This window comes from Emys orbicularis, chromosome 16 (assembly GCF_028017835.1).
Source record: "Emys orbicularis isolate rEmyOrb1 chromosome 16, rEmyOrb1.hap1, whole genome shotgun sequence".
NCBI classification, from domain to species: domain Eukaryota; kingdom Metazoa; phylum Chordata; order Testudines; family Emydidae; genus Emys; species Emys orbicularis.
Genome location: NC_088698.1, coordinates 32,626,034 through 32,698,122, shown reverse-complemented (window position 1 = coordinate 32,698,122; position 72,089 = coordinate 32,626,034). Strand labels below are relative to the sequence as shown.

Sequence of the window (72,089 nt, the reverse complement as noted above, 5' to 3'; positions counted from 1 at the left end):
TTCCTTAGCACTTTTTGTGTTTTCTTGTTAGCAAATATTGTTTCCCTGTCCTCTTACTTGAGAAGCAAAAGCTCTATGGCTCAGCTTTGTTTGCTTCCTGGTTATACACCCACATCATCAATGATATTATGACAGCCTTGGAAACATGTTGTTAGTTAATTTGCTGCTCCCCTTGCCAGCTGGCAAAATTTGCTATAGTCAAACAAAAGCACTGCAGGATTTGCACAACCCATGGTTATAGTGTGTGTGTGTGTGTGTGTGAGAGAGAGAGAGAGAGAGAGAGTTGTGTTGTACTCTGTCTTGCAAATATAAAAATTTAAGTACTATTTTAAATCAAGTATTGGTCCTGAACTATAGCAGTCCCTTGAGGAGGATAAGAAAATGATTCCTTGCACCAAATATCTATAGGATGCAATTTATCTATATTTTCATCTGAGCCTATGGCACATGTAAAATACACAAATCAATGTGTTCTAAAATAATAGAAGATTAACACTAGACTAGTGCACTGAACAGGAAAAGCTAAATATATGGTTCTCATCACCATAATTACGTCTTCATAACTTTTCTCATTAGATCATTGGTAAATTGCCAGCTTCTTGAATAGATGTAACCTACTCTAATTGGAATGAAATGTCTCCTAACTCACTTCTTGTGTTTAAAATAAATAGAAATAAAGGATATAAAAGAAAACCTGCCTGGTTGATTTGTATTAGATGCATTTTGTTGGTTAACCCAAGAGTTAGATACTTGTAACTGACAGTTCATGTCATCCACTTCTTGTTGGTCATTCACTAAACAGATTTACATAAATGCACATACTGTTCACTTTCATTTTTCTCAGCCCTCAAATATCAGTGTTCCTGAACTAGTTCACAGACCATCTGTCTAGGGGAACTAAACTGATGTGTTAGTACCTGAGACGTTGATATGAGAGAGAGATGTGCAGACAGGGGTGGGGTCTACAGCTAATGTGAAAAACTTCAGCTGTGCAAGAACGCTGAGGCTGGAGAACGTGTTTGAAACTCTGTATCTCAGGGTGAGAGTCCAGATCTCCCTGAATTCTAGGATTAGACCAGACCTGACTTAATATGAACTTTTTATTTAACGTGTTTGCGCCAGTGGTTTTGCTGCTGCTGTTTGTTATTATTTGCATCACTGCAGCACCTTTAGGCTACAACCAAGCCACGGCCCTGTTGTGCTGGAACTGTATGTGCACGTAGTCAGAGATAGTCCCTGTTCCAAAGAGTTGACAATCTAGCTAGACAAGGCAAGGAGGGGAGTATTAGCCCCATTCTACACATGGGGGACTGGAGCTCAGGGATTAAGGCCCAGATTTTCACATTGAAATCAATGGATGTTAGGTACCCAAATACCTTTGAGGATCTGGGCTTTGGTGACTTGTCTCAGGTCACCTGGGAGTCTGTGGCAGTCAGGGCTTGAACCCAGACATCTCGAGTCCCACAAGACTAGGGTGACCAGATGAGGAAAGAAAAAATCGGGACACATGGGGGGGGGGGGGGGGGGGAGCAAAAAGAAGCCGAGTCAGTCCCTGCCAGCGGAGCAAAAGAAAAGAAAAAAGGCGCTGCCGGCAGATATCGGGACACACCCTACACAAGACCATCCTTGCTTTGGATGAACATTCATGTTCACTATGGAAATGTGAGTCATGAAAATACAAAATCAGAGACATTGAAAGATTTACTACAAGGGTTGGTACCTCGAAACCTCACTGGCAGGTGCAATTGAACTGCCGTAAGAATGATCTAATCGTACGTTTTTATACAATGCCCATTACCAAAACACGCTGGGCCAGACCGACTGTGAGCAGAAACACGCTGGTGAAACCCAGGCCTGCTGGGTGTGGTGCTCTCCCCCTCTCTACTGCCACCTAGCCCAGCTAGAGATTGATGAGTCTGCTACAGCCTCAGCTAAGAGCCCCGGGGCTTTTAGCTCATGCAGTAGAGGCTCATGCACTAACCTTCAGAGGTCCCAGGTTTGATTCCACCTGCCGACAACTGGGGTCTGTCAGCGTCACACAGGCACACTAGAACATGAAGACAGAATGAGCCTCAGAGCGCCTGGGCCATTCAGGTGCAATATGGGGCCCATGCACCTTTGAACCTGCACATATAAACATGCTACAAAATCATTAACAAAGCTGTGGTGCATAGAGACAAAGCGGAAGCCGTCCACATGTACCTGAGAAACAAGACTTGCCTATTAAGTGTTCCATACTAGTAGGTCTCACTTAATCTTCAAGAAATATCATGATTAAAAGTGACATGGGGTGGGGAGCAGGAAACCTGTGAGTTCCCACCACTGACTGTTCTGATGTCTAATATATTTTGGGGAGGTGGGGGACAAGGGGAATATTTTTGTTGCTCCTGCTGTCAAAGTAACACAAGTTACAGAAAGATAATTGCTTTTGGGGATGCTAAAAATGTAGGTGAGAAAAAAAACTTGTCATGGTTATCTTTAATGTTTCTGATTGTGAGTAAGATAAAACAAGAGCTGAGACTGGAATTCAGAGTGCATTCCAGTTGAAAATGCTCTGACTTGTTCTTAAAATCAACTACAGTGTTCTTCGCAAACCTCTTACCAAGCCACCACGCAAAGTAGGGGATGTGAATGTCCCAATGGTGCCAAGACAAGTTCATCCGCGTTGGAGCAAAGTCTCTGGTTCCAACACACCAAGGGAATAAGCTGCAATTACCATGTTTCCTGGCTAGTACTTGCTTGTATTTTAGTTAGTGAAAGTGGCTCCTCTACCTTAGGTATTTCTTTTAAATTAATTATTTTTTTTCACTGCTACTTTTATATTCTCTCTGCAGAGATGTACTTGGGCTGCTACTACTCTGGTGGCCAGCAGGGGTCACTGAATACTGAACATTTGTAGAAAATCTGAGTTTCTCTCTAGGAATGAAGGTATAATACTTACTAAACAGGATGGTGGGATTTGTTTAGTTAAGCACAGAAAGGAAAACCCATCTTTTCCCTTGCTTAAGTAACCGTGGCTTATGTGGGCTCCAAACATTTAATAAAAGGATTTGTGAATGGGAGGAGAAAAGATTTGAATGCATTAACTATATCTTAAATAGTATATACCAGTTTACTAGAAAGATTATTTGGTGGAGAAACACAGTACTGTTAGAATGTTCTGTTCCTATTAATACAAAGCTGAATTATGTTGAATGTGAAAATAAAAAATGCTGTAGATTCACTGACGCTTTGCTCCGTGACTTTACTCCCACAGCTCTGATTTTGGGTGTTTTTTTAATTCTGGCTGTTTTAAAATCTGTGCTGGTTGTTTTGAGCCTTTGGCCTACTGACACTGTGTAATATTTTTATAAATCCCCAAACACAGGAATGTAAAAAGTCTGTACCGGCATTCAGGATTTGAACCTGAATGTTTCCGAGTTAGGCATACCTTCCCCCTAGCTAAGTGATTTAACATCTTTTCTGAAATATAAACATACTGTCTAACTGCAAAGCAAATATCCCATTGGGACTTTATTCCACTATGCATCGACTCATAGCAGGGCTTAGAAACACACTCTGGGTTCATCCCATCTCACCCCAGCATCACACACCGCTCCTACTCCCATTAGTATGAGTTCTGTATTTAAATTGATGCTTTAAAAAGTTTTTAAAAGGACTTCCATCTCAAGCCTTGGGCACCCATGGCAATCTCTTTAAAATTATACAGAGAATAAAAGTTCTGTATAATGCCCATAACCCTGGTATCTGAGGGCTGGATTCTCAAACCTGTTCTGGCATCTCTGCAATGGCAGTGCTTATTTGACCTAAACCATTGTATCTTTAGGCCTCAACCATTTTATAGACTCCTAGAAGATTAGAATTGGAAGAGACCTCAGGAGGTCATCTAGTCCAACTCCCTGCTCAAAGCAGGACCAATTCCCAACTAAATCATCCCAGCCAAGGCTTTGTCAAGCCGGGCCTTAAAAATCTGTAAGGGTGGAGATTCCACTACCTCTCTAGGTAATCCATTCCAGTGCTTCACCACCCTCCTAGTGAAATAGTTTTTCCTAATATCCAGCCTAGACCTCCCCCACTGCAACTTGAGACCATTGCTCCTTGTTCTGTCATCTGCCACCACTGAGAACAGCCGAGCTCCATCCTCTTTGGAACCCCCCTTCAGGTAGTTGAAGGCTGCTATCAAATTCCCCCTCTCTTCTTTTCTGCAGACTAAATAAGCCCAGTTCCCTCAGCCTCTCCTCATAAGTCATGTGCCCCAGCCCCCTAATCATTTTTGTTGCCCTCCGCTGGACTGTCTCCAATTTGTTCACATCCTTTCTGTAGCGGGAGGCCCAAAACTCGATGCAGTATGCTAGATGTGGCCTCACCAGTGCCGAACAGAGGGGAATAATCACTTCCCTCGATCTGCTGGCAATGTTCCTACTAATGCAGCCCAACACATTGCTGACTCGTATCCAGCTTCTCGTCCACTGTAATCCCCAGGTCCTTTTCTGCAGAACTGCTGCCTAGCCAGTCGGTCCCCAGCCTGTAGCGGTACATGGGATTCTTCCTTCCTAAGTGCATGACTCTGTGCTTGTCCTTGTTGAACCTCATCAGATTTCTTTTGGCCCAATCCTCCATTTGTCTAGGTCACTCTGGACCCTATCCCTGCCCTCCAGCATATCTACCTCTCCCCCCAGCTTAGTGTCATCCACAAACTTGCTGAGGGTGCAATCCATCCCATCATCCAGATCATTAATGAAGATATTGAACAAAACCGGCCCCAGGACCGACCCTTGGGGCACTCTGCTTGATACCGGCTGCCAACTAGACATCGAGCCATTGATCACTACCCGTTGAGCCCAACGATCTAGCCAGTTTTCTATCCATCTTATAGTCCATTCATCCAATCCATACTACTTTAACTTGTTGGCAAGAATACCGTGGGAGACAGTATCAAAAGCTTTGCTAAAGTCAAGGTATATCACATCCACCACTTTCCCCATATCCACAGAGCCAGTTATCTCATCATAGAAGGCACTCGGGTTGGTCAGGCATGACTTGCCCTTGGTGAATCCATGTTGACTGTTCCTGATCAGCTTCCTCTCCTCCAAGTGCTTCAAAATGGACTCACTGATTTTTCCAGGGACTGAAGTGAGGCTGACCGGTCTGTAGTTCCCCAGATTCTCCTTCTTCCCTTTTTAAAAGATGGGCACTACATTTGCCTTTTTCCAGTTGTCCGGGACTTCCCCCACTTGCCACAAGTTTTCAAAGATAATGGCCAATGGCTCTGCAATCACATCAGCCAACTCCCTCAGATGCATTAAATCCGGCCCCGTGGACTTGTGCATGTCCAGCTTTTCTAAATAGTCCTTAACCTGCTCTTTCACCATTGAGGGCTGCTCACCTCCCCATACGGTGTTGTCCAGTGCAGCAATCTGGGAGCTGACCTTGTCTGTGAAGACTTAGGCTTGGTCTACACTTACCCCCTAATTCGAACTAAGGTACGCAACTTCAGCTACGTGAATAACGTAGCTGAAGTTCGAAGTACCTTAGTTCGAACTTACCTCGGTCCACACGCGGCAGGCAGGCTCCCCCGTTGACGCCGCGGTACTCCTCTCGTCTAGCTGGAGTACCGCAGTCGACGGCGATCACTTCCTGGTTCGACTTATCGCGTCCAGACAAGACGCGATAAGTCGAACCCAGAACTTCGATTCCCAGCCGCCGAACTAGCGGCTGGGTGTAGACATACCCTAAGGCAAAAAAAGCATTGAGTACTTCAGCTTTTTCCACATCATCTCACTGTCCATCATCTGTCATCTGACACTTTGTCTGGTTTGAGCTTCCTCAGCACTCAAGGTAAGAGAGGGATGGGCAGGAATGTGTACGTTGGCTGTTCCACCACTGTACTGGAAATGTGTCCCCTCTGGAGTTGTGGCCCCAGCCCACTTGGGAGCAGGAGACTGGGCATTTCTTGTTTTCATGAAAGACAAAGAGATCCTACAGTAGGAATTGCCATTGTTGAAAGGTGCTGCATACCACTGAGTCATGCAGTTTCCACTTGGGGTGTCTGGAGAAATGTCGGCTGAAGTGTCTACCAGTGTTCTCCAGCCCGGGCAAGGGGCACTGCTGAGAGGGTGATCTGGCGGTGAATGCACCAATTCCAGAGATGGACAGTGTCTATGCAAAGAAGGGTGGGCCTTTGCCCTTCCCTGTTTGTGATGATAAACTGTTGTCATGTTGTCTACCATGACTTGAACATTCAGGGTCTGGATAAATAGTAGGAACTATTGGCGAGGTTTGTGCACGGCATGCAGTGCTAGAAGGTGTAGTTGTAACTTAGATTCCTAAGACATCCAAGTACCTGTGCTATTGGATTGTCCAGATGGGCTCCCCAGTCTAACAGGGAGGCATCTGTAATTAATCTTTTTGTGGGTGGGGAGGATGAGGGGAACCCCTATACACAGTCTTCCTGTTTTCCCATTAGGTGAGTGAAGCCAGAACTCTGTGGGGGAGTGAGACCAGCTTGTCCACACTGGATTTGCTTGGCACATGCCATCCACAATGATGCCTACAGATATCACAGACAAAGTTTAGTGATGGGCGTCCCATATGTTCTATGTAGCCATGTGGCCTACAAAGGATGAGATGTGATCGTATTATCATCTGAGGACTCCTTCATAGCTTGGAACTGGCTGTGAGGTTGGTTTGCTTGGGCCATAAGCAAGTCTGCTCCAGCAAAGTCTCTAGTCTGCATGGGCACTAAAAGGGACTTTTTTGCATTTACTTGGAGTCATGATGCTTGCAGGAGTCGGAGTAGGGACAGGGCTGCTAGCTGCACTTCTTGGTCTGACTTCCCCAGGAGCACTCATCACTACCCCAGTCACTGAGATAGGGGAACACGAATGTGCCCTGGTAAGGCTGGTGAGCTGCCACTACCAATGAAACCTGAATGCTCTCAGCGCTGTTGAGAGGCCAGAGGGGAGCACTGTGTATTGGTAGTGGTCTAGGCCTCTAGTAAACCCCAGGGACCTCCTATGTGCAGGACAGATATCTATGTGGAAATAAACATCCCTGAAACTGAGAGCTGCAAACCAGTCACCTTGGTTTTAACAAGGTGATTATAGAGGCCGGGTGATCATTCTGAAAGGCGGCGGATAAAGGCTTCCACCTGTCTGCAATCCAGTATGGATGTCCTAGATCTACTCCTAAAGCTACTCTAAAACTAACACTACCTAAGAGTAAACTTACCTAGGGACAGGTACAACTATGTACAACTGATTGTACTAAAGAAAACGCTAGCTGAAGCTGCGGAGAGGTCCATCTCAGACCACAGGCAGTAGAAAGGAACTGGAGAGGTCATCTGTCTGCACTGCCTTTTATAGCATTGATTTGAAGCACAAGGAGGAGAAGGGCACAGGCTTGGACCAATGGACACTGCTAGTGAAAAATCTTCCAGTTTCAGGCACATGGAGTACATGCACTCTCTTGAGTGGAATACACATAGGGGCCATCACTCAAAAAACTAACCCCTCTCTGGATGCCTGAGAGCAGGAGTGGCTTTTTTTCATCCCAGTAAGCACCACTAACTCATCTAAGGCCTGGTCTACACTAGTCTGTTATTTCGGAATTAGCCGAGTTAATTCGGAAAAAAAAAAAAATCATTCCATCCACACGACCAAACCGGTTTTTTTTATTTAAAGGGCTCTTTAATCCGATTTCTGTACTCCACCTCGTCTTAAATCAAGATCGCAATCCCGGGTTAAAGGTATTGTGGATGTAATTCGACGTTATTGGCCTCCAGGAGCTATCGCAGAATGCTCCCTTGTGACCGCTCTGTACAACACTCTCAACTCCAATGCACTGGCCAGGTGGGCAGGAAAATCCCTGGGAACTTTTAATTTAATTTCCTGTTTGGTCACCGTCAGCACAGGTGACCATCAGCACAGTCCACCATCCCAGGCGACCATGCAGAGTCCACCATCACAAGAGATCACGCAGTCCCGGAGTCGCAGACGAGCTCCAGCATGGTCCGAATGGGAGGTATTGGATCTCATTGCATGTTGGGGAGACGAGTCTGTTACAGTAGAACTACGATCCAAAAAAAGGAACGCAAATACGTTGTCTGTCTTCTTTCAGATTTCTTACATACAGATTTGCTGTCTTCTTTCAGATTTCTTACGTACAGCTGTCCTCTGTGTTTCTCTGATTTTCCTTACCAGAGGTGTAGAAGTTCTTTTTTCAGAACTGAATCTTTAAGTCTTACATGGTGAGTTCAGTATACACCACATAGCGCTTGTCTACACAGAGCAGCAATGCACACTAATGGGGTTGGATTTCTAAAGTGCACCAGTGTGTCTATCACTAACTGGCCTGTACAGACCCTGCTGGTGTGAACAGAAAGTTTCCTAGTTTGCATTAATGCAGTGCTGTTTCAAACAGTACTACGTTAATGTGCACTAGAGAACTTTTAGTTCATGCCAGCAGGGTCTGTACAGGCCAGTTAGTGGGTGACACATTGGTGCATTTTAGAAATCCAACCCAGTTAGTGTGCATTGCTGCTCCGTGTAGACAAGCCCTAAATCTGAACTCCACAATGGCCCAATTTGAATCTGGGCACATGAATTTGTTTTACTTTATTTTAAATAAATAAATAAAGCCCCAAACCAAAACCCCTAATTTTAAAAGCTCTGGTCTTTATACCATTAGAGAAAAGCAGCTTATGCTGCTACTTTTAGCAATGGGCTGTCAACCTCACATATTATATACAGTAGTCCAAGACAAGTGATGTGAATTTGATTAAAAGGTTTCTGGAAAACTCAATAGTCACAGACAAAAAAAAATGGTTTTTTTTCCTGAGCTGTACCAACCCGGGGAATCCCTACAAAAGCCTGGAAGGAAAATGGCTATAATTAAAACCTGAAAGCAACGACTTCATAAAGAAGTAAACGAAGAGGTGGATTCTCTGTAAATGATGATCTAGAAGTGTTCTGGGCTGTAAGACCTCATTTCAAATGAATTCATTAAATAATATTTGAATCATTTAACAGTTTGAACTTTACTGCACTGGTAATATCTTTAGGGATTTTTTTTTCTGTAACAAAGTAGTCTTTCTTCCTAGTCTCTGCTTGGGCTGTGCTTTGGATATTAGCTGGAAACCTGACAGCCTGACATTGCTAGAAGTCCGTGAGTCTCTGCAACCGGGATTAAAGCAGGCCTTTTGTACCAAGCTGGGCTAGGCTTGGAAAAGGAATGATTATGGCTGGTAAGGGATTTTTAACCCTTGGTGGTTATGGCAAGGAGCCACGCAAGTTTGCTTCTGGAAAGCAGGAACGTCAAGTGTCCTTGTCAGCGCGGGTGGTGAGTGTTGTAATCATTTCTCTAGTACGTGTAGCCTCCACAGCATCATTTATAAAATAGGAGCATGAATGGATAATTTAATTAAAATAAATAAATAGTGTCTGGCCCAGGGGTGTGGGAATAGGCTCGGAATGAAAGCAAGCACCTCGCGAAACGGCAGGCTACACTGGGGTTCTGTGAACACTGGGACAGGCCGATGTAGCTCTGCAGAGGTTTACACTAATGATGGAATTTGAATTTTCAAAAATGAAATCTGCAAAGACTAAGAGAACAGCGCCCCCCCCATGCCTCCTTCTGCCCCCTACAAGCTTAATAATGCATTAATCTGGTTAGTTCAATTTAATGTTCTTGTTTTTAGAATGGTCTGGATTAGGAAAAATGGTATGCATTCAATATTGTGACTACTCAAGAACCTCCTAATGCCCGCTGGGAAAGGGGTGCACAGGTGTTAATCTCCTGTGTTTGAGCTGTACATTCTAGTTCACTAAAGAATATCACGGGAGGTCTTAAATGAAAGCTGGTGTCACACCGGCCATCAATATCACTGAGAAATGCTCCTCTGGATGTTGTGAAAGGAGTTATGTATATACACTGAAAATATGTTCTTGGAGTCTGTATCAAGGCACTGGTCCACCAGCAAAGGTGAAAAACAAGTTTTCTGTCAGACAAGAATAGCTGTTTATCCAGCTGTTTACATGTAAATTGAGTAGTGGCTCACTAATCTGAACTGAATGCAAATGAAGGCAAGATCGTCCTAAAGAAACTAACAGGGAAGAAAAACAGCAGGAGAGGAGAAACTAATTTTGAGGTGCACTTCAAAGGTGTGCTTGAGAAGGAGATGCTTAGGGTTAGCATAGGAATTAAATGGACAGCGGGAGTGCTTAATGAAGGTGGGATCTCAACCAAGGTTCGTTAAAAACAAGGAGAAAACTCTAGGTGAGATAAGCTTCTTTAGACAGGAGGTTAACCTATTAGCTTAAGTTTAGTCTCTAGAAAGCTGATCATGATTTTTTTATATGCAACCATTTGTTTCCAGGGTTCTTACTATCACGCAGATATCTTTTCTTTGATTATAAACTTATTCTTGTTTCCACTATAACTATCTCTCAAGGCTGAGGTGTTAAGCAAAGTGCTGGTTCTGAGTTGACTCTTACAAGCTGGTGTGTCCTATTCCTTTGGGAACAGCAGGCCTGGTAATTCTGTGGCATTCAGTGGATAAGGGGCTGGACACTACAGGGAATGCTCGGGTGACTCAAGGGTTGTACATGTACATAAAATAACCCAATTCGGCTTTGAAGTCTACCTCTGGCTGAGGTGACTGGCACAGAACTCATACTTAACTGGGGCAAATCAGCCTTTTGCTCTGGAGATTTCCATGGGACACTTACAATCTTTCTTGTGAAAATTGTTCTAGTAGCAACTTCTTTTGTGCCGGTCAGGACCCTGGACAGACCAAATGTACATTGTGGTGTCACAAAAGGTGTAGACTTGTATTAGGGTTTGTCTAAAATCTTTGCAGGTCCCTACTAAGGGCTTGTCTACACTGGCAATTTACAGCGCTGCAACTTTCTCGCTCAGGGGTGTGAAAAAACACACCCCTGAGCGCAGCAGGTTTCAGCGCTGTAACGTGCTGGTGTAAACATTGCCCCAACGCTGGGAGCTGCGCCCCTCATGGAGGTGGTTTTTTAGAGCGCTGCGACCACACAGTGTAGACTAGCCCTAGGAATGGTCAGTACTTTTTCAGTCACATAACTTTATTGTCCAACCAGTTTTTTTCATGTGTGATGAGGAATATTTACAAGCCAAGTTTCAAAATTCAGCTGCTTCAACTAGCTGTGTGTGTGTGTGTGTGTGTGTGTGTGTGTGTGTGTAAATGTGGCAACTTATTTTGTTTAAATGAGAATTTTTTTTAACATTACAGAACTCAAATGACAAAGGATTTTGCACAAACTCTCAAAAAAATCATAACTGACTAAGACTAATCATGGAATAGTTCAGTCTCTAAGGTGAAATTTTCAGAAAATTAGTACAAAATAAGGGTTTAAAACAGTTTTAGTTTCAGTCTGAGCTATAAACAGTCCGCCCCACCCGCTAAAACACAGAGAGACAACAACTGAAAAGGGTTCTCGGGGTGGGAGCTGGGGTGGTTCAGTGAAACTTGAGGGGAAAGGAAGGAGTGCTGTATGTCGAGGGAGATCCAAAGCCAAGATCCTGAACACTTGTGCTGCTTCAGAAATCCCAGTGCACTTTTTGTAAGCGTCACGATTCAGGGTGTCCTTTCAATGTGCAAACAAAAACAAAACGAGGAGTCCTTGTGGCACCTTAGAGACTAACAAATTTATTTGGGCATAACTAGAGCCCACTTCATCAGATGTATGAAGTAAAAAATACAGGAGCAGGTATAAATACATAAAAGGATGGGGGCTGCTTTACCAAGTGTGACGTCAGTCTAACGAGATAAATCAATTAACAGCAGGATACCAAGGGAGGAAAAATAACTTTTGAAGCGGTAAGAGAGTGGCCCATTACAGACAATTGACAAGAAGTGTGAGTAACAGTAGGGAGAAATTAGAATTGGGGAAATTAAGTTTAGGTTTTGTAATGACCCAACCACTCCCAGTCTTTATTCAGGCCTAATCTGATGGTATCTAGTTTGCAAATTAATTCCAGTTCTGCAGCTTCATGTTGGAGTCTGTTTCTGAAGTTTTTTTGTTGAAGAATTGCCACTTTGAGGTCTGTTATTGAGTGACCAGAGAGATTGAAGTGTTCTCCTACTGGTTTTTGAATGTTATAATTCCTGATGTCAGATTTGTGTCCATTTATTCTTTTACGTAGAGATTGTCCGGTTTGGCCAATGTACATGGCAGAGGGGCATTGCTGGCACATGATGGCATATATCACATTAGTAGATGTGCAGGTGAATGAGCCCCTGATGGTTTGGCTCATGTGGTTGGGTCCTACTCGCTAGAGTAGATCTGGGGAAAGAGTAGGCAACGGGGTTTGTTACAGGGATTGGTTCCTGGGTTAGTGTTTCTGTGGTGTGGTGTGTAGTTGCTGGTGAGTATTTGCTTCAGGTTAGGGGGCTGTCTGTAAGCGAGGACTGGCCTGCCTCCCAAGGTCTGTGAGAGTGAGGGATCATTTTCCAGGATAGGTTGTAGATCCTTGATGATGGGCTGGAGCGGTTTTAGTTGGGGGCTGTAGGTGATGGCTAGTGGCGTTCTGTTACTTTCTTTGTTGGGCCTGTCTTGTAGTAGGTGACTTCTCAGTACCCTTCTGGCTCTGTCAATCTGTTTCTTCACTTCACCAGGTGGGCATTACAGTTTTAAGAACGCTTGATAGAGATTCTGTAGGTGTTTGTCTCTGTCGGAGGGATCGAAGCAAATGCAGTTGTATCTTAGAGCTTGGCTGTAGACAATGGATCATGTGATGTGGTCTGGATGAAAGCTAAACTTAATTTCCCCAATACTAATTTCTCCCTACTGTTACTCACACCTTCTTGTCAACTGTCTGTAATGGGCCACTCTCTTACCACTTCAAAAGTTATTTTTCCTCCCTTGGTATCCTGCTGTTAATTGATTTATCTCGTTAGACTGACCTAACACTTGGTAAAGCAACCCCCGTCCTTTCATGTATTTATACCTGCTCCTGTATTTTTTACTTCATACATCTGATGAAGTGGGTTCTAGCCCACGAAAGCTTATGCCCAAATAAATTTGTTAGTCTCTAAGGTGCCACAAGGACTCCTTGGTTTTTTTGCTGATACAGACTAACATGGCTATCAGTGAACCCTTTCAATGTGCCTAACTTATGGATTTGCAGCTGTTTACAAGAAATATCTCTACAGTTTTAACCAGTGAACTTACTTTTCTCTTCCCCTTAAACTGTTTTGAAATTTTGTTGCATAGTGTTTGTCGTGCCCTGCCTTACAGGGGGCTGCAGTTCCTTGGTGAACAAACAATCGTCTACAGAAAGGTGTGTGTGGGTGTGTCTGTTTGTCTGTGTAGTCCTTTTGCTAATCCTGCTCTGATTTCACTGCCCTGTCAGTGTTCTCTACTGATTCAGGACATTTGCATTAGATTTGAAAGGCATGTTCCTTTTGGGTCCGTCCATCCATCCAACACACTGGCTTTCGTGTAACGGTGACTGGCTAATGCTGTATTGGTTGAGGTGGAGGAGTTGTAATACGTCCAGATTCCAGATAGAAATGTTAAAAACTTTCCTGCTACTATTAATGTTAGCCACTAAACTTAGACACCTCTTCTCAGAAGCATTCATGTTTCTCTTCCTGTGCAGGTCTACTAAAAGTACAGAGTATTGCCAGGAAAAATCAGTTCTTCAATGAGCACCTTTTATGGGACCATGCTCTGACCTTAAAGATAATCACTTTGGCTAGTACAAGATAGGAAACACTAACTAAATGCGGTTTTTGGTATGCTTTCAGGTGAATAAACAATCAAAACTTTGCAGTGCTGACTTAGCAGTAAAAAAATGATATTCTTGAGGCCCTGAGACATCTCACTGAAATGGTACCTTTACAGAGAATTGGAGGTATAAAAAGCAAGCAAAGGTAAGATTTTTTTTGTTTGATAGAGTGATTTAAAAGGCTTTTTGCTTATGATTGGCCAAGCTAAAGTTTCTCCCACATGTGTGCTTGTTTTGAACAGGCTATGGTAGCTTTCAGTTAGATTCTCAGTGGTAACAAGCCCACATAGTTAATTGCTGCAGGGAGGAAAAATCATTATGAATAGATTTGCTGAATAATTATGAACTGAGCTGAACTCTTGCGTTTGCTCACTAATTGTACCAGTCATGATGCTTGTGTATGATGCACTCATTTTGTTAAAAAGGATGTTTTTTGCTGAGCAGCAACTTTTCTTAGTGCAAGCTGAATAGGCCTCTTTCTAGTCCTGGTTTATTGAGCCTGATCGTTTTAAGTTGTTTGAATTCTTTTTAAAACAGTAACCCCTTTCCTTGGTTTTAATCATCAAATTTAGAGTTTGTAACAGGGAACCTTACATCACAATATTGTCTTGAGAATAAAAATAAATAAATCCTCCCAAGTTTGGATTTGGCAGCAGCAATTAAGTCATTTTCAAAGAAAACAGAACAAATGAATATAACAGACTATATTTCTACTTTAAATCTCTTTGGGTACAATATTCTATTCAGTATCGGGGACAACTTAAGAGAATCCTCATCTTTACTTGGCTGAACGATCAGTATGACCCTCTGATTTTCTCCTGACTGGGATGGTAGTGTGGACCACCATTTGTGCAGTGGCAGTCTTCTCGTGGTGTTTTGACACCACGTTGAGATGTACATGTTACTGACATCAGTGCTCCAGGTGTGTTTTGGCAAAAATACTCTGTCAAGCACTGGAACTGAGCCTGGTGATGGTGTTTTATAAATAATAGACATATTGGTACTGGCCAGTGGCGGACAATTGCTTGGTCAGAAGTTACCTTGAAATTCCAGTCAACTAAATCCTCTTTTCATTGTCAAGACATTTAGGCTGGTATCAGTTTGCTCATTGCCATTTTTTGCGTTGTCAGTTCTGTAGTACAGTGATTCTCAAACTGTGGCTGGTCCCATGGAGCCCTCCCTGATGCTCTGCAGATCTAAACACTTTGAGATTTGTGGTGGGAGATTTGGATGCTGGGGAAAGAGGTGGATCCATTTGTGGTCCAAAAAATTAAGAAGTTGGATAACCCTGGCTAGTGAGGTGTGCTGTGCTACAGTGTAGTGTGCTGGCACTGTCACGTGGTGCCCATCTACCACCACTTCCACACACCTGGATGGACTCTCTGCTCTTACTAGTATTGGAACCGTCCTGTTTCTTGGGGAGTAACTCTTCCAACTTGCCAAAAGGAAGCCGTCTGTTGGTCACACTGGTAGACATTTCTCATCAGGAAGTAACTGTCCATATATCATTTGGTCCAGTTTTCTACTTAACCAGTTATCTGAGGCTGACAACTCCTTTCCCTCTGGAAAAGAGAGATTACACTAAATGGACATGAGAAGCTGATAGAGGCTGTTGTACCCTTGCTATGCAAGTGCAGCTGAGCGCTTATGTGGATGCGAGTAGGGTGTATGCATGGGGGGGGAAAGACAAACATGGATTCTGCAGCAATGCATTTGAGACTTTCTGCCTAAGAAACAAGGAAATGTCCAGTTGCTGAATTTTATTCATTCAGTGTTATTCTGCACTTCAGGAAATATGGCTTTTGTAGCCACTTGGAGAATGAGTCTGAGTTTTGATTCCTCCCAGTAATTTGAGTGAGTCTTCCTTCTGAGTAGATGGTTCCTAATTACCCTTCCTTGGATGCTAGCTTGCAAATTTTATTTCAAGAGAGAAACCTGAAAATATAAGCTGATTGTGATTTCACTGGGCCAGAAGTCATTTGGAGTGTTTGGTTTTTTTAATGAAATGACATTACGTGTGCATGCACGCGCACACGATTTTTAAAGTAACATTTGAATACACTATACAGTGGAGAAAGAAAAGAAATTGTATCAGGCAACAGAAGTATTATCATTCTGCAGTGAAGAATTTCTGAATATCCGTCTTGCTGAAGGTAACTAGCCTTTTCACACTGTTTATCAGATGGCTGTCATCGCTAGCACCAGTGCAGGGAAGATACAGCATTCTCTTTCAGAACAACCTGCAAACAGGATAATGGGACTGTGGTAAAAAAGGACAGTATGCAAGTAAAATTGGGTTTCAGCTAATAACAAAAACAAAAGTATTGACATTTTACCAGCAGGAAAGAGTCTATCTATCTGAACCTTCCCTTGTCTGGTTTAGCTTAAACTGGGCCACATAACTTTCCCCCCACCCAACAGCCTCAACCCTGTATGACCCCTGTCAAGACTAACATTGGGAATCTAATATTGCTCTGGTTTGTTTTGTGATGTTTGTATTTATTTCATTGCACCTGCACTTAAAGTTTAGGCACACTTTTTAAAAAATGTACACAAATAACTAACTAAATGGCCTTTTGATCTGAAAATGTCCCTGGTATCACCAATAAGTATATTGGTAAAGATTAAATAATAACATAATAACATATCCATACTGAGACAATGCCATAACAGAATAAAATAAAGAATTGAGTGCCTGGCACTTTTATAGGTCAATGAAGTGTTGGAGCTAAAACCTCAAAGCATAATACTTTCATATCATTGTAGGCCTTGCCTTCAATAATAACCATATCAGTGCTCAGTTCAGCTGTCTTACTGTTGGTAAAGGTGAAAGTGTCTTCAGAAGAGCAGAAAACAAAATATGTTGGGCCTGAGCTTTGTGGGGAATAAAACCAACAAGTTTCATCTTCATCTCTTGGAACAGTTGTTTGATAGTGACAAATCTCTTTCTCTTGGACACCAGTATTGAAGTCTGTCCAAGGTTTTAAGTGGTCTTGTTAATTACAGTGGAATCTTCCTCTGGAGCTAGGGAAAACAGAGATATGTCCACACCACACTTAGTATTCAACAAATGCAAATCTCTTCCTTTTGGAAGCTAGTACAGAAGCCTGGCCAGGAACACCAAGGTGCCATATACACTACAATTTCTAACTAACAGCTTCCTTTCCCTGACTTGATTATAGAACTAATTCAGACAAGACCAGAGTGATAGGACATACCAATTGGCTTTCCTGGAAGAATAATGTATCAAGAGACCTTGCTTGCTTCAAGATCTTCTTTCTCATCTGGGACATGATCCAATTCCCACTGAAGTCAACAGAAGTTATTCACTGGAGAAAGACTAGTTCTGGGAGAGACTTTGGCTGCTGATTAGCGGGTCCCTGAGCTGGAAGCTGGAGTAGAGGGCAGGCCCGGGTTCCCCTACCAGCCACTGAACAGTGGCGTTCCCGTGGATTGGAGGACGGCTGGGAACGATACCCAGTCAGCCAGTCCAGTGAGACTTTGATGCTGTGGAAGGGGGAAAAACAGTGACTTGGCCGGGGAAAGGGAACACCCCAAGTCATGAGGAGGAAGCACTGAAACTCCTGGAGCGTGAGAGGGGCCACAGCACGAATGAGAGACGCAAAGAGATGTCAAACCGTGCGGAGCTATTCCCCAGATGCATCCACAAAGAGAACCCTGTGACACCACTCAAGAAAAAGATCTTGGAGTCGTTGTGGATAGTTTTCTGCAAAGAGCTGCTCAATGTGCAGCGGCAGTGAAAAAAGCAAATAGAATGTTAAAGAACCATCAGGAAAGGGATAGAAAATATCAGAATGCCATGATATAAATCCAAGGTATGCCCACATCTTGAATACTGCTTGCAGTTCTGGTCGCCCCATCTCAAAAAAAAAAAAAAAAAAAAAAAAGTATGAGAATTGGAAAAGGTGCAGAGAAGGGTAATAAAAATGACTAAGGGTATGGAACTGCTTCCAGGCAAGGAGAGATTAAAAAGACTGGGATGGTTCAGCTTATAAAAGAGATGACTAAGAGGGGGATATGATAGAGGTCTATAAAATCATGACTGGTGTAGAGAAAGTGAATAGGGAAGTGTTATTTACCCCTTCACAGAACACAAGAACTAAGGGTCACCTGATGAAATGAACAGGCAACAGGTTTAAAACAAAAGGAAATACTTTTTCATGCAACACACAGCATATGGACCTTGTTGGCAGGAGATGTTGTGAACAGGGTGACCAGATAGCAAGTGTGAAAAATTGGGGACAGGGCTTGGGGGGTAATAGGCACCCATAAGGAAAAGCCCTGAATATCAGGACTTTCCCTATAAAATCGGGACATCTGGTCACCCTAGTTGTGAAAGCTGAACCTATAACTGAGTTTTTAAAAAATAGATAAGTTCATGGAGGATAGGTCTATCAATGACTGTTAGTCAAGATGGTCAGGGATGCAACCCCAAGTTCCAGGGGTCCCTAAACCTCTGACTGCCAGAAGCTGGGACTGGACAACGGGATGGATCATTCAAAATTGCCCTGTTCACTTCATTCCTTCTGAAACATCTGGCACTGGCCCCTGTCAGAGAAAGGATACTGGGCTAGATGTACCATTGGTTTGAGCCAGTTTGGCTATTCATATATTCTTAAGAGGATCTTTCTCTTTCATTAATATTTTTGTTCAACATTTTTGCTTCAGCTTATCTGCTGCAGAAACTCCTCAGTCCTGCTGAGAAGTTGCGTTGTCAGTTGTACAAGTGCAAACACATGTTCCTGCAGACTTAGAACAAAACGTTGCTGTTTGCCAAGCTGTGTCCATGTCACAGACTAACACGGCTACCCCTCTGAAACCTGTATCAGCAAAAACAACGAGGAGTCCTTGTGGCACCTTAGAGACTAATTATTTGGGCATAAGCTTTTGTGGGCTAAAGCCCACTTCATCATCACAGGTCACTGCTTTCAGTCATTCTTCAGTTAGAAGAAGCCACTGCACTTAGCGATAAGGACATGTTTTACAATTCATTGACGTTTTGGATTATCACTTAACCTTACCTTTGGGTTCCCATAGCCAATAAACAGAATAATTAAGGAGGTGATTGACCAACCTCCATCCAACTTTTCTTCTGAAAGAACCAGCTTTTCCATACCTGGATCCTCAAGGAAAAGCCTTAATCTACCTCTCATCTGGCATGTAGCTGCTTCCCTTTCCATTAGTGAGACAAGGGGGTGGGGGGAGGTCATATCTTTGATGGGACCAGCCGGTGTCTGTGAGCGAGGCAAGCTTTGTGGCTTAGGCAGAGCTCTTCTTCAGGCCAGTTTTTATTAGCATTAATTCTGCTGTCCAACTGAGGCCTGGTTCAGAAACTGCAGTGGAAACGTGTGTTTGCTACGTGTAAACACCCCAGAGATCCAAACTTAAAGGGGGGGGGGGGGAGAAACTCTTGCCCCATTTCTGCAGGGCCTGGCTCTCCCTCCTGGAAACGAGTCCTGCTCTGAGCATTACTGGAGCACGCTGGGCTGGAACGAGCTGGGTTCACGCCTGTGGCACAGGCAGGCCAGGGACAGGGGGGGGATCCGGCTGGCCGGTGCTGGGGTCAATGTGTTGCTGCCCCCTGAAGTTCCAGCTCTTGCAGCGGACGAGAGGTTCCTCGCTGCTGAGCAAGGCTGGCCTGCGCACTTAACCCTTGACCTGTTGCTGCACGCTTCCCTGGGCTGGTACTCAGCAGGACAATGGGGTCTCTGCTCTGGCTGGGACCCTCGGCTCCTGTTTCCACTGCTCTGCCCCATGTCACAGCCACCTGCACTGGAGCTTGTGCACTGGCAGGGTCCCCCCATTGCCTGCCTGAAGGGGTGTTGGTAGTGGGGGGCCTCAGGCCCCCGCTCAATTAGCCAACAAAAGGAAACGGAAAGGGGCCTTGAGCTCAGTGTTCAGGTGGCTCTTGGTGGAGGAGGGGAGGTGAAAGGGGTGGGGGTGGGTGCTCAGAGAAGTGACTTTGGATGAAACCTTTCTGTTGAGGGACACCGATGTAATCTCCTGGATCGCTAGCACCTCCTAAAACTGTACACGGATCTTTATTTGAACACTTGGTCATTTCCCTTCCTCGGGCAATGGATTAAACCCAGCCAGGCGGCAGTGAGCATGTTCTGCTCACCTCCCAGTAAAACCTTGGCGTCTGAGGCTAAAAGGCAATTTTTGGTGCACAGGATTTTACACCTAAGCAGGAAATGCTGAACGTTAAGGACACAAGCCACTAAGCACCTGGTTTTACTGTGCAGAGATGGGACTGAGCACTGGCAAATCAAATACTTCTGGGTACTTACTCTTGGTGGGCTGCACGTCAGAGGGAACACCCTTTACTCCCCACCACCCTTTCCAAGGCATTCACACAGCTGGGGCTGGGTCCCCCTCGCTGCATGTGGCTCTGTAACTAGTAGCACTAGGTTGTTTTGCCCCCTGCTGTATGTGATTGGGGCAGCTCTTCTAGGGGCCTGGAGATAACATACATGCAGCTATTACACATGCATGGTGCCTGCATCTGGTGCTAGTTCTGGCTCGGGAGTTGCTTGCTCTATTTCTTGGTAACTCAGTATTTTAATCTGAACTCATAAATCTTTCTATCCTTAGGTAAAAATACTTCACTGTTCCCTTTGTAATCCCCCTTGCCAGAGGTGCTATTGTTCAGGTTTAAACATCAGATCGAATTTGAAAGGGCCATGGTCTGTGAAATGTAAGTTGTCAGAGGGATTGGTTTAGAACTTGGCCTCATAATTTCACTATTCATTAAGCCAACCACCATACTTAAAATAAAATACAATAATTTGGGAATGGTTCCCCTGCACTACTTTCAAATAGTTCATGAAACTAACCAAGCCATGGTCTATGAATTGTCTAAAGCGGTAGCTACCACCTGGATCAGGTGGGCTGCCCTTTATGTATGCAAATAGCCTCTTTGTATGTTCACATTTCCCGCACTATCTATTTCCACAGCTTGGACCTGGAGAGGAGAGGAGAGGGGTGGCCTGGGAGCTGTTTCTACCTCATTTTGCCTTGGTACAAAGGGACAGTAAACCTGCGAGGCGAGGACTGACGCAGAGCAGGCCTCAGCAGCTAGCGCTGGGCTGGGCTGCGCCCCTGCGAAGTGGAGTGCCTGCTCCTGGGGCCGGGGCCACTCCGGAGCGGAGGGTGAGCGGTGACTGCCCAGCTGCTGGGGCCGCCTTTGAGCCTGTAACGCGAAGCTGCCGTTTGTTTTCAGGCTGTTTTCAATCCCGCCCTCTGCCAGTCTGGTGCAGAACTGGCCCTGTAGCCGCGGCTGCGTGTGGACACGGGCGGTGGAACTGCGGCTCTTTCCCTGCTCGGGGTGAAGCCGCCGCTGCTGCAGCCCAGGGCAGCGGGAGGTGGCCGGGTCTCCTGCCTGCAGCCTGCGCTGGGTTCCGCGCGGCTCCCCCGGCTCTGCCTGGGCTCCAGGGACTGGTCGCTCCGGCCTCCCGCAGCCAGGCTGGAGCCCGGGCCCGGGCCGGCTTTGATGCTGCTGCGCCCCGCCCGGAGGGGCCAATGCCGGGCAGCCCGAGCGCCTGGCTTCGCCTCTCGCCCTCCCCGTGTTTCCCGGCGCTGCTAGCGGGGTATCGGTGCGGGAGAGACGCCGGCGAGGTCTCAGCCTGCAGCCGGGCTTAGACAAAGGACCAGCACAAAGATCAGGCCAGGCAGGAGCAGGAAACCTAAAATCGCGGCTGGGAGGGGCGCGTTAATTCTGCTCCAGCAGGGCCTGACGCCACCCTGCAGAAGGGCGGTGTGGCCCCGGTTCCCTTCCCTTCGCACCTTCGCCCTTTCGGAGTAGGCAGAGCACCTCGGGCCCTGGGCCTGAAAACCCACCATGGGCTGTGACTGCTTCCCGTCTGGGACAGTCTAATCGGAGCCTCCTGTGTCCCACCGGTTCCGCTGCGCTGAAATTGTGGGCGAAGATAAGGGATCGGCACCGCAGTAGCATTTCAGCGCAAAGGTTTATAATGGTCCTGATACTGTATTTCTATGTTCCACAAATAAAGGCTATTAAATAGTTTACAATCATCTCAATTTCAGCATTTGCAATCATGGGAGGCTGAGAATGTATATTGTGAAACTATCTTAGAGTAGCAGCTTTGAACATCCTTACGACTGATTGAATTGTTTATCACTGAAGCAGAAATAGTGCATTTAGTATAAGTACTTTACCCTGGATAGGAAGAAAAATCTAACAGGAGAAGGTTGAAAATAATGAGAGATCCGTGTTTCATTCAGATCCTTTCTCCTGTAGGGTTTGTTTCTTTTCTCTCACAATCTGGTTGGGATTTGTATGCATCTGTGCACTAGGGGGCAATGTGTCTGTTTCAAAGAAACCATCCCAACAACACTATTGCAAACACAAAACCCCACCACTCACTCAGAGAAATTCAGAGTCTCATACAGACATTAACCGAGGGAGAGATACACAATCCCTCTTTTACACACACACAGTTTAGCCTGAACTGACTGAATATAAGACTTGGTACTTGGGTGCTCTATAATTAAGTGTAGAAGTGGGTGGCTGGGGAAGGTTAGAAAAGCGACCACACGTCTTTCCATTCATGAGCTGGGTTCTGGGGGGGCTTCATGAAGTCCTGGCCCGTAGAAAGGGTATTTTTGAAAATCAACTTAAGGTCCGGGCTATAGAATAGTGGGACAGCGCTTGGACATTCCTACATACCCCACCAGGCAGTGTTGAATAAGACTAGACCCTCCAACTTTATTAAAATAGAAGTGCTTTGTCTAAAATGCTGGTCTTTTCCTGTAACGTTTTGAACTGGGTTAAATTGTATTAGCCGCTGGTCTGGGGAGCTGGCATTTTCTTTTGTCACTATTTTCCCTGGAATCGGTAAGATTTTCTTTTATTCCTTTGTATTACTGTCAGTCTTTACTTATTGTATTTTCTGCCCATCGCCTGGTATAAACTACGCACCCCACCCCAGGCCTTCCACAGCTCTCCTCCCCCCCCTGTCACTTTGCTAAGTAATAATTTCCATGTCCAATTCCATTTCTTTTCTAGTTCTGAAATCTCTAAGCCATCAGCAAGGAGGATAGTTCACATGAAAACTAATTACACAAAATCAATATTTAATCACAGCCCAGCATCCTGATCCTGCAGAAAAAATCCTTTTAAAACTCTACTGCCATATACAAATACTTCTTCTTGGCCGCTTATTTATAGATCTCATTTTTTTGGTTGGAGTAATTTTCATTTTTATTTTTTTAAATCTATTGACATCTAGGAAATGCGAACACCTGAATTGCCTTATAGTTGTAGTTTATTTCTAAATCCAAGGATTTAAAAAAAAATAAGTATTTTCCTTTAGAAATGCTGTCGCCTGACGTTCTCTCGTTGCATCTCCACAAATACGGGAGACGTTTCTCCCAATATTTTTAAAGCCTTTGGATTCAGTCTAATCCCGCTTTCACGAGCAGGGTGTGATGGGGAGAACTGGATAACTTCTACCATCCCGGTTTGTAGGCTTGCCTGTTTGGTTAAAGTCTAAATGGAAAAAGACATAGGGTGAGAATAATTTCTGTATAACATTTAATTTGCAGTTTAGAAAAAGTGGAACGAACCGGACCTATACCGACCTTAAACACATGTTTAAACGGAGTTTCTATGTAATATTTTTATTTATATTTAACTAAGTTAGCGTAATTGTAATTGAGTTTTTTTAATGTAACCCTGTTGCCAAGAGTCCCTTTGACTACCTGATTTCAAAGCTGTCCACCCTTTTTACAAACTTCTAATTGCGGGGGGTTTCAGCCCCAGTGGAGAGCCGAAAGAGCTAAACATTTTAACTAAGATTATTGGGATAAATATTTCATAAAGAGCAGAGCAGATATTAAATTACACTTATTGATTTTGGTATCACAACCCAATTCCTCTCCTTAGCCCCTCTAGACTAATTGATCTCTTAAGGAGGCTTGGCTGTCTGGCCATTACTTTGAATGATAATAATAATAAAAAACACTATAAACGTTACAACAGAAATCTTGCTTAGACACACTAGTACTTCGCGCAACGCTTGAAGCAAGTGTAGAAATAAAGACCAGAAATAAAATATGTAGCCTGTACTTTGCACTGGCTGAGTCTAATGCTCATAACGGATTTCTGTTGTCCCTCAGCCCAGGTCCCTAAGGACAGCAGCGAGCAATAGATCCTCCCCTCCCCCCACTTTCCAGTCCTCTTTCATTGCAAACTGAAAAATAAAAGTGGGGAGAAGGGCGGCAGGCGTCTTTACTCCCATTCAGCGGCGCTGCACTGAGCCCCGACCCTCAGCAGCGGCCGGATGGAGAGAGGAGCCTTGGAGATGGGAAATGGGAACAGTTGTTGAGGCGCGTTGGGGGAGTTGAGGCTCTCCCGGAAAACTTACCCTTAACAAAACCACTTAGCGCGGCCCCAAAGGCGCTAACCCTGACAGAGAGCGCTCGCCCCCTCGCCTAGCGGAGCAAAGGCAAACGTGTGTGAGGTCTGTGTAGACATGTCATTTACATCCATGCACCGCCGCGATGAGCAAGAGCATTACAATGTCAAACCGCTGTCGAGACGGTGCACTTCGGATGCAACGTCTCCTCCATGGCAGCCGGGGTTTGTTTTTATTGCCCGCAATGGGACTCCGGCCCGTCCCAGGCGTGCATTGTTTAGACGGGAATCGCAAATACCAGGGCCAGAGCCCGCACCGCCCGTCTGCGCCGAGCGGAGAGCCCTGCGCTCCGCTCGGGCTGCCGGTCCGGTCCGGTCCTGCTCCGCGGAGCCGCAGCGAATCGCGGGCGCTAACAAAGGGCCCTCTTTCGGGCCGACAGTTGTTCATCGGCTGGTTTGCAACGGGGCTGGAGGGGGAGGGGTTCAGCTGCCGAAAGGCGCGGCCAGAGCCAAGGCCGGGCAGGAAGGTGATGGGCACCCGAGCGCCGGCAGAGCCCGGCTGCCAGGGGCTGCGGAGCGAGTGGGAAGGAGCCACCTTAACGGAGAGCCCCGCCCCGGGCCGGAGCATGCGTGCCGCTCATTGGTGCAGCGCTAATGGCTGAAATTGATTGCTGAAATGCAAAACTTGTTGCTGTTTCTCCAGCTCTGGGTGAGAGAGGGAGCGGAAGAGAGGGGAGCGGAGACCCTGCAGCGCCCCGAGCCGGGCACCCCGCACCACCTGCGGCCGACGGGACCCTGCAGCGCCCCGAGCCCGGGCCGACGGGACCCGCCCGGAACCCAGAGACAGCGCCAGGAGAGCCTGGGTCCGGCAGCCGGGCAGGGAGACCCTCGGAGCCCCGAGCGCAGAAAGCGGATCCCGTGCGCCCGGCACGCAGAGCCCGCCGGACCCGCGCTGGGCTGGCCGAGGCTGAGCCGCGCTGCCAGCGCCTCTGCAGCCCGGCGATGCGGAGCGGAGCTCCCGGGGACTGGAGCCGATGAGCTGCGGAGCCGAGCCCCGCCGGATGTCGGGGAGAGCCGGCCGCCGCACCAGGTGTGAGGGAGCGGGGCGCTCCCAGGCGTAAGTGCCGCGGCCGCTCGGAGAGCCCCGGGCTGCGTGGGGCGGAGGCCGGAGGCTCGGACCCAGGCGGACAGATTTCATTTCCTTGAACTTTGTTTGGCAGCCGGGGCTGCCGCTGCCTGTTTCTCCGCGCCCGCCCCGCCCGCGCGCATCCCCGCTAAGCGCCCCCACGCCCTGGCCACCTGCCCCGCAAGATGTGAGCGCGGGGGCAGCTCCCTGGGGACCCGGCTCGCCCCGCCGCTGCCTGCTGCAGGGACACGGCCCGTTGGCTCCGAGTTGGGTGCTCTCGCTCGCTGCGGTTCCGAGCGCGCTCCTGGGGGAGCCGGTCCGAGTCGCGCACCGGGGCGCGCGGGGTGCCATGCCCTACTGATCCCCAGAAGTATGTTTGGGCTGGAGCAGTTTGAGCCTCAGATCAGCAGCAGAAACGCCGGACAAGGAGAGAGAAACTTTAGCCAGGCCGGACTGACCATGAGCTCCCACTTCAAATCGCCAGCTTTCCACTCTGGGGGCCCCGCGGATCCGGCCATCAGCGCCCTGGCCGAGCCTCCCATCCTGGGCATGAACATGAACATGGCTGGGGAAGCGTACGGCTTCCATGCCCGGGGACACTCGGAGCTGCATGCAGGGGGGATGCAGGCTCAGCCGGTTCATGGCTTTTTCGGCAACCAGCAGCCTCACCACGGTCATCCCAACACCCACCACCCGCACCAGCATCACCCGCACTTCAGCGGCAACTTTGGATCCGATCCCAGCGCCTCCTGCTTGCATGGAGGGCGGCTGATGAGCTACAACAACATGGGCAGCCAGCAAGCGTTTGCAGAGGGGTATGAACATATGGCTGAGAACCAAGGAGGCGAAGGCTTTGGACAGCAAAGGTCAGGTAACATGCCCGATTTCCAGCACCACAACTCCAGCGCCTCTAACCACGCCGTGCCAGCACCCTGCCTCCCACTGGATCAGTCTCCCAACCGGGCTGCCTCCTTCCATGGGCTTCCAGCCTCCAGCTCCTCGGATTCCCATAGCCTGGAGCAGAGGCGGCTTCCCAACCAGGGCGGCGTCGATTCTTTGGAATACAATTACCCCAGCGATGGCCCTTCAGGACACTTTGATTTGCCAGTGTTTTCCCCTTCCGAGTCAGACGGGCAGCTTCCTCACTATGGTGCTGGCAGACAAGTTCCTGGGGGCGGCAGTTTCCCTGGCACATCTGTTTTGCCCAGAGCACCAGGCATAGTGGGGATGTCCAAAGTTCACCCGCAGCAGCAACATGGTGTATTCTTTGAAAGGTTTGGAGGTGCTCGTAAGATGTCTGTGGGCATGGAGCCTGGTGTTAACGCCAGACATCCTTTAATGCAACAGCAGCAACAGACAGGTTTACTGGCCAGACAAAACTCCTGTCCGCCAGCAATTCCTAGGCAACAGCAAACAGAAGCCAATACTCCCAACCCCAACTTGCAGGACAATGGGCCAATAATGCAGAACCAGCATGCACAGTTTGAATACCCTATTCATAGACTGGAGAATAGGAATATGCATCCATATACTGATCCCGTGTTTAATATGCAGCACCCTCCTCCGCAACAGCAACCAAATCAAAGACTGCAACATTTTGATGCCCCGTACATGAATGTGGCCAAGAGGCCTAGGTTTGACTTCCCCAGTAACCCCGCTGTCGATAGGTGCGCGTCCTGGAATAACAATCTGCATAGCGCGGGGATGGAAAACCATCTATCGCCTTCCGCCTATCCCGGCCTCCCGGGCGAGTTCACGCCGCCGGTCCCGGAGAGCTTTGCCCCGGGCCCGCCGCTCCAGCACCCGGGCCCCGACCCGCAGGCCCTGCAGCAGCGCCAGAACGCCGCCCTGATGATCAAGCAAATGGCGTCCCGGAACCAGCAGCAGAGACTCAGGCAGCCCAACCTGCAGCAGCTGGGGCACCACGCGGACGTCGGCCCGAGCAGCCTGGTGCACGCGGGCCCCGTGGGCAACATGCCGCAGCCCGGCTTCGAGCGCGAGAGCGCAGGCCGGGGGCCCAACTTCGAGCCGCAGACCCCGCACCTGGCCCAGGACAGCGGCTGGTTCCCCGGCCCGCACCCGCCGGGAGAGCTGCTGCCGCGGCGCATGGGCGGCCCCGCCGAGCCCGGCCCGCACGACCTCAGCCTGCCGCAGAACGGCTCCGGCCTGCTCTTCCGGCCGGCCGTGGGCGGGCTGGGGCTGGCGGGGGAAGGACACGTGCCGGCCCTGCACTCCCCGGGCGTCCACTCCCAGTTCGGCGCCGGCCTGGCCCCGCTGCAGTCCCCCGGCGGCGGCGTGGGGCTGCCCAGCGCGCCCGCCGAGCGCCGGCCGCAGCCCGACTTCGCCGCGCCCCCGCTGGGCGGGCAGGCGGGCTTCGCCTTCGGCGCCTCAGGCCGGCCGGCCCCGCCGCACAGCGCGCCCGGCGCGAGCGCCTCGCCCGGCGCCTTCCCGCCGCCGCCCGAGTTCCCGCCGGCGCCGCGCGCCGCGGCCAGCAAGCTGGGCGCGCTGTCGCTGGGCTCCTTCGCCAAGCCGGCCAAGGAGAACGTGTTCGGGCAGAGCTGCCTGGCCGCGCTCTCCACCGCCTGCCAGAACATGATCGCCAGCCTGGGCGCGCCCAACCTGCACGTCACCTTCGCCAAGAAGAGCCCGCCCGAGGGCAAGCGCAAGCTGGGCCCGCCCGAGCCCGACGGCGGCCCGGCCCCCGGCCCGGACTTCTTCCCCGGCGGGGCGGCCGCCGCCAAGGCCCCGCCCGGCGCGCCCGAGACCAGCCTCTCGCCCGGCTACGCGCCCGAGGCCCCGGGCGGCGAGGCCAAGGCGGCGGCTGGCGGGCGAGGGCGGGGCCGGCGGAAGCGGGACAGCGGCCACGTCAGCCCGGGCGGCTTCTTCGACAAGTTCCCGCCGGCCGAGGGCGGCGGCGCGGCCAGCCCGGGCCCGCCCGACAAGCCGCTGACCTCGCCCTCCTGGGCCAAGGGCGGCGAGCTGCTGCTGGCCGAGCAGCCCGACCTCATGGCCTCGCTGGACAGCGGCATCCAGAGCGCCAGCAAGTCGGACGGCGGCTCCCCGCGCGGGGACTTCCCCGACGAGCCCAGCCCCGCCTACGGCCACGAGGACGAGGTGTCCTCCAGCTCCGACAGCGCCCTGGCCAAGCCCACGCGTAGCCCGCTGCTGGGCGGCTCCCCCAAGCTGCCGCGGGCGGAGCACGCGCTGCTCGGCGGGCAGAAGCCGCTGGGCCTGGGCCTGCTGGGCGCCGCGGCCCCGGCCCCGGACAGCTACGGGCTGGGCGGCGGCGGGGGCGCCCACCCGGGCACCCCGGGCCTGGAGCAGGTGCGCACCCCCACCAGCACCTCGGCCCAGGACGAGATCCACCCGCTGGAGATCCTGCAAGCGCAGATCCAGCTCCAGCGGCAGCAGTTCAGCATCTCCGAAGACCAGCCGCTGGGCATGAAGAGCAAAAAGGCCGAGTGCCCCAGCCAGAACGGGGAGGGCGACTTGAACAGTTGTTGCTCGGATAACGTCAAAGGTGCCATGAGCACGATAGACCTGGACTCTCTGATGGCAGAGCATAACTCGACCTGGTACATGCCTAGCGAGAAATCCTTGATGGAGGGACAAGAGGAGGACAAACCTATGGCACCGTGGGAGAAGTCAAAGCCTCAGAATCCCAGCAAAGAAGGTATCTATTTCTGATCCCTTTATGGGCGTGAATGGAGGTTGGTGGCACGCGTTGTTCTCTTAAAAAGTTTGCCTAATCATAATGCTTGGGGGGAACCTTCTTCCCGGCACAGGCCACTCACTTTGCTTGACTTGGTGTCCTATAAGGGGAACGAGGGGTGCTGGGGGTTCCCCTCCTCCCCGTGGAATGCCTTAGGGGGGGTGTTAAAGGTTGAGTTAGGTGGGCCGTCTGTCCTGTTGTTTTGCAGATTTTCAACCATCCCGAGCAGGTCAGTTTCTAATTAAAACAAACAGGCTTTCGGCACCCATTATTTCTCGAAGAACTCTTGTATATATCAACATGTAATTACCTAATCGGGGCTGGTAAAGAGGTGTTAGGATTGTCACCTCTCTAGGTCTACAGCACCCTATATAAACCCCTGTCTCTTGCGTAAGGACCTGCTAATAGGAAATGCATTGCTGACAGCAGTGTGCTTGGATTGTTGCTTTCCAAGACTAGGTTGGGCATCCCTTCACACACAAAGGAACAATTGTTCCTCTGTGAACTCGAAAGAGGAAATACGTTTGGTCGGGAATTTAACAGGGGAGTTACCGGTAGGTTGGGTAGGTGATCAGTGATTTAGGGAACCTTTGCCGGTTTGGGTGAATGGAATCCACATCTCAGATTAGGAACAAAACACCGCCCCTCCCCTATAAACCTACTCACTTAGAACTTCATTGGCTAAATGAATAGTGGCTCTTTGCTACTTAAAACTAACGGAACTCTTACCGTAGAAGAAGCAGACAGTCGGTTTCTTTACAGCATTTAGGATGATGGTTTTAAAATCGTAACTTGTTTGTGCCCATAACACATTAATTCTAATTTCAATTAGGCAGTATTCTAAGCCATGTAATTTCTGTGTTAACATGGGTGAACTCAACTAATTTTTTCATATTGGATTAATTAAGCAGGGAAAGTTTTAAATATACATGGCAAGTGTTCAGATGGGGTTCTCAGTTTAATTTGCAGAAATACATATATTGACAGAAGAGAACTTCCTGCTGTGGCAATGTTAAACATTGCCATATATATTCTGTATTATAAAGGTTTTGGTGAATCCAGCAAAAATGTGTTTGGGGTCAATGTTGCATAGTGTTTCTAAGTATTTTCCTGTTTATCTTTTAAAAGATGTGGTGCTGAGCTAAGAAGTTTCTACCATTGTTACCATAAAGAAAATATAAAATCAGGCTCAGTGTTTGTCAATATAAAAACATGCTTAGTTGATGTTTAATATCAACATTTAGTTTTCATACTTTATTCATTTTCTTTATTATCTAGAGGGCATTATAATTCTAAAATGGAAAAAAATACATGGGTGGAAAACAGTTTTAGTTATAAAAGCTCCTTAACAAAGATGATTTCAGTTTTAATAATTTCCATTTTATCAAAGCCATTTTTTCTAAGCTCACTGACTTAAGGTGTGTGTGTGTGTGTGTGTGTGTGTACACCCTTCCCCCACATACTATATGTGTAAAATTGTCTATATGTATGCGTGTGTGTGTATATATATATTTTATATCATGTACACACATATATGTATCATGTATTTTATGTTGATGATTCATTTTGCTAACGTTAGGCTGGTTCAGATCTATTTTTGCTGTCTCCTCTTAAGAGCTGCTTTTTGTAGTACCCTTGATTGACATTGGAATTTAGGTAAAGAGAGATGTTATTAAAATGAAAATGGAGTTTGGGTGGTTTGAAAACTCCATAACTTCCTACGTCCAGTTCTGGTGGGCTTTCCAGCTTTCGTTTTCTGAAGCATGAATGCTAGCCCCCACTGTTTGTCTCTTTGTTCATGTTTAATGCCCAGCACTGGAGACTCTCATTTGAAGCTGGAGTGCTTAGCATGCACAGCAGACTCTAGGAAACCCATCAGCATTCTCCATGCTTCGCCCAGGCAAGGACATAAATTGGTTTGTTTGGGGCCCTTCTTTCCATTTTTAAATGGAGTTGCATACAGCATCCTTCCTGGCCCCTTCTCTTTTATTGTTTCTTGTACACAACATCTAGATCTGACTGGATCAATAGCTAGTTAGCACAAATCACAGTTCCTGTCAGTTCTACCTTGTCAGACATACACACACTCATGCACACTCTAATTAAAAGCAGATTGGGAAAAAATGAAACTAAGTTTTTTAGATTTTAATTTATTGGATTAAAAAAACCTAAGTGAAATATTTTTGGACTTTTTTGTTACAGCTTGGCTTAATATTATAAGCTTTGTTTGAGACAACTCCCCTACACACAGTTTGATATTTTAAAAAATGGTCTTGTTTGATAGTCACCAGTACTTTTAAGGAAATAACTCTTCCTTCTCATATAATGATAATCATAAATATTATTACAAGAGCCAGCTCATCACTCTTGTGCTGGTGTTCCTGGAAGGAAAACTAGGTAACTTGTATTCCTATATAAGGATACATTTTAGTACTTAAACCTCTTAACATAAAATAAGATATTGATCTAACTCTATAACACTGGATAGATATATTCATTTTGCTTTCCATTTTTACCCCTTGGAAGGTTTAAATGGACCAATTCTTCAAGTGAGACAAGTGATATAGATAAATAGAGAATTCACTTTAATTGTTCTTTGAAATGATAGGAGGCAAAGTAGATGAGTTCTTTTCCCTGTCACAAAATAAGAAGTATTACATTTTTAATTAAATCATATCCTTACGTGCTTGAAGTTGTGTTTAAGAAAGGGGTTTTATTTATCATGTGACGGAAGTTCAACCCATTTTTAGTCAACTGGAATTTGCCTAAAACAATGTAGGTTTCTAAGTGTTTCCAGTTGTGCATATACAGAAAATGTATGTAGGTTTCAAACATCACTACTTAGGAGCCAAGCATTGGTAATGCTTAATACAGTACAGTGTGAAAGGTTATAAGTTTATTAAAACATTTAATTTTGTTATACTATTAAAATGCTCGTATTTCTGAAGTATAGCTTAACCTCCCTAACAAATATTTTGAATTTTTTTAAGTTGTACTCACTGGGGTCAGAAAGAACCTCTTCTGTTTTGTACATAACACGCAACTACCGTGACATGCATTGATTCTTCTATGGACTTCTTTTGAAGGTTATAAATAGGGTGAATGGAGAAGTTCTAACTCATGGAGCACTGAAGTCAGCATTCCATGTTCTTGAGGCCGTTATCCAAAGTGTGTGTGGTTTTTGTGTTTAGTTCTACTGTGATTGTAGGAGCTTTGTTAATTGAAGTATTTTCTGTCTGTAGAAGGCAACTCTTTAAATATTCAGTTAATACCCACACTAATGGAAGAAACAACTTGTCTGAATGATTGTTGCAGTGACTGTACAGACTCTTCTTTGCTGATGCTCTGTAATTTTTTGGTAGTGGTACTAGAATGAGTGTTTGTCACGTCTATCATTGTTTGTGGGAGTAGTGAATTTAAGGATAGATAACCATAGATAACACATGCGTGTGTACACACACATACAGCCTGTTTGACATTTTGTGATTATATATTTGGAAGTTTCATCCTATTATGATATTATCTTTATTAAAAATGTATTCTTCAGTTAGGAATATTTCCAGTATTAAGTTCTTTGTACTAAAATAACCTTTGTGAGGTGAATAGTAGGATTTTCCATAAAGCTTGATAGAATTTTATACGTTCTCTGTGCTATCCACCCGGGATCTAGTATTGAGGAACATTAACATTGTGTCTGTAGAAATACCGATGATTCTTAAAACCCTAGCTAACTGTAATTAGGAAGAGCCGGACCAAGATCACTTGCAAAGCCCAGGATGAACTGAGTATGTTTCACTTTACTTCATTTGATTAAACTAGGAAAACTTTACTCCAGTGGAGTTTTGATTAGTACATTCTGGGAGGCCAATAGTTAAAGTTCTTGGTTTTTGTTTCTTCCCACCCCCACCATTGAAATTTCTAAGGTCCATATTGATGCCTTCACTTGACATTTGCACCACAGGAATATGTAACCTAAAACCACACCGGTGTTAATCAGGGAAAATGAAAATAGATGTGGTTACCCTTTGTGGCTCTTACATTGGTGGTTGCCCATTTTCATTTCCAAGTCCAGCTCAGTACGTTTAATTTCTGATCTTTTGGTTCTTAACTATTTCATAGCAGTAATAAACTTGTCTTTGGAACAAGCCAAGACATAAAATGCTAAGCAAGCAAACTATTTAAAACTGTACATTTCTACAATATATTAAAAAAGGACTTAGATTCTCTCAAGATACGGCTATTAGTCCTTGTCAAATTTTCTTTTAGCTCCCAATACATTCTTTGGTGGGTTTTTATTTTAGTAAGCTGCTGACTTATTTGAGAGATTTTACCAAGGAGAATAGATTTGTTTACTAAAACGGAATTTGTCAAATTTCCTGTGCAGCATTTCAAATGCTGAAATAACATTAAAAGCAATATATGATTTGAAATTGACTTGTACTGTAATAAGGACTATAGGAAATGAGTTAACACTGACTAAACTTATTTTATAGCAGGGAAACTATGATTCCTGGTGCTATTTTGTTTGCTTGATAGAGGTATTTAAACTTCCATGAGGAATTTTAAGTTACCAGAAATGCAATTACCCTTGCCAAGAAGTTATGTGATATACTCTGCAGATATGAAATATACGTCTTTAATAAATGATCTGGGTTAGCGAGCTGATTTATGGTGAGAGAATACTCCCACTGCAGATAGCAATGAAGATTTCATTGTGCATTTAGATTTGGATTTAATATGATCTCTTAAACTCTTCTGATCTGTAAAAATCTAGCAAGGTTGCTGCTGACTGATTTGGCTTCATTTGAATGACAATAGCACCATTTCATTTACTCTGACCAGCCATTAGCTTTGCAGTATCATTTTATAGAAAAATGTTCCTGTTCAGAAACACTTGCTTCTGTTTTATATACTGTTAGAGATAAAATATTTGCAGCTTTATATGCTAAATATCAGACGAGACTGGGAATAAGGGTAAAATTTTTAGTATCAGTTGCTATAACTATTCTAAAATACTGAAATATTTAATGCAGAAAGTATGTGGATTTATTGGCTTCAGTTAATGTTGTACTTGTTGTCTGTATTTTTCTTAGTCTTTCATTTCTTTTTCTTTAGATTTTTCAGTCCAGAGCAATAGATGATTGGCATGAATTCAGATTTGGCTTGCAGTGTTAGTAGGCTAATTTTTTTTGGTAACAGTTTCTGTTATTTTCTAATGACATATTTGATTGTGGGATTGCCTGTAACAGGAATAGTATTTAAAGTAAGTGTGTGTGTGTGTGTGTGAGAGAGAGAGAGAGAGAGAGAGAGAGATCGATATATTTAGAATACCCTTGGTCTCTTCAAATTGTCACAGTGTTAAAGGAACTGAGTGAAACTAGAGGTATAGGTCAAAGCAAAGATTTATTCTGATCTGTGATTTTATTGCACTATGTTCCTTTTTAATTTTGTATGTGTACTAGGTCTTTCTAACAAATGATCTAGTAGTGTTTGAACAATTTATTATAAAATAGTAATTCCATTTTTTGTAGGAGATCTTGTTCCGTTGTTACTTCTACCCAACAAATTCTGATTTTTATAAGGCATTGAACAAAGGAATGATTAAAAATAAACAGACTTCCGATGATTGTAACAATTAAATCCCAGCCTCTGCAGTCTTCTGGACAATGTAAGGGTTTTGATACAGCAAAATGCTTTTTATATATTCATATAAAATTGTAGTACTAGACAAATGACTGTACATTTAGTATTTATATATGTGTGTGTGTATATGTATAATTTATAAGTGTGTATGTGCATCTGTGTGTGAAATATGTATGTATATAAAGTGTGTGTGTGTGTGTGTAATACTGGCTTAGTCAGAACCTGATTATATCAAAGTATGAATTTCTGCATATCCTGTGGGCTGGCTTTGTCTTTTTAAAGAGAAGTTTCATGTTGTTCAGTATTTCCTTTTTTTAATGAAAAATTTATCTGACATCCCCAAAACAGTTGCTACTTGATTCTAACATATTTAAAATATCTAGAGTAAGAGGTTAATTTTTGGGCAGTGGAATTATCGCCTGTCTTGTAACTACTGTAAAGTATATCCTTTTCCTTATTTTCAGGCTGGAATGCTTTATATGCATAATGACATAAATAATCTATGTCAACTTCAGAATGCCAGTCTGTAGTGGGACTCTAATGCAACCAGTAGCAATCATTCCATCAGTTTGTTTTGGCTTTTTTTTCTTTTTAAAGGAAGCCCTTGTATTTTAAAGAAATAAAATGTGTGTGTTTGTTTGTTTGTTTGTTTTTTAAGTAAGACTTATTGAGATCTACTTACTTCAGGGAGACTTTTAAAAGATACATCTTTGATTAGGAATGTACTTAGAACATGATGACTTGGTAGCTCCCGTTTTCTTAGTCTGTGTGTTATATTGAGGCTTTTAATTTTGAGATCAATGGCACAGCAGAGGATATCTTTTCAGAAATAACATTGAAGATGCTATCTATCACTTTATCTAAGAAATACGAAATCCAAGCTGACTCTTCTTGCCATCGTTAAATAGTCCAATTCTTAGTTTTAATTTAAAATGGATGTTAAACAGCATTTTCCTCAATATCTTGTAGCTGGATCCCACACTTGGACCATAGTGATAATACTAATAATTTAGACAAAAACATTAATGTCTTTTGTAGTTGGCTGCTTTATCTTCCTGAGGCACTTAAACCATCTTTCTCTTGAAACCTTGATAATTAGTAATGTTATAACAACTATTTTCTTTCCTTTTGCGGAAGAGCACCACAAGGAAGTTTCTTGCAATGTGACGCATGTTTAAGGATTATATTCAAGAGTTGCAAAGTTAAATACCTTTTAAATGTAAGGCTGTGAATTTAACAGCTGGAGGTCTAATCCATTAATTTTAACAAGCTGACTTTCTTAATACTTCAAAGAGAACATCTTAGATGATACTGGATTGCCAAAAAAAAAAAAAAAAAATCCACAAAACATCCAGTCTTTATGTTTCACTCTTCTGCTTTCAAATGACAAAAGCCCACTTATGCGAGGAAGGCATTAATGTGTTCCTTAATTGGTGTAATCAGTTGTGTGAGTTTTTTTTTTTTTAACTGCACTTGGTCAGTGTTGCACTAAATATATATTTAAAAAAAAAAAAAGAAAGCCGTTCGTTTTATTAGTGTTTTTCTGACACTTAATTTCATTTCTGTAACAGGACAGGGGTTGGTTTAGGAGACCTAGAATTTGTGTTGTGTTCAACAGCAAAGGGTAATGAGTTTGTATCTCTTCAGGAGACCTTATTTAAGTGTGCAGTGTAGCCCTTTTCGATGGGAGCAGTGCTAATCCAAATGCTGTCATTTCCAAAGAAAGTTTTCTCTTGACTATATTAGACAGTAACAGATTCAGCATAAGCGAATCTTATTTAAAACTAATTCATTCCCAAAGGTGCACACTGCATTGGTTACTAGCAGTTACGGAAAACAAGACATTTCTTGTCTTTGTGTGTTTAACATTGACTGGAAGCATCATTCATGTGTGCTAATAAAATTTTTGCAAATTTGTTTTTATTTCTGTATAGTATTTTAACATAAAAAATGAAGTGCATGAAGTTGCAGTGTCTAGATTTCTATTAGGTTTTGAGGTTTGTCTGAAGAACCTACTCTGGCTTGGTATGCAGAAATCTGGTCATGTTTAAGTGCTCCAATGATAGATTTTGCATTAAAGTAAATATAGTTCTTTTGAGATTAAATGCAAAAATAACAAATGTACAAGCCATAAAGAATTCTGCTGATGCCTCCTGCAGAATGTTTTATTAGACATTGCACTTACTATCTTTTCCGTACAAGCTAGTTTACTTGAACTTTTGTGCATTTGATTTATTTTATCTTGCTATGTACAGTGTTTGAAGCACCTGAAAAATTAGATGAGGTGAAATAAGTTACAAGCTAATTCCCCTCCCCCCCCATTTGTTTGGATACTCCTTGGTAGGCCCTTAGTCATGCTCCCAGGAAAGCATTTCATCCTTCAGTTGTTTTGAAATGGCATTTTTATATGGTAAAATAATGTTTTAAAATTAAGGCCAATAGTCATGAAATATTTTAGTGAGATTGTATTTCTAATGAAAAGATTATCCTAAGGGTGAAGAAGGACTGATAACTAAAAAAGCAGAATATTTCTTGGTAAAAAATAAACAAATATAAAAAAAACGTTTTGGTTTAAAATCCAGACTTTTAATTCAATGAATGAGGCAAAACGCCCTGCCCCCTCCAAAAAAAATGTAATTGCAAGGATTTAATACCTTTTACTATTTTATTTTTCTCTTAGAATCAGTTCATTGGTGAAAGTGCAACACAAGGAAGTTGATCTATTAACACACATGAATGAGAAGTGAACTAAGGATTATAATTATCTGGTTAGAATCTTAGGGTTTTGTATTTTTCCCCAGAAATGCTCTCGGTCGCATTTTTACATAATCTCCCATTCAGTGACATTTTATGCCTTTTGGTCTTGTGTGTGAGAAATGACAGAAAGGGAAGGATGGGAGTAATTGAAGGAAATTCTAAAAAGTAAAATAAAAATGCACTGTAACCACTTCACTGTTTCTGGAGAGACTATGCTGCATGTGTTCTGCTATGCACTGTTACGGATGCAGCTTTTGATTGTCTAGGCTACGCCAGCCAGCGTGAACAGAAAATATGTATGTGAGTAGTCAGTCTCTTGGCTAGATGGCACAGTTGGTCAACTCATTACCATTTGGCTTGTGGTGACTTGAGTTTATATTTGCTTTCGATCACAATGGAATCTATTTTAAAAAGGTTTCCACTCTATTATTATTTAAAATCATTTTTATAGAGCTATAAATTGACATGGGCACTTGATAGTGCTCATTACAAACTTAAGAGCTCTTCCCCACCCTGAACGATTTACAGCCCAAGTAAGAGAAGATAGTCAGATCCAACACAAGAGAAGATATTGGGCAGTCCTTAGTGCGCCTGCAGCCATGTAACAAAATGGCCACACAGAACCAATTTAATTATTGCATGGTACAGAGCAGCCAAACATCTTTAACTTGGACGAAACATGACCAGCCTTGTACTCCTGTTTTAAAAACAAAATGAAAGCAATGTTCTGGAGAGCAAAATAGTTCCAATCAGTATGACAACTTCTGTGCTGTAATGCCCCTCCCCACCCCTAAATATAGACACATGGTGCTCTTTTTATGATCATCGGAGCAGCCAGCACACCATCTTTCTGTGCTTGTCTCATATAATTCCTTAGCTTTAGCATCAGAGGAAAAATAGGACCACTTCAAATACAATTTAGACTGGGATGGCTGGCTGTTTTGAGATAGTAAAGATTACAGAAGAACATGCAGAAGCAAAATCCTTCATTTTTTTTTGTTCCAATCAAGAGAGAGTTTCAGAACATCAATTTTTGTTAATTCTAGCTGTCTACAAAATGGGTATGAATTTAGCTGGATCTCTGACTGTGCTGAGAGATGGAGGCAATGAACATGTAAAAAGTTACAAAACTGAAATGTAAAGAACCCCCCAAATCCTTGGAGTTAATCACAGTTTTAACTTCTCTGTGCACATAATTATATCAAATGTTCTAGATAAAGAAAAGTGTTTAGTGGACACATCATTCTAATACACTTCATTGGTTTTCCTTGCTTGGACTGATGTACATCCAAGAAATGACACATGCATGTGTTCAGAAATGAACTGTGTAGCTTGCTGCTCTTACTTGCACTGGGTCTCAGATATCCACTACTGGAGGAAAGATTTGTCGTTAGTTCTAGGTCCGAATTCTTTGCCATTGGCAAATGGAAATATAATTTGACCTAGCCTTGTTGCCAAAATAGAAGCAAAGATTCACAGCACTAGCTGCTGACAGATCTGTTGCTTTTATAATTTGTTTGTGTTTTCTGGAGAGAGCGATTACTTTTTAGTTCAAATAATTACCCAAAGCCTCTCACATGTGGATAATTTATTTTAAACCTCTTTATACAAATGACTTTCAAATATTTTCCATCACAGAAAAAGAGTAGGTTGAAAATCTCATCCTTGAATCAGACAGATATGAACTTTCAAGAGCTGGAAAAACATGCAGTTGGAGAGATGGTGATACAATGACATTTTTATGTCTACCTATTAAGCATAATGGAGGGTTGGTTGCTGGCCCTAAATTTGGAACGGTCTTTATCTAAACCCTTAATACCGAAATAGTTTCCTGTAATTACTGTATTGCAGGGAGAACTACAGCTAGGTAAAAGGGATAAAAACTGTTACCTGTCCAATTGTATCAGCCATAATTACTGCATTTCTGAACTTCTGTTTTCAGAGATAAAATTTATTGCAATGATTGTCAAAAATAAGTAGGTTAAAAGAAGACGCAGAAGAAAATCAGAGATGAGGAATATCAAATGAATAATGCTCAGAAAATGGTTTAGTCTTAGCCTCTATTTTTTTGTGATTATTACTTTATCTCAAAGGTTTATGGATCAAATGTTTTTTTTAAACACTAACACGATTGTGTTTATGTTGGTCAAATTTAGGATATGGAGTTATAAAATTTAGAACTGAGGATATTTTGTCAGTTTCATGTTAATATCTAATCCTGTTGTTCAGGCAAAGCCTAATTAAACAGGCCTATTCAGTTCTGGGGTCTGTTTTTACTTTTTGATGGAGCGTATTTCTACTGCGTGTTGTATGGGGATAAGGCCACAACATTAGGACAGTGTATCATTTGCTTGAAATTATTGTTTAGATTATATTCATTTTCAGATTGAAGGAAACTAGTTTTAATGGGTGAGGGATAGTATTTCATATCCTACATTTTGTTTTGGCTTTGTACATGGTGGTAACTTTGGATTCCTAACCTACCACAGCAAGAAAAAATCCTGTATAATTTTCAAAGTGGTAGTGCCACTTGATTGTGGTATTTGATCGTATTGGGCTCATATATTCAATCAAACAATAGCTGTTCTTACTTCAGGTCTGAAAAAGGAATCAGAAAAAATTGCTTTAAACATTTTGTAAAACCAGTTTGGTGTATTTCTCCTTTCCCCTCCCTATCACCTTGCAAAATGTACTTTACTTCTCTTCCCCCTCCTCCCCACCCCCTTTAGTGTGGAATAGATTTTAAAGGGTTTTCTTTTTTAATGGTTTTTGATGACTGCTCTTGCTTTCAATAGTGATCTGGCCCAAATAAAAATGGTGAGGAGTGCCCATTACTGAGCTGTAAAAGAATGGGTTATGCAGAAAAACCATTTAGATAAAAATGTAATTTTCCCTTCCACATACAGTGCTAAGAATTAATAGTATATTCTTCCTAAGTGGGCACTCTTCTATTATATTTTTGCCTTAATGAAATTCTTTCCTAAACAGGAGCGTTTCATTTAAAACTTTAGAACAAAATTGATCTCTCTTTATCCCTTCAGAACTGGTGCCCCAGTTTTCAGCAGTTTTTTCTCTAGTTAAATCTTGCTGAAAAGGCTGTTACTGTAGCATATCCTGGAATTTTGTTGAAACTTTTTATACGTTGGGTCCAAAGGTGTATGATTCAAATATTAGCACAGTTTGATTCTCCCTTCTTCAGGAACTAAGTTACTGTGCATTTCTTATGTATGAAATTTCGTATCTTCATTTGTGCCTTTTGATTGATTTGATCTGAATGTCAATTGTGTTCTTACCGGCTTTGTTAGGCGCACTCAGCCCATGGCCAGAAAGCAATGAAGACACTAATATGTCACTTACTCATTTTTGCAAGAAATACTACAAAAGCAGAAATACGAAAGTCAAAGGTTAGATGGTTTACTTTGTGGTCACTATCTAGTTTATTTGTGTGTGCGTGCTGGATGATAATCCATCATTTTAATAAATCTTGAGCACAGATGGTTCACTTAAATGCATTATTATACTATGAGTGCATTGTTTTGTGAAAATAATACCCAGAACAATTTCTTTAAATGTCTTAAGCATCTTCAAAATGATTTTAACAAACAATTTTTCTCTTGAAATGAAGAAACACCTAATGGAAAAGAAGGAAATCATTGGCTAGAGTAATGGGAGAAACTGTGGTGGAAAGCCCCATTGAAAGAATCACTCTCTCAAAGAATTAATAGTATTAATAGGCTTGCAACTGAAGAAGTGAGGTTCTTACCCATGAAAGCTTATGCTCCCAATACTTCTGTTAGTCTTAAAGGTGCCACAGGACCCTCTGTTAGGGTACGTCTAGGCTTACCGGAGGGTCCGGCGGCAGGCAATCGATGTTCTGGGATCGATCCCGGAAGTGCTCGCCGTCGACGCCGGTACTCCAGCTCGGCGAGAGGAGTACGCGGCATCGACGGGGGAGCCTCCCTGCCACGTCTGTACCCGTGGTAAGTTCGGACTAAGGTACTTCGAATTCAGCTACGTTATTAACGTAGCTGAATTTGCGTACCTTAGTCCGAAGTGGGGGGTTAGTGGGGACCAGGCCTTACTCTCTCAAAGAGTCCTTCTGAGGAACTTGTCTGTCTTCACTTTTGTGGTGTTTACTGTTTGGCTGGTCTGTTGTTGCTCTTGTTTTCTCATTATTAAAATAGCACAAGGCCAGTGGTCCCCAGGAAGGATTGTTGTAGTGCCTTTTGTGCCAAGTAGATCAATGTAGTACATCCCACTCGTATTTTTGGTCACTAGCCTGTGAGACATGGCTGAGAGTAGTAAATCTGTGCCAGATTAGTCTCCATTGGACACGATGACAGAAGATTTTATGCAGTTTGGAGGTGTGCACACACACCCACCCACACACCCCAATTTTGGGTGACAGTAATTCTTTTCCTCTACTAGCATTTGCTGTTTTCTTTTTAGGGCATTTATGTCACAACCAGACCCTGATGTGCTGCTGTCATTGACTCTGGCTTCATGCGGTCATGGGTCATTAGCCAGTGTATGTGAAAGCCAAGGTATTTTTTCTTCCCTGTGACAGCTTTTCCTTGGATTAGAAGGAGCAGTTCCCTGATATGAGTGAGTAATGGTCATTCTTCCATTGATGTAGGTATTCATAAGACAAGCAAGCACATTTGGGTTATAATAGCTTTCCGGCAACCATGCAATACTCATAAATAACCAGTCTCGGGCAATAGAAAATTAGACCTTACAGTAATGCTTTTAACATTTTCTTTTTTTTAATAAAGGTGGGTGAATATCACAATTGAGAATTATATTTTAGGAGTGGGACTAATGGAAAAAGCCCCTTGCTTCAAGCAGATTTTCACTGCTTATGCTTACATAGAAAAAAGCATTTAATTAAAAACTTGTTTGGCAATGTTCTGATGAGTATTATTAACACACGTCTATATTTAACAAATATTCATGATGATTAAAAAAGAACAGGAGTAAATATACCTCAACGCCCCAGACTTCTCACAAAATAAAAATCTACATAAGCAATATCTTTTAGGCAGCCTCTTGGAATATCTGTTGGGAGAAGCGTGTCTTCAGGTGTCTTTTTCTTTACTGCAAATTTGTTTTTCTTATGATGCATTAAATACAGCAAAAGAGACTTCCTTGTTTTGCAGAGCACCCGCCCTCTGAAATATTTCAGTACTAGGCTTATAAACCAACAGCGGACTTAATGTCCATAATACTGCTTAGAAAATACATCTATCTGCAAATTTTATAAGAACTAGCAGTTCTGTTGCAGTGGCCCTGCAATTGGGGTCTTTATTAACTTCCCTGCCCTTGCCCAATGGTGGGCTTCAATTCAGTTTTTGCTCTTCCACCTATATTCAAAGGGTCTGATCCTGTTCCCATTTAGGTCAGTGGCAGAACTCTCATTGACTCTAATATTATAGGATCAGATGCAAAGAGAAGAGGAGGTGGGGATCCTGTTTGTTCAAATATATTAGTCTTTTAAATTTTTTATTTTAATTTAGTTATTCCTCAATTACTTAAACATATTCAGAATAGCCTTGAGCACTCGTTATCTGATTTATTTTAGTTTCTTAATAGTAAAAATGTGAATAGTCTGCAACTGGGCATATCTCACAGACAAAAGAATAAAATGTTGCAGTTTTGGTGACAACCAAAGAACCCTACGCAGAAGCAACTGCCAAAGCTTGACAAAATGTAATGCCTCTTTCTTGAGGTGACAACAGCGCTTTATTCAAAACCTTACATCTGTCTTCAAACACAGTGGGGAGGGAAATTCTACATTCACTAAAAATAAATAAATTTTAAAAATCCTCCCTGTATATAAACAGTATATTCCAAGAGTCTCCTCCCCACCAAGACTCTTGCTTTACCATCTGAAAAAAGGTAGAAATCAGAAAATTGTGGGTTAATCTATTTGACAGGATACAATTTGGTAGACCTAATTTGCAAAGAATAAACTATTTGTTGAATAGTCCCCCCCCCATTTGCATTTTAATGGTAAAGAGATAACAAAACTCTAGAATTAAAGATTCAAAATTTCTTCAGCAAATAATTATTGGTTTGCAGATTGTGAATTTGCAAGTATTTGTGATTCTCAATTAGTGTTCAGTCTTGGTTAGCTATGTAAATCGCTTAGCATTGTTTGTTCTTTGACTGGAGGACGTATGTACCTAACTAACATACTAGTTGCAAATTATATTTTTGTGTGTAATATTTACAGTTTGCAAATCATGCTGTTGACTAGTTAGATTTTCCAATCTATGAAAAGAAAAATACTACGTAATTTAGGTAATTTACCAACACAACTTGAGGTACAGATTATATATTCAATTGTATAAGTTTCAGTTTCATTCATTTTGTGAGATTCATGTAGCCAGTACAGTGCAGATTACAAATCATGTATTTTGCAATCAAATATGTAATTCACTGAAAGCAAATTTTGAGAATTTTTAGTTTAACATTTGCTCTTTGCAAGTATTGTGACAATTAAGCATGAGCTCTTGAATGTTGTGGAAAATGAAAATAAAAAGGTCACAAAAATGATTGAATCAAAATAATTTTAATTTAAACATATTTGTGAATAACTATTTCCGATGCTTGCTCAACTCTAGTATTTGAAGGTGTATAGCAGGGGTAGGCAACCTATGACACGCGTGCCGAAGGCAGCACACGAGCTGATTTTCAGTGGCACTCACACTGCCCGGGTCCTGGCCACCAGTCTGGGGGGCTTTGCATTTTAATTTAATTTTAAATGAAGCTTCTTAAACATTTTAAAAACCTTATTTACTTTACATACAACAATAGTTTAGTTATATATTCTAGACTTATAGAAAGAGACCTTCTAAAAACGTTAAAATGTATGACTGGCACGCGAAACCGTAAATTAGAGTGAATAAATGAAGACTCGGCACACCACTTCTGAAAGGTTGCCGACCCCTGGTGTATAGTGTAGTATAGAGCATATGTTACATCTGAAGTATCCCAAAACATGCTGCTATTAGTGAATATTTATATTGCCTTAGTGGTCTGAGGTATTGATATTGGCATCCCGTTGTGCTAGCTAGCGTATAAACACACACAAATACGCAGTTCCTGAATATGCAGACTCTCAACATGCAGTAAATATCATTGCACAGCTCTGTTCTTCCCCCTGCTCCATTCCCAAAAACAGTGGTTCTAGGACTTGTACAGCCACCTTGTTGTTGCAAACTGTCATGTTTTGCATTTCCTAAGAAAAGCCAAACAGAACACTTGTCTTCTAGATTTTAGTGCATTTCCCCCCACTTTTTGACCAGCTCTAGTACTTAGAACTAGTGTGCTTTGCTGTCTTGTGAGTCACCTGCTTGCCCTTTGAGAATGATGCATGCAAGCACACACCTGCCAGGAACTGTAGTCTGCGTTCAAATTAGGTTTTGGTGGGGTTTTTTTTTTTTTAAGGGTAACTGCATGGCTCAAAGGATTGGGTATGGGCTACAGGACCTTTCCCCTTTAGATCACCAGGTCAGCGCCAGCCCAGGTCAATAGTGACCAAAGTCATTTCCATCTGAATCATGTTTGTTGACTTGTGTGAAATGTGTTGGTGGTCTGTCTCCTTCTTGATGGACAAGTGTGCACATCACAAAGCAACTACGAATACTGGCATTAACTGACACTCTGGTTGGCAGTCTCAGCAGAGAGGCCAAAGACTGAATGGGCCAAGGACTCTAAACTACCCTCTACCTCCTACTAGCTGTCCCTCCAGGTCAGGGGTGAGGCAAACTGGTGAGGAAGGGTTTTGAGAAGCTTGTCTGTTGTGTGATGTTCCCTGTTCCATGGCTTGAAATCTGGCCTCCTGAACCAGCATGAAATTTATATTAAAAATAAACAGAACAGTGTTTTAAAACTAGGCTTGGAAGGATTAATTTTTTACCGTAAATGAATATCAATTTAATTTGCACACACACAGACTGACAAAATATTTCTATTGATCATCAAAATTTACAAATAGGCAAAGTAAGAAAAATGCTGCTTGAGAACTTCAGAGTTTGATTTAAGGGTATTTACTTTGTATATTTTGGCACATGATGTTGACATTTTGTGTGTGAATGGTTATAAAGCTAACTTTTTGAATGGCCAATGTCAACTGTCATTAATTATTTTGACCCTCCCATTGTCTAATTCTGCATAATTTCCTGCAAATGTAAAATTTTAAGTCAATAACAATAGAAAAAAAAATCTTTAAATCCATAATTTTGAACTGAAAAATTACATAGCTAAAAGTAAAACAAAGCTTAAAAATAAATGTTGATATCTGTTGAAATTAGTGTGTGTGTGTGTGTGTGTGTGTATATGTATGTATATGTATATAATCAAATTCTGCCAAACCTATTTAAAATTAAGGTAGATGCAACAAATGATCTGAAGTCATAAGAAAACTCTTTAAGAATATTCTTAAAAAGATTAAAAGGCAAAAAACCCCAAACCTTCAGGCAGGAACTGGAGTATGAAGTTTCAGCTCAGTGCAAATAAAAATTGCCAGGGTCTGTGATTGCTCCAGGTCCATTGGGTCCATGAATGAGGTTGGAGCTAATAAGGTGGTGGTATGGGTAGCCAGAGCAGTGAAAACTGGAAGGTACTGTGAGTGCATTAGGGCTAGACCCACTAGTGCCTGAACTATAACCTCTTTAGAAACACGTTTTCTAATAAAAATGGCTAGGGATCCAGAGCCTGCATGGGGCCTGTGGCACCATAACGTGTCTGATGACCATTCTGTATTTGCATATTTTTATTAGGTCAGAGTAAAAATGCATCTGCTTAATATGAACTTTGCTGCATAGGTTTAAATACAATTAAATCTGAAAATAATCCTTTAATTAGGGTTTGCCTATTAAATCTCATTCGATAAATTCTTTATCTTTAAATCCTGGTAAGGTTTTTGAGCAGAGATTTTTGTTCCCTAGGGTTCTTCAAACACTAAAAAGAACCCACTGTGTCTTTAAACTCTTATATCGCCAGAACCTCCCTTACGAAGGAGAAGCAGGGAAAGGGGCCCTTTCAGAATTAATTAAACAAATGTCTAGCCAGGCATGCTTCAAGTTTTTACCTCTAAACGTCTACCCCTCACCCAAGTCAGTTGCTGATTATTATTATTTTATTATTTAATCACAGCCATTAAAGGAAATTTGAGAGAGATCCCTGTTCTCCTCCGGTGCTCCTCTATTTATCTGCCCAGCCTGTTTGTTTGTGTATGGTTAAGTTTGTACGCCAGTGAGAAGCAGAGTGGAAATGTCAGGGGTCAGACTGCAGGCAGGCAGGGGAGCAGTCAGGGCCGCTTCAGCTGCAGTCTGAGTTTCTGAGAAATCCGAGATGTGTTCCAGAAAAGGTTAACTCTTTCCAGCACAGCTGCCTCTCTACTCAAGGAAAATTGAAGAATGTGTATAGTAGCAATAATCTGACTTAAACTAGTTTATCATCAGATTTTGAGTTGCTTTTATGTCTCTCATTGATATCCACAAAGGTACAAACAGACTTTTTTTTACAGACTTGCCATCTAATTTATGTTGAATAGATCAGCTTTTTTTCAGGCCTCTTGCCTCAGTCAGTAGGCATAAGAATTTGCCTACCTTGACAGCATTGTATCTGGAGGATATGTCTGCATGGATCCTGGCATCTAAGAAGGAAACTGCAGAAAACTTCACTGTGCTGCCCTTCTAAATCAACAAGAGCCCGTGGACATACAACTTACTGCACAAGTCTTGCAGTAAACAAAGCAGGATAGGTGCCATAAAGGACATAACTACCTTTTAAAAAAAATTATTTCAGTCTTCCACTCTCAACATCCCTGAAGGTTGTGATGCGCCAGCCCTCAGAAAGACCACTGTCAAGTGCCAGTTTAGACAGCCTACCAACCTTCTTTCCCACTAACATGTAGTCTTGAAGTTGTGTATGTTGTGCTGACTTCAGTGTGTACAGTGATTAGTAAACAACTGACAGGTTACTCAGTGGAGTCCTTCGAACATTCTGAATGGATGAACCACAGTGTCCCACATCTGCACCATCCCATTTGCAGGGAAAGGAATATTTTAGCACCACTATGCTCTTGTTATGTTGAGTCAGCACCGTGTTTTACACAGCACAGGTTGTCTGTAAATTCCCTGGAGTGAAATCCTAGCTACACTGAGGTCAGTGGGAGTTTTGCCATTGAACAGTGGGGCCAGGATTTTACCCCCATATTTAATAGCCATCATGATTTCACTTAGACCCACATGTTGGTCTTGTAGTTGCTTGGTTGTAATAGTATTGGCAGTCCTGCTGGGGTGACAGACTGGATTAAGGTCTACTAGATTTTTCTTCTTGCACTGCTCTGACAAAGTCAGGAGCCACAAACAATACACTACAGGAGCAAGTCAAAATGGTGGCACTGTGAGGTGTGACATACTCTTCCTAATGTCCTCATTATACTGATTTTGATGATGTTGGCCCCAGGCTTTAAACTTTGTGTACACGTGGTTTGAGTGCGCTTGTTTGCACATGCATACTTTGCGGACCAGGAGGGCTGTTAAATTGTCAAATGTTAGCATAGAACTACAAATTGCGTTTACAAGGGTAGGCTATTTTCTTTACTCTAAAATACACAGTCACTTTTAAAAGTAGTTATGAATATGCCAAAGCAATACACTCCACTGTAGCTTTTCAGAGTTAATTGTATCCTTCATACACACACCAGTTAGGACAGTCATGCTACAGCTCCACTTCTAATGGCCCCCTGCTATGCCTAGACTAGGTGTGATGAATTGGGAATATGGCTGTACAATTTATAAATTTTATGTGAATTATGATCTCAGTATGCCTGTATCAGGCTGCAAATTCCATTTTGAATGTGCAATCTGTTGCCTTCTCTATGGTCTGTTTGCCTCTGTGTTGGGCTGGAACTCCAAAGGCTGGTGGCAAAAGAGTGACCGAGAATAGTTGATGCTAAGTATCCTCTTGTTGAAATCTAGTTACATGAGACAAAAGTCTGGTCCTTGCCCAGAATAATTGGTAGGGGGAGGGAGAGACGGGTGTTGCCTTGGCAGGGGGAGGGGCTCAAATGGGGAAGCTGGCAAGAGTGCACATCACCTGACACAGGGTGGTTTTAAAATTGTAGAGTCTGCTTGGGGGGCCTTCTCTCCGGGCACTTGCCATGTGCCAGCCTGCCTGCTGGGACACAAGTGATCCCTGAGAATTCCCAAGAGAAAGGTGAGCTAGTGAGGGGCATTGTGGTGTCAGAGGTTTGTTTTGTATGGTCTGTACTCTCCTGTACTTTTACGCAACGAAGGATAAAAAAGCACAAATGTGTTAGACTCTGTGCCAAGTTTGCTGACTGCATCACAGCTACTGCGTGCCCTGGAGAGAGTTAAACGGTAAACCAGATGCTTCACACCTTTGGGGTGGAGCTCTGGAAGGGGGTGGGCTTAAGTAACTAGGGTTCAGTGCTGATCCGGGGTCCTAGCGCAGGTGCCTGAGCTCCATTTCTGAGAAGGGGTGAGAGACTGAGAGACAGAGTCAATGCCCAGGGAATATGCCAGAGAGGCCAAGGGAGGAACCAGGGCTGCAGCCTGCTGTGGCTCTAGAAGCTTAATACACCCCAGGGGAACCAGATTACAGAGTCTTGGACTCCTCTCACAGCCCTCCTTGGGGGCGACCGGCTGGGAGCTCTCTCTAGAATCTGTGACACTGGGGCTTACCAACACCTGTGGTGATGCAGGTGCCATTCCCCAGTGTATGTTTGGAGACCTGGGCATGCTGAGGTGGGTTGAAAAAGTGATATGTCTCTCACTTTTAATCTTATTTACACATAGTATTTGCTTTAAAATTCCCCCTCCCTTGTGTTAGTTTGTTTAATGAAAGTTGTGGCACTTGGCTAAGCCTTGGGGAGCATGTATCAGAGGAGTGCAGGAAATGAGGTGGGGTTCAACCACTAGGAGCAGGGTGATCATAATAGAAACCCAAACCTTCAAATGCAGTGGGGTAGTCTGTGTAGGGTTACCATATTTCAGGTGGTCTCCGGACAGAGAACGGAGACTCAAAAAAGAGGCTTTATCCGGGAAAACCTGAACCTATGGTAATCCTAAGTCTGTGCCTCTGTTATGAATTCCATAAAGCACATGTCTGCAGCCCTCCTGATGCCTGGGCTGAATAGCTAGATAGATCTGATAGTTCTGCTTCCCAAATGTAGACATTTAATGCCTGCATAGATTCTCTGTAATTCCAGAAGCCAGCTTGGACTTTGTGTGGTTAGGTGTTGATGTTGATTTCAGTATTTAAATACTGAAACTACACTTAACCCAAACAGTTCTACACCTTTCTGTCGTGCTTAGTAGGCTGTGCATATTATAGAGCACCTCAAATCTCAGACTTGTGTGGAATGGTCATAGCCAGATTAAGAAATGTACAGAATCTAACCAAATTCAAGCCCATGGTAGAAATGGACTCTTACCTAGTGAGAGCCAAAATGGCACCTGGCTCATAAAGGAAATCTTAATAACTTTAACTCCTATATGAATGGTCCATGTGAGGCTGCCAGAAATACTATGTGATTTGATGTTTCAGCCTGACAGTGTTCCATTTATGCTTGATTCCACACTTTCTACCTGGCATTTTTATGTGGCAGTTCTGGGGAGGACCCTTGTCACCTCATTACTTTAAAGCAGAAATGTAGTGCTGCCTGGTAAATGCCAAATTAATTGCATTTAGTTATCACTGATAACCCCCCTAAATATTGCTTGCAATTATTTTGGGAGATTTTTCTACAGAAAGTCAAAGGCCTCATGATTGGAAGGAGAGCAGGATCAGTGTCTTTCTAGTTTGCAGGTAGATGGGACTGTGTCCCAGCTACCATCTCCTGGCACATTTCCCTGATATGCTGGTCTTGGAAATCTTGTACAGTAACTCCTCGCTTAACCTTGTAGTTATGTTCCTGAAAAATGCGACTAAGCGAAACGATGTTAAGCGAATCCAATTTCCCCATAAGAATTAATGTAAATGGTGGCGGGTTAGGTTCCAGGGAAATCTTTTCACCAGACAAAAAATCTATCTATATATATAGTGTGTGTATGTATGTATGTATATACACACACACACAGAGTATACGTTTTAAACAAACAATTTAATACTTTTCACAGCTATGATGATTGTGAAGCTTGGTGGAGGTGGTGAATTTAGAGGGTGGAAGACGGTGGGATATTTCCCAGGGAATGCCTTGCTGCTAAATGATGAACTAGTACTCGGCTGAACCCTCAAGGGTTAACACATTGTTGTTAATGTAGCCTCTCACACTCTACAAGGCAGCAGGAATGGAGGGGAGGGGAGACAGCATAATAGACACACCTTGTGTGTGGGAGAGAGAGAGAGATGCACACTGCCCCTTTAAGTAAGCTGACCCACTCTTAAGTGCATTGTCTTTTTAAGTGGATCAGGAAGTTGAGACAGCAGCTGCTGCCCCAAGCGCTCTCTGTCCGTGTCCCCACCCTGCTCTATATGGAGAAGGGGTAAGCAGGGTGTAGGAGCGGGGGAAGGGGGACACCCTGACATTAGCCCCCTTCCTTCCCCCCCCTGCACAGCAAGCAGGGGGCTCGGGGAGCAGCTCCAAGGCAGAGGACATGAGCAGCACATGGCAGTGGGGGGAGGGACAGCTGAACTGCCCGGCAATTGATAGCCTGCTGGGCAGCTGCTGCACAGGGAACTTAGGGGAGCAGGGAGCTGATGGAGGGGCTGCCGGTCCACCCCGGTTACCAGCCCCCCCACTAGCTAGCTCCAACGGGCTACTCTTCCTGCAAGCAGTGGACAAAGCAGGAGGCTGCCAAACGACGTTAGAAGGGAGCATTGCACAACTTTAAATGAGCATGGTCCCTAATTGATCCACAACGAAACAACGAAACAACGTTAACCGGGACGACTTTAAGTGAGGAGTTCCTGTAGTTGATTTTGGTTCAAGTGGTGAGTGCTTGAGGAGAAGAAAAACATAATAAAACTCTCTGAGTTTGTTTCCGCTGAGCTTGCTCCCCTTAACAGCTGTCTGCCCCTGCCCTGTTGCAATTTTGAGAGTTAGGTATGTGGACTCCACGGAGATATGGCTATTGGAGAAAAAATAGGCTTATTTTCTTCCCCTTACTCCGCAGTGAAACCCTCGGACCTGGTTAACAAATTCCATTTTTTTAAAAGTGAATTTCTGTCCTCTGTGGCCCTCCTTCACATAACTGCATACTTCTGTCTGATCATTTTTAATTTCCTCTTCAGAGAGATTTCATATAAAAATGTTCAGTACAAAAAACCTTAAACCACATCAGTTTGAGCTTCAGCTACCTTGCCCGCCAGATCTTCCCATCCATTTCACCTGGCTATTTCAAGATGGACCAGTGCTTGGTGATGATGCCTCCATCTCCTTTCCTGTGTTGCAGTCAAGCTGTGCATATTAAATTTGGGATTTTTAGCTACTTAAAATAGCTGGAAAATGACTAACAAAAACACACTTAAAAATGCATCTTAAAACAAAAGCCATCACTGTGCCCTGCCATCCTATTGCATTCTATCTGCGTGAATGGTGTATATCAGTAGCATACATCCATGCAGTCTGTGTTGTGGTAGATTCCCAGCCTTTGTATTTGTGTCTGGTCTGGTTACTTTTCCTTGCTGTGTTGAGTGGTGAAATTGATTGAACTCCTTTTGATTTTAGGGCATACTGTTTGCTAGGGACTAACTGTATAACCTGCTTCTTCTGAGAAAACAAATTACAATGGAGGCCCCCTAAAGAGGATTGGGAGATATTTCAAGGTAATACTAAAAAATAAATGGGACAAAAATAGCTAAAGGTACTCTACGCTTTCCTTTAGTTTATTGTAAGCCTGTTGTGAACTACAATTATATTTTCACAAATATGCCTGTGCAGCTTAACCCAGACTCTTCACACACATGGTCATCACCTCATGGCATTCGAAGAGCTGAGTTGCGCAAGGCTCATGGGAGCTATAGCCTTTGCCTGTGGCAGTTGTGTATTGCAGTCTCTTGTGATTGTGAATTATGGGAATGGCAGAGGCGCCTACAGGAGTTGCAGGCAGAACTGGGGGAAACATTGAGAGGTGTGGGAGGGACTGAAAGGAAATCCAGAAACGTGGAAAACTTTTCTTCAGTAGCCAGTGGACTCTAGAGACACCTGCTCTAATGATTAGAATAGACATTGTGCCCAACTCCTCCAGGCCTGGGAGACGTGCAGTACCACAGAAAAGGAAGAATGGGTAATAATGTGATTCATGTTTACTCTAGGTTAACATGAGCTCATTTAATTTGTGTCCTAAAACTAGGCAGCCACAAACTCCCTTGAAAGGAGTCTCTCACTTTTCACTCAATTCACTTAAGGAAAGTAGTGATTTCAGTATGTAATGTGCGGTATTCACAGTCTCCTACTTAGCGTTCCCATATCTGTGCATTTCCAGCAATTATGTAGAAGCTGCTTTATGAATCTGTCGAGAATAAGCTGAAATTTACATTTCACTCTGTGCATAATGACCATTTATTTGTTGGTGTTACTCCATTAATACACTCACTTCCCTTGCCAGTGTGAGTGGGCATTTTAATGCTATTTTTGGAAGCTCGTTCTGTGCACTGAAGCCCACATTAGACTGAAGGTAATATTAGTACTTTTGACCCGTGTGTCCTCGAGATGAAATGAGCTGCAGCAAAGCTTACCAAAATGATAGGACTGGTTATAGAATGAACTGACTGTTAAAGTAAATATTGCTCTTTCAGTTACCATTTTCTGGCTGATGCTAATGGTTATGGCTGTGCTCTAGCCTGCAGGCCAGCGTTCACAAGCCAGCACTGGGCCCTTTTTAAATTTCACACATATTAAAGTAATTTAATAACCAAAAAAAGCACACGAATTGATAAAATCTGTTTTCAGGCCTATGCTTCATTCACAGGACAGCCTTCTTAAAGTTGTTTAAAGCTTTTCAGTGAGTAATAACTTGCTTTCATAAATGTTGCACTATTGGTGGTTGGTTGGTAGGTGGCTCCTGGAGGAGGGCAGGGGGCTGTGAAGTAGAGTCAAGTGCATGGAAATTGCAGGCATTAGTCATCATTAATAGGCTTAGCTTCTTGTTAAATGTCAAGGTGGCAATTTAAAGCAGTGCATTTAAACATAGTTTCTCTCAATTTCAGTCTGTCCTGAAATAATGCTAAACAGCATCTGGGAACTGGTTTCAGTTAAATGAACCAGTATTTAACAATTCTTTTGTGGCTTTGGTGGGGTCTGAAAATTCCACCCTGAATCTTATGAAAGTCTGTAGATTGTCTCTGAGTTCTGGGATATCATGAGATCGAATTCACTGCGTTTGGATTGGTGTGGAAAGTTGCCTTGTGGTGGTTTTTTGGAAGCCACCTAGGAATACAAGGCAAAGTTACAAATATTGGATGCAAAAGTCAGCATCCCATCTGTTCTGGGTACACAGGTTGTGGTGTAAAATGGGCTCAAAATATTTAAACTGCAAGTGAGTGAAGTAAACTAACAGCATGGGAAACATCTTTCCAGTCAGCCAGTATTCACTGCAACCATGGAGCTGACCCCTCCTCTTTGCCTTAAATATAGGAGTGGCTAGGTGACCGAGGCGCCCCGTAAACATAGTTGTCCTGGTCTGCGTACACAGCCAACAATCCCAGTTCAGGATGCAAGCATAAGAGGGTTGGTGTGTGTGTGTGTGTGCGATAGACTTCCTGCCAAGCTGATGTAAGACACTGGGCTTAATTTCCTTTTCTGTGTCCCTAAGTGAGGACATTTGGAGAACTTGAAATGCAAGACACTAAAAGTCAACAGATTAGAGAGAATTATTTCTTTGCCTTTGTCCAGTCCTGGTCTTCTTTCAGAACAGCAGCAATTTTGGAGTTCCTTCCGGAGAGTCACGGATGGTAAAGAGGAGATGGTGTTTTGTGTGAAAGCTTGCTTCCCAAAACTTGGAGCTGTTAGGGAAGGTGGCAGTGTTTCATCGGAGGGGCTGTGCAACTCATAAACACCCATCTATTCTTTATGAATGGCAGCTTCTTCTGTGAGTTGCAGGTATGTTATTGGCGTAGACAGTAGTATCCATTCTCATCAATAACAGGTTTACACAATGTGTTTCATGCCTCCCCAAAGTGAGTCATAAAAAAGTCTTTATTTCCTGTTCTTTGGCACTTTCAGTTCTATGGTGAAGGGAGGCGTTGGGAAATAATGCAGAGCTCCCTATGGGTTTAGTGGCTTCCAGTTGGTATGACATAAATGGCAGTGTACAATTGAATCAACGGTAATGGGGCATATTCTAATTTCTAGACTGTCACTTGCTTTCTCCTAGAACTGTACAAAAGTGATTTCGTCTCTGGGGGTGTTCTATTGAGCACAATGTCATAACTTGGGCCCAGAGGAAGTTTCTAACTATATGAAGCTCTTTTGCAAATTCAGGCCTGTATTCAAGAAAAGTATGGAACATCTCCAAGGGTCTGTTGTCGTGTGCGAGCAGATAAATGCTTGGCAGGGCCGGCTCCAGGCACCAGCTTGGCAAGCAGGTGCTTGGGGCGGCCACTCCGGAGAGGGGCGGCAGGTCCAGGTATTCGGCGGCAATTCGGCGGACGGTCCCTCACTCCCGCTCGGAGCGAAGGACCTTCCACCGAATTGCCGCCGCAGATTGCGATCGCGGCTTTTTTTTTTTTTGGTTGTTTGGGGCGGCCAAAACCCTGGAGCCGGCCCTGATGCTTGGCCTCTTGTTCAGGAGACCTATGATGATGTCTGACTAGATAAAGTAAAATCAGTGTTGTTCTAGGTTGCTCAGTTTTTAGCGAACATCATAGAGTTAGCCACAATTTGCCAGTTCAGGAAAAGGCCAGGACTAGAAGCAGTGCATGTTAGCAGAAATGCATTGTTGGAGCTGTGGAGCAGGTTTGTCTGAATCGTCTCTGGCTTTGCCACATAGCTTTTATTTTGTGAGCACTAAAATCCCCCAAATCACCCCTAAAGAGAGGGCAGAAAGAGCTTTTCTGTGGGAGTTGCATATGATGCAGTAAAGAGTTTGTGTTAAGTTGAAAAGAGGAACCGGAGGCAGTCAGAAAAGAGGAAGGATATCAGTTAAAATCTGTCTATTGTCCCCTGCCATTGCCACCTAAGGGGAAGCAGAAGCTCGTCCTGTCCCAAGGAAGAAAACTGAATTTTCTCCAGAATTCCAGACCTTTCAAATCTAACCCCGCGGATGTGTTGCTTCTCAGGGAGCCACATAGTTGGGAGAGAAATAATGTAATAACTTCCATGGAAATAAATAGGTGGAGGCTTTCACTCTTGCTGGGCAGTGGGGGAGTGTGGTCGGGGAGGAGCCTTTTTCACCCTTCCCTGCTAGGTGTCGGGGATTTCTGTGTCTTTTTCACTGATCTTGATAAAAAGAACAAATCTGTTTAAACTGCATCTCTCCCTCCTCCTCCCCCCCCCCCCCCCCGCAAACTCAAGGTCATACTGTACTGTAAGCTTACTGCCGCCTCCACTAATAGCATAAGTCATTTTTCCACTTCAGGCATTCACTACCAGGCACTGCACACACTGTATCTGGGCATAACGTTAGTGACTGAGTGGGCATCCAAGAGACATGCACCCTTTCGTGCACATTGGGGCTTTTAAAGCGGGAGGTTGTGAAATGACTTTAGCCCATGGTGAGGGAGGTAATGACTTGCTGTTAACTCTGCCACACACTCTCAGCGTGTCTTTCCTCTTCTGCACTCTTCTCCTCCTGCCATTCCTTGTGGAAATACAAACAAAAAGGAGTTAAGAATAAAATAAAAATTCATATTTGCAGCAAGTGTTTCACTGTGTTCTGTTACCTAACTTCTGGGCAGGCAGCGAGGATTAGCAGAGGCCCTTGCCAGCTCTGACTACTTAAAGCAAAATAAACATCTTTGCAACATGGTCTGATACTTGCTCCCTTTAGAATCGCAGGCACCTCCAATTAATCATCCTGTCCACAGAAGAGGAGTCAGTGAAGATTAGAGGATGCTTGCCAGATTTGACGAGCTGACGAGGAAGTGGGGCACTGATGCAGCATTAAGGGTAAATAGGCTATGTTCCCACACTGGGGAGCAGTGGTGGTGGTCCTTGCTTTTCTCTCTCTCCTAGGTGAGTGATGTCTTTTCTAGCTGAGGCAAAGTCTAATGCTTTAATGAGCAGAGCTTTTTAGTCTTTTGTTGTGGGATATATTAGTGGTCTAGGACATTGCTCTGTTTTAGGCACACAGCTTTGACTAAAGAACCTTTCTTTCTTTGTGAGAAAAGGCTTCTACAGTGTCACTCGTCTGGTTATAAAAATTCTTAGGTTAGATCTCTAATAAATCCATGGGCTGGCCAAGCCAAATGAGTTCTTAAAATGATGATGATGTGGCCCATACATTGCAGTTGAGGAGTTCTGTGCATGCCATTCCTGGGCAACAAAGAGGAAATCGCCTAATCCATATTTAAACTGTGCATATAATTATGAGTCATAGGCTTTATCCACTCATCTGAGCAACCACATAAACCTCATCTTTTTCTTTAATTTTATTCATATGTAGATTAAACAGTAAGTAAAAAGAATGTTCCACATATACTTGTTTTATTGGCTTTAAATCAGAAGCATAGATTGCACAAGTTACAAAAAAAGATGGAAGCAAAAAACCATACTAGGAAGAATAGGTCAGTGATGGAACAGATTACACTTCTTATTAGGTGGCAGCAGAGTGCTTGGTGCTGTACAGAGTCCAGAGCAAAACACAATTCCTGTTCTAAGGTGTTTAGTCACAATAGACAGTCCAGTGCATGAACACAATGTGCTGGGGGGGAGGAAAATGGATTTATCACACTGTTTTTTAAAAATAAATCTCATTGTATTTATAGATGAAAGTGGAAAAAAATAGCATATACTTCTACTCTTAAGGCTCAAGAAAATATTTTGTCCAACACTTTATCAGCATTAGGTTAGTGAGCAGTTAAGTAGCTCATTTGTTTACAAACATGAACAACTGATTCTGTTTTACATTTCAATTCTAAGAGTAAATTGATCTAGAGAGACTAAATCCAATGTGTAGATAAACATGAAATGTTTTCAGATGTTTTTCTTGAAAACTGAAAAAGATTGTTCTGTAGTGTGCACAGATGCAGAGCCATGTGCCTGAACCAATATGTCAAACTGTCATGTGGGAGATTTGGTGAAAAACATCTTGTCCTAAGGGAATAATTTTAAACACTATATGTAGGTTTATAGTCCATCAGAGATCATTATTGAAATCTAGTCCCTCTTATGGTAGTTTGGCCCTTACTTAACAGGCTCAAAATGAACAAAAGCCTATTAATGCAGCCTTTGAGTTGTTCTGGAATAGTAGGGGGAAACTGATCTTTGATCAGGGAGTACAGGATTTTGAACCAAAACATCTGATTTAGCCTTAACAAGATCAGTAGCAATGTGAGAGCTTCATGCTTGGCTAGTCATTGAGGGCGTGCTGCAGTGCACGGGGCCCACGCTGTGCTGGGTAGATGGGACTCTGGGGCAGCCAAGGAGCAGTAGCAGTGGCTTTGTCAGAGCCTTTGAAGCAGTGTAAGGGACAAGCCCTGAGGCAAGTAGCCATTCCAGGGATCTTCACCTCCTGTTTGTCACTTCAATCTTCCAGTAATGCTGCAATGTAGAGTGGAACCCATTCTAAACCAGACCTTTACCAGACTGTGATCGTACGCTCTCACTCGCTCCTTGTCTGCATCTCTCTCCTCCTCCTTTTTGTTGTTGGCAAAATTAGAGAAATGACACAGGCAGGATTCCATATCCCGAGGAGCATAAACTCTCCTTGCCTTTATACAGCATCTCATATTGCTTTAGCTATGAGCTCCCCTAATTAACCTCACCTTTGGTGTGGGGATATGTAATATGCGTTCTACCAGAGCAGGTGGAGATGTGTTTTAATGGAATTAGAGTTTCTGGAAATGAAGTCAGGGCACATCTTTGGTTGAGTGGTACCATCCAACTGAATAGAATAGGTTTTTATTTTTAAAATGTCTTTTATGTAGCATCTTCATGTGCAGAAGCTTCATGGAGAAGTTAGTTGTGGGTTGAAGAGAAAAAGAGAAGATGGAAGCTCTAAAGAAAGAATGTGGTTCATTGCTTCAAAGAAATGGGGTATACTAGGTTACATCTTCATTAGAAAAAAAGGTGTGCTTTTCCTAGTATGGACAACGCAGTTTGTCATTTTCACACCGGACATGTGTAGTGAGTTTGCTGGTCGAGATGAACCCTGAGCTTCTCCATAGTGTGTATATATATATTAACTTGACCTGCTCACACATGTGAAAGCTACTGCCTTGTCCACACTAGGATTTTACCCTGTGTTAGCTAACACACGGTTACAAAATACATCTCTTTTAGTCTGGACACAATGCTAGACAGCCCAGCAGAAGCAAAAGAGCAACCTCCTAAATGTGTAGGATCCTGGCGAATGGGTGTATCTGAGGTCTGAGAAGGGCTGCATGAAGTATGCTGTTGTAAACCCTGATCTTTTGAGGCTTTATAACTTGGCCATAAAGAGTCAGTCTGGGCTGAAGCTTGGTGTGTAGTCTTTTTGATAATGTTTTTGATTAAAAAATGTACTCTCTCATCCCTTTGCTTACTGATGCTATGTGTATACATTCTTCTCTGCCTTCATTTGGTTGTCAGTCCTGAAAATGCCATTTTGTTAGTTGAAGAATGAAAACATGGGAAAGGATGGAAGAGAAATGTGGTATTTCTGTTCCCTCATTGATCATAATTTTTAGGCTATGCCTACACTGTGCCACAGTGTGGACTGTGGGGCAGAGCCCTGCGTGGGCGGTGGGACTGTTTTTTAATCCTGCTCCCGCCCTGCAATACCTACTCCCACCCTGTAATACCTACTCCCGCATTGTTCCTTGCATTTTTATCCCATTCCCACCTGCAAAAACCTTAGATTTCACGAGAGACAGATTCCCTTATGCTACTAAAAAACAATCCGTTAATATATTATATATAAAAAAGAAATTCAGACATAATTTTTACCACTAAAAGAATAAAACAGATTTTGCTTAAACCACGTAAAAATACTTCCTTTTATAATAGACATCAAATCTTTTTCTATCCCTCACTTAAAATTAAGTATTAAGTTTTAAAGTGTTTCCCACAAATTACCATAGTCTGTCTCCCCTCCTCCGCCCCCCCACCCCAATCCCGCCAGATCAAAGTATGTTTTACTTGCTCCCGTTATTATGGCAGCAGGTCCTGCGGAATCCACAGTATCCCAGTCCCGCGGCAGTTGCACTCTGACTGCTCTGTGTAGACACTGCTGGCACAAATGTTAAGATACCTAGTTTACACTGTCTGAAAGAGGACTATGTTAATGCAGACAAGCCCTTAAAATGTGTGTGAATACTCATGACTTCATAAAAAAATAAGTCTTCAGTGAATGTTCTGAAATACATGCTTAAAATTTGCAGTTTGGACAAATATCCCTGTCAATAAACAAGTTAACCAGAATATTTGTTGAAAACAAGCACATGTGGGTGTGAACGTAGTCAGGCCTCATTCATTTAAATGATTGCAAATAATTTTTTATAGTGTTTACCCAGCTCTTCAGATGTTGTGGCTGGCTTTTAGAAAGATCTGTGTGCAAGTTGAGGATAATAATTGTCCATGTTAGCTTCCAGGGCATTTAGTGTTTGGTGCAGGAATTTTCTCCATCGTGTACAGTGTGGTACTATTGGCCCGGGTACATATATATTTTTTTCATCTTCCTCTGAAACACCAGATGCTGGATGCTGTTATATGCAGGATAATGGGTTTGATGGGACATGTTCAGAGGATAGTAAGGAGGAACACACATTTTCCAATGTTAAACTTGGCATTTGCAATAACTCAGCATGGTAGGTTTAGAATTATCAGAGCTTTTCCCCATTCCCCCTTCAGGTGAGAGAGCCAGAGGACCGTAGCTGCAGCCAGAGGCAAAATGATCACCTTAGCCCTGCAGTTGAGTGTCTCCCCCAGATGTAAAGGGCTAGAGACCTGGAGAATATGCTTGGAAGTGCTCCTTTGAAAGGGTAAATGCAAGCTGGGGATTCAGCAGGTGGTCACGAAGCAGGTAGCTCTTAGGTACGGGCTGAGTGCCCACTGAGGATCTGGATGGAAGAGAGCTGGACATTTCTAGAAAGGAAGTTGGTATGCTATCGACTTCAGCTAATCTTGCTTTTCTTTTGTTTTGCTATGATGTTATGCTGATGCAGTACATATCCAGACTCCTTTTTGGACGCTAATTGCTTTATTTGCTTGAGGTATATCACCTTACTCTGCACACACATTATATATCTTAAACATTTCATTTTTTTCTGTAGTTGAACATCGACCAACAAGAGAGGATCATTTTCAAGTGGCATGTCCTACAAATCAAATTTTTTTCCTTCACACCCATCCCAGGTTCTAACACACGATAAATGTTACTGTTGAACAGGGAGTCTCCAACACAGTTGTCAGGGATCCAACAGGCAACACAGCTCTGTTGATGCCAGAGTAACAATCCCATTGCTTTCATGAAGAACTTTTTACAGCTTTCTTGCAGTAGTTTTCATAGGATTAGTTTTATATTTTAAATATAACTCCTGTGTGAAAAACATCTTTAAAATTCTTTGCTTACAAAAAGTTAGGTTCACACTGTAATTGACCATCGCTTATCCTAAAATTGGCCACTCTGAGGCAGTGAAAGGCTGATGACACCATATTGCTTTATCTGATTAATTTTAACCTGCCGAGTCCCATCAGTCTCTGCTAACAATACCCCTCAGGATTGAGCGTGTATTGCATAAAGCAGGTGGTGTGGCGTGGTTAGTTTTAAGTGAGGCAATGAAATGCTGAGGCAGGCCTAGTGACACAGATTTGCTGAGGCTGCATTATTGTTTTTGGACAAGTGTCATAGTAGAGTTTGCGATGTTACTCATCAAGTGGAACAGATTCCCTTCCATTTTAAACACAGAGCAGGATTCCCACAGGAAAATATTTGTTTGCTGACTTTAAAATATTGCTGCTTTTGTCAAGGAAAAAATCTATATTTAAAAAAACCCAAACACACAGAAAACCCCGTATGTGAACTCACACCCCGTAAATTGCTATTGAATTGGCTCTTGTCACCCGAGGCCCATCTGCAGCACTCTCCGTCTTCTCTGCCACCCCCGGTATTTAAGGTGACCAGATGTCCCGATTTTATAGGGACAGTCCCAATATTTGGGGCTTTGTCTTATATAGGCGCATATTACCCCCCACCCCCGTCCTGTTTTTTCACACTTGCTGTCTGGTCACCCTACCGGTATTAGATCTATATCATATTCAGTGTCTAACAAAAGAGCAGCCAGTGCCAGCTAACTCCTCATGCAGCTGAGTTTACTACCCATCCAGATGATGCCTGTAAAAAATACTTCACCACTTTAGGGCTTTACTTACTTGAATAGCTGCACTGCAGTCAATGAGTTATATTAGTCTCTGGTGTAACTCCATTGAAATCACTGGGACTGCTTATGTGAGGAGGGGAGCAGAATTTTGTCCTTATTGCTTTGTCGGGCTGACTTTGACACACAGAGAGTGAAAAAGTCTGTATTGATTTAAATGAAAACAAACATAACTTGAACTTCCACATAACTGAACCTCCACAGATATCCCTGTGCCAACAGAGACACACTTCCTCTTTTTTTTCCCTCCAGCAGAGGAAGAATTCTGCTGTCAAACCAATCACAAAGCACTGGCTTTTCCTGTACTGAGGCCATGTGTCCTACACTTAAAGGGAGACCTAAAAATAGAAAAAAATTCAGGTCTTGTGTATTATGTAATAGACATGAACAAGACATAGTTGAGAAAAATAGATTTTTCCATTTGATCCTTTTTTATTCCTCTGTTGCCTCAAGCAGGTTTATTTTTTTAACCCAACATTGCAAAAGTGTTTATAATTAGGGCAAATCATTAAATAAAAAAAATTCATTTTTTAAAGTCCCTAAAAGAAACCTGAGTCCTTGCCTTGTAGTTTTATTGGACTGCCAACATGTTAGTATTCTGGATTCCACCTGATAGGCTTTGCTATTGATGTAGTTAATAATAAATCCTGAAACTGCTGTTTGCTATTCTTTGGCTTGGACAGAGTGTGGCTTTGGCATGGCCATGCTGCAGAATGCCTGAGGTGGGCCAACTCCACAGCAGATGAGTGACTGTTGTGCACGAGGCAGGGGTTGGAATGCCCAGAGTGAGGTAACTTGTCTTGTAGTAATTGTTCAGGGAAGCAATATTTTTGGGAGAGGGTTGGAGAACCACCAACTGGGGAAAACCCCTCACTCAGCTCTTCCTGACCTTGAAAGGAGGTATGCTTTGTCTCTTCTTTTAACCAAATTGACTCTAGGGTGATTTCGTTATAAATACAGTTTCTATAAGGAGAGGAGAAGCAGAGGTACATCAATGATGGGAGGCGACATAAAACACCAGCCAATGACCACTGCTAAAAACAGAGTCTGTCTTTTAATGCCCTTTATTCCCTGTTTATCTCCTGCTCTCAGCAGTTCCTGCTATTTCCCCATGCTTTTCCTTACTTGTAGCCATCCATCCTTCATTCAGATCCTCGTAAGACTTGTCTTTACCACGATACCTACAAGAAATAAGTCAACCAAGCATTTTTTAAAAGGAAAAATCAACCATGCTTTGTGCACACCTTGTTGAATATCCACGTTGCCTGGATTATTGCCTTGGCCACTGCACCTTCACTCCTCCAGCTTGATACCCGTTTCAGTCTTACACCATTTAGATTTTAACATCTGGGGCAGACCATGTCTCTTATGATGGGGAGGGGAGGACTAGCACAACTCTAGGTGCTCAGTTAATAAATAATTTTCACAGCTCTGTAAATTACAAGGCACTGTCACCCACGTCAGTGTTTAGAAAACCTCAGCATCTTTGACCTAATGATACTTTTTGTTTATTATCACAGCAGAGAGTGAGGACGTCTCATTTTAGCTTAGAAATTCAAACTGAAAACACCAATATGGTAGGCAGGCAGCCCTGTAATATTGTTTTGTGTTGCCTTTACAAATTATCATACTGATCTAGCACCTTGCTAAGTAGGTATCTATGTCCCTAATCCAAAACAAAGCTCACATTCTTTTCTTGTATAAAGGCTCCGTATAGTGTCACCGTCCCCAATTCTGACCTATTTCTCTATGCTGTGTAGTGATCCTGTAAGAGTGAGAATGTTTCTAACATCCTGAAATAATCCAGCATTAAAAGCATTTTCAATTTTAAATCAGGTACTGTCAGATTGTGTTGGGATTTTTTTTATGACTAATGTAAAATTGATATCCTCATGATTTTGTAACAATTCAGGTCCTCTTCATATTTGATTTGATTTAGCAGCAGGTTAAATGAGGGAACTATAACTTGCTCCATGACATGTAATAGGCTAATACTAGTTAAGCTTATGGAATACTAGTGAGAGATAGCGGGGGGAAAGCCTTAATAGGGTTCAACAGTCACACCAGTTTTCTGACCGTCTCATCACTACTCATGCAAAGGGGATAGGGTGGGATTTCGAATGGGACTTTGCTCTGAGCTATATGTAAAGGTTTATACAGATCCCTACTTCCTAAAGGAAGAGGCTCTCCTGTCTGCTGTTGATGCTTATGCTTTGTTTTGGAGAATGGTCATTTGATTCAAGCTCTGTGGTGACCCTGAGCATTGGTTGGCATTTGGGTAGCGAGTGCGTGTGTTGTGGTTACGACTAATAACCCAAAGAGAATTCTTGTAACTAATGTAACGGGTCATAGAAGCAGTGAAATTCCATGTTGATGTGAAGGTCCAGCAATCTCTGCCGGCATGCTATTCACACGTGTTACTCATGCTGGTGTGTGTGTGTGTGTGTGTGTGTGTGTGTAAACGTTGGGTGAAATTGTCAAATGTGAGAGAAAATGAAGCCTGCTTGCCTAGTTTTGGTTTTTAGCCTGCATTTACAATGATAATGTAAAGTACAGGGTGGGTTTTTGAGCTTGATCCTTGCAGGGGCTGGAAAGGACCTTCCAAGCCAACTAGTTCATTCTTCCTTTCTCAGGTCTCAAGTAAATTTAAAGCTGGAGTGATGCCAGAACTCACCTCCTGTTCAGGAGCTGGTATGCCTGTAATGGAAGGTGAAATGGAATGAAATTAATCTGCCCTCTTCCCACTCCCCATGTCTGGCAATTGAATTTTGACCCAGGTGTGAATATGTAATTCATTTTCTTTTCAATGACTGTCAGTTGAATTTTAGGAAGTTTGTTATTTAATAGGTTTTTGGGATATCTCCAGATAAAATCAAATGAATAAGCCACTCCTTTCTGTTTCTGTACCCGGAGGCCACATTCATTATAAACTCTGTCTATTGGGTCAGCCCAGCTCTAGTAGTTGAAACCTTGGGGTTAGTGCTTTGTTTCTCTGATGGCAGGGCTCAGCAAATAAGGGGTAGGAGGCAGTGCAATCTGGCTGTTGGGCACCTTGTGTAACTCTGAGCCAGCCCTCATCTGGTCCTTTTGGGGAGCTGCCTCATAACAGGCTTCAGTGGAGAGTTAAAGGGCGCTTGTATCTTGGGATGGGAATTAAAAAGTAAAAAGTAAAAGATAATGATTGCAGGATTAGCTGTGATTTCCTCCAGAAAACAGAATCTTTGGCTTTCATACTACAGAGCCCACTTACGCTCTAAGTGCAGTGGCTTTTCTAAATTAAAATGTAACTGATATTGTGCACTGTCCTGGGTTTTACAAGCTAGTGATCTGAACTTCCCTATGAAGCAAATAGTGTTAAATAATAATTAGAGTTCTAAGACACCTAGATGAACGTAATATTGGGGGGGGGGGGGGAGAGGAAACCAGCATGGCTTTTCTAAAGGAAAATTGTGCCTCTCTAATCTGTTAGTATTCAACACAATAAAGCATTTTCAGTTACATAATTGGCTGAGCGAAATGAGACCTAACACAACTCCGATATTGCCCTGTTTGTCTGTAAGGTGATAATTTTTGGAGACCATATGCAATCAGTTCCAGAACTTCAGAGAGTGTTCCTGGCATCAGTGGAAAGAATCTTTTATTCATTTTTGGTGATGATCAGAAAGCCAGAAAAGCCTGATTCCACTGAAAGCAGGTGTAGTTGTGACCTCAGATGCCTATCAGCCAATCACACTGTGGAGCTGGGTGCTGAGAAAAGGGAGAATAGGGCAGTGTTTTTCAAACTGCAGGTCGTGACTCAGTAGTGGGTTGCGGAATGTAAGGCACTGGGTGGTGGTGGCTCTGGTCAGCACAGCACTGCTGACCAGGCCGTTAAAATTCCCATCGGTGGTGCTGCCAGGCTAAGGCAGGCTAGTCCCTGCCTGCTGTGACTCTGCGCTGTGCCCCGGAAGTGGCCAGCAGCAGGTCTGGCTCCTGGCGGGGGGGAGGGCACGGGGCTCTGTGTGCTGTCCCTGCCCCGAGCACCGGCTCCGGGGGGAGGAGGGGGTGAGGGTGGGGGTGCCTGTGGGCGAAAGCCGCACGGAGCAGCTTGCACGCCTCCATCTAGGAGCCGGACCCGCTGCTGGTTGCTTCCGGTGCGCAGTGCAGTCCGTGGTGCCAGGACAGGCAGGAAGCTTGCCTTAGCACCCCTGCTGCGCCGCTGCCCGAGGTAACCCCGCACCCCAATCCCCTGCCCCAGCCCTGAGCCCCCCATACTGGAGCCCCTTCCTGCACCCCAAACCCTTCATCCCCGGCCCCACCCCAGAGCCTGCACCCAGAGCCCTGACCCACTCCTGCACCCCAACCCCCTGCCCCAGCCCTGAGCCCCTCCCACATCCCAAACCCCTCATCCCCAGCTCCATTGGGTTGCGGATATCAACAATTTTCTTCAACTGGGTCGCCAGAAAAAAAAGTTTGAAAACCATTGGACTAGGGGAGCGGGGGCTATGGAGTTGGGGGGATGGGAAGATGTGACACAAGGTTAGGGGTAGAGCTAGTTGGAAACTTTCCTATGGAATGTTTTCTGTCAGAAAATGCTGATTCATCAAAATCGACACATTCTGTGGGTATATGCTGATTTCAACAAAATTTTACTTGAAATTATGTAGGTTGCCTGATCCTGCCTGTCAGCCAGCCAGCTAGCCAGCCAACCTACCAACCGGGAGCTGTTGGTATGGGCCATGAGTTTGGTCTGCAGAAGCAGTGAAGTGTGAGAGTGTCTAGTTCATTTAGATTTTCAAAAAGCGTTTGACAAAGTCCTGGGCTACTAAGGAAACTAAGTAGTCACAGGGTCAAAGATAAGGGTCTGTTGTGAATTGACTAAGAAACAGAGTAGAAATAATCGATCAATTTTCAGGATGGTAAAAGGTTTGGGGGGGCTACAAATATCCATGTTTAATATAGTTATCCATGATCTACAAAAGGGAGAGGTGAGCAGTGAGGTGGCAAAATTTGAAGAGGCCATAAAATTATTTAGAATAGCCAACACTAGAGAAGGTCGAAGACCAAAACTAGGCAAATTGGTAGCACAAGGACAGATGAAATTCACTCGTGACAAATGCAAGGTAACATGCATTGGAAGGAATAATTTGTACTATCATATTACTGGGTACTAAATTAGCAGTAAGATCTCAGGGAAAAGATATGGGCAGCATTGTGGACAGCTCTTTAAAATCCTCTTTCTTGTGTATTGGTGATTAAAAAGGGAACAGACTGTTACGGTGAGTAAAGCATGTGATAGAAAACATTATAATCCCATGCTATTCTATGCAAGCCCATTTATTAACAAATCTATAGGATGCTATCACCTGAAATGTGTGTGTTCATCTTTGGTCATCCTATCTTATAGGAAAGCAGTAACAGGAGAAGAAGGGACACAGAGACAGGTGGTAAACAAGATTCAAGGGTTGTGGTATAAGGAAATATATTGAAAAGACTGTTTTTAGGTCTTTATCATTATTTTAAATACCTCATTATTAGGTTTATCATTATTTTAAATACCTCTACTGAGATAGAGGTATTTAAAATAATGCACGGTGCAGAGGAGATGCATCGGGCATTCCTAATCACCAATTCTTATAGAAGAGCAAAATGTTATTCAATCAAATTGAAAATCAACACATTTAAAACCAATAAGAGGAAATACTTTCTTTGCACAATGTACAATTAACTTGTGGAACTCACTGCCACAAGATATTAAATCCTGTGATTTTTTTTTTGGACTCGATAAAGTCATTTAATACATAAATAACAAAAACCTTTACAATCCTAGAAATAGAGATCTGGGGGGACCTCAAGAGGTCATCTAGTCCGTTTTCCCCCACACTGAGGCAGGACCAAATATTCTTAGTCCATCTCTGAAGGTGTCTGTCTAACCTGTTCTTAAATACCTCCACTGTTGGAGATGGCACAACCTCCCTTGGTACCTGTTCCAGTCCTTAACTGTACTTACAGTTTTGAAAGTTTTTCCTGATATCTAACCGAAATCTCCATTGCTGCAAACTGAGCCGATTACTTCGTGCCCTACCTTCTGTTCATATAGAGGACAGCTGATCACCATCCTCATTATAACAGTCCTTAATGACTTTGAAGACGGTTATCATCTGCGCCTTCATTCTTCTTTTCTCTAGTCTAAACATGCCTGTTCTTTCAACCGTTCCTCACAGGTCAGGTTTTCTAAATCTTTGATCACATTTGTAGCTCTCCTTGGGACTCTTTCCAGTTTCTTGACTGCTTTCTTAAAATATGGTACCGAAAACTGGACCGAGCACTCCAGGTGAGGCCTCACTAGTGTTGTGCAGAACAGAACAGTTACCTCCTGTGTCTTGCATAGGTTGCTCCTGTTAATACATTACATTACATACAGTTACGTCAGACAGGAAAAAAATACAAGGGCTGTAAACTCTCATGACTGAAGGATATAAGTCTAATGGTGAAGGTTCGGAAGAAACTTCCTTTAAGGGCAGCTTACTACGTCAGTATCCATGATGGGGTTTCTAGCTCCTTCCTAACTGGCCACTGTTGCTGACCGTATATGGGACTAGCAATGTGTACCTTCATGTATGTAGAGCCCTACTGTAAATCAGGAGCGGCAGAAGGTCCCTAAAAGTGTGTGTGTGGGGGCACTAGCGCCTAAGCCACGGCCCTGCTCCTATGCTGCCCCTTTCCCCGAGGCTTCCCGCCCCACTCCCACGCCACCTCTTCACCAAGACCGCGCCACCCACTCACTCCTCTCCGTCCCTCCCCCCCGTTGCTTGCCTTTACAGCTGTTAAAAAGTAGGAGGGCATAGCCCCCTGGTCCCCTCTGTTCTGGCACCCCTGCTGTAAACCCCTGCAAACAGAGCACTACTGAGTAATGAAACGTCTGTTGAGTTACTGAGAGAAGCAAGAGTTTCATCTTCTGTAGGCCAGGCATGTCCCCTCCCTTCATGGTCAGTGCTGCAGCTGGTTTGTTTTGATTCCAGTTCTCTCTGTCTCCTGTACTTTGATTGATCACAGAAGTATTCAGTGAACTGTGTTCCTTTTTCTTTGCTGCTGTTTTAAATTTATAAGTGGTTATGTTGCACAGACCTTATAATAATCTCTCTATTAACCCCTTCCAGCCCACGACCTTCCCCAGAACAAGACCTCAGCTGCGGCGCAGACTGGCAGCCATTTGCAATGCCTCTCAGTCCACTGCACGGATGACATGGGCGAGTCGAAGGGCCGGACTGCGGTGCCGACATGGAGATCCCTGCACTCAGACATCTCCAACAGATTTGGGACTTTTGTGGCTGCCCTGACTTGAACAAAAGGAAATTATTTTTTTTCTCTTTTTAATTTTAAAGGGCCGCTACTGCTAGGTGGACTATTTTTCTAGGTTGGTACCTGCTTAGTGGCATATGGACTGGAAAGGGTTAATTTAAAGTAAACCTCAATTTTTTTAATCTTCTGCCACAGTATGTTACCAGTGTTAACCCTTCTGCAGTTAGCACACTTTTGCTTAAAATTTTCCTGCTAGATCATTTCCCCCATTATTCTGTAATCTTGGCATACATTTATAGATGAGGCCTTTTCCTTTTTCATCTCAACGTATGTCCAAGTAGTGTGTGTCATAATAAGACAGATACTTCTCCTTTCGTTTTTTCTTTTCTTTTTTTTGCCTTTTTTTTCCCCCCTGCTTTTTTCAGTGCTTATTAAAATGGAAATCCTGAAGAATAGCAGTTCAGGAATAAATGCCGGTTGAAGTGAAATTGTCATCATATTATATATTGACACCGAGCTTTCGTCAGTCACATACAAACCAAACAATTAATGCTCTATTAAGTATTCAGCCTGTGATTTTTGTCTTTCCTGAGATAATTTATTTTTTGTTATCAAGAATACATTCAGCCTTCATCTCTTGCTGTTAAGTGGAAACAACTATTCAGTTTATTTGCTGACTTGAAGCCCAGATATAGTGTGTTATTCTGAACAATAGGGCCTGTAGCGGTGAAGCCTGGTTGACCAAACACGTTTAAAAAATGTGAAACTGCCAGTTAAAGCATTTTAATCCCTTCTCCACCAAGGACCAAGGTTTGAGTGGAATTCCTCACACCCTTCTCTCTTACTGGGGACACACGGGGAGTGCAGATCACCTCCAGGACACAGTGTGTATCTAAAGTCCCCACATCTTTAATTTTGCTCCCAGAAGAAGGGAAGTTTAAATACCACGTTATCTCTATAACTGTTGAAGCAGGGGCTTCTTTTAAGGAAAATCACATACCAAACCCCCTTCGTACTGTGCTCTTCCTGTGAAACAACTTCCTGGTTACATGAATGTAAAAAAGCTCTGATTCCTTGACATGAGGAACTCCCCTGTGGTAGGCTAAATTTAAATCAGCCATCCAGCTATTACTTAGGCCATGTCTACACTACCACTTATGTCAGCAAAACTTATGTCGCTCAGAGATGTGAAAAAAAAACACCCCCGGATGACATAAGTTTTGCCAGCATAAGTGACAGTGTGCACAGCGTGATGTCAGTGGGAGAGCTTCCCCTGCGACACAGTTACCGCTGCTCGTTGGGGGTGGTTTAGTTATGTTGACAGGAGAGCTCTCTACCCCCAGCACAGAGTAGCTATGTAGGAGATCTTACAGTGGCACAGATAAGGGTTGCCATCTTTCTAATTGCTGGTAACTGGACCCTCGAGGCCCAGCCCCCTTCTCTGCCTCTCTCTTCCCTGCCCCCGTTGCTCGCTGGATCATCTCCACCTCCCACCCCACCCCACCCACCAGGTAGGCTCCCTCTGCTCCGGGGCTGGGACGGGAGCTGCTGCAGCCTGACAAGGAGCCTGTCTGCAGGTAGGAGTGGCCCCAGCTGAGCAGGGGCTGGCAGGGGTTAATGACTCGGCACCTCCCCTCGCCCTGCGGTAACCGGGTTTTTGGTGTCTGGTCAATACATCTGACCAGGCGCTGCCAGGTCCCTTTTTCAACCAGACTTTCCGGTTGAAAACCAGGCACCTAGCAACCAGACACAGAAGCCAAAAACCGGACTGCCTGGGTAAAACCCGGGTGGATGGCAACCGTAGCGCAGTTGCATCGATACAGCTGTGCCACTGTAAGCTCTCTAGTGTAGATATAGCCTTACAATTACCAAAGGAGTCACAAGTCAGCACTGAAGCAAAGGCGTCATTTTTGGGCTAAAGAAGAAGGTACCTCAGATTGCTGGTAAAGTTTTTAGTATAGCGGCGTGTGCCCTTTTTCCACAGCAGGGATTTGGTGCCATTACTCGAAGTGCCACCCTTTAATGTATGTCACTGAGAATGTTGAATGTGTGAGATCAGGCATTTTCAGGAGTGGAACCAAGCATGAAGCTGGGAAATTTGGTACATATCAGTACGTACTGATGGGTATCCTTTTCATTCTAGCCAGTCCCCACATTTGTGCACCTGTGTGTCAGAGATTAGCATTCTCTAAACTGCCAGGGTGCTGGTGGAGCCTAAAGTAGATCACATAATTCCTGCTGGTAAAGACAGTTTCTATTTGACATTTGTCGTGTTTGAAGGACAGTATTATTAGATACATACAATAAAAGGAAACCATTCTTTCCTGCCCTTCACAGATAATACTCATCAGGACAGAAAGCTGGAAACAAATGAGCTAAAAACAAAAATTAAAAGATGATCGGACACTGGTGGGGTTTTACATAATGCTATCTATAATTTGTGTAGCCTCTGCTTACAGTAAGATGAAACGGTCCCACCCTTGTTCAGATGTGTTCAGTCCAGTGGTGCTGGAACAGTTTTTATAGTGGGGGTGCTGAAGGTGGAAACCATGTATTTGGGTGGTTGTTACTATTTCAAGCCAGGGGGTGTGGCAGCACCCCTACTTCCAGCACCCATGACTCAGTCTCCTCCACTCTTTGCGGTTACTAAGAACATTGGAGGATTAGATAATAGCTGTGAAATAAAGGACTGAAACGCCATGGTTATTTATCACTTGTTTCATGGATTCAGTGTGCCCCTTTTTGAGAGTTGCTGTTCAGAGATCTTTCTTGAATTTATCTTGGATGGTCGCATTGGGCCATTGGTTTTTAAGCGGAGTTCTGTATTGACACCACTGGGGAGGGAATTGTGCTTAAAAACTCATGGTACATTGTGGTCCTGAAATCTTTCAATCACGCTGTTTCAAAACTCTCAA

General features: G+C 43.6%; 1 protein-coding gene across 1 annotated transcript; it reads left to right on the top strand.

Annotated features, from left to right (window-relative positions):
- Positions 1–25,658: 25,658 nt before the first annotated feature.
- MN1 (MN1 proto-oncogene, transcriptional regulator) lies at positions 25,659–69,217 on the top strand. The gene is made up of 2 exons (XM_065417912.1): positions 25,659–28,959; positions 69,033–69,217. Exons 1-2 carry the CDS (start codon positions 25,659–25,661, stop codon positions 69,215–69,217), a joined length of 3,486 nt encoding a protein of 1,161 aa, XP_065273984.1.
- Positions 69,218–72,089: the final 2,872 nt, after the last annotated feature.

Coding starts and splice junctions, on each gene's coding strand:
- MN1 (XM_065417912.1), top strand. CDS start 25,659: ATGTTTGGGCTGGAGCAGTTTGAGCCTCAGATCAGCAGCAGAAACGCC. Junction 28,960..69,032: donor TCAGAATCCCAGCAAAGAAG/GTATCTATTTCT, acceptor AACCCCTTCCAG/CCCACGACCTTCCCCAGAAC.